Source organism: Triturus cristatus, chromosome 3_1 (assembly GCF_964204655.1).
Source record: "Triturus cristatus chromosome 3_1, aTriCri1.1, whole genome shotgun sequence".
Lineage (NCBI taxonomy): Eukaryota > Metazoa > Chordata > Amphibia > Caudata > Salamandridae > Triturus > Triturus cristatus.
Window position 1 is genome coordinate 957,594,334 of NC_140583.1, and position 72,089 is coordinate 957,666,422.

A 72,089-nucleotide genomic window follows, 5' to 3' on the forward strand; every position below is an offset into this window, starting at 1 on the left:
CAGTCAATGTAAGATTAGAGCTGGATTACGGGGCCCGGGCACAGGTGCTCTCAGACTACACGTGACTACACGTGCACCATGCTTGGATGCTGGCCACACCCCCATCCCTAATCATTGTTTAAGCATATTCTTACTGACTATGCTTTGACTTTAGAGAGTCTCCGGACCTCCAACTAGCGTCTCCATATACAGCACTGTCTACCAGATTGGCTCCCAATTACTAAGAAAGTTGTACCAAAATGGGTTCCTGTATATGATGTATCTGTGCATACTGTGACATTTTACTCATGTTCTTCTTTTGTCTCCCCCCGGCCCCTCTGCCTCCTTTCCCCATACTCTTGGGAAGTTACCTCTCAGACTCATGGTTTAATGGAGTTCTGATAAATGATTCCAGCATCCTTAGGGAATCCAAGGGATTCTTCAATATTGGTTGACCCATGCATATCACAAAAGAAGAGTATCCCTGTCCCTTCCTCGACCTGTATTATGCACTACAGAAGCCAACAAGCAAGGATGTAGTGCAAACCTGGGGTCATTTTCAGCTCAGTGGAAGTGGCTTTAATTACATCTGGGCTACTCCTCCAACTGGAGAAAACTAGTGGCAATTTAGAAAGCTCTTCTCTGGTTTTCACATCGGGATATTAGAACATACAGTGCTGATTCTGACAGACACCGTAGCCAAGCCTTACTTACAAAAACAGTCAAGAGTGAGTTGAACTTCTTAGGCTTCTCTGGCTCTCTCAGCTGTCAAGAACTGGTCCTGAACAGAGGAACATCTTTATACCCTGACTACCTTCCATATTTACAAGAACACTTAATGTGTAAGCTTACTAATTAAGCAGGATTTTCCTCCCTCAAGCTATTTAAACCTGTCCTGTTTCAAGAAATTTGCAGGAGGTTTGCTACTCCTTTGGTGGATCTCATTGCCAGCTCTGATAACACTCTACATCAGTGGCATTCAAAGTACAGCCGGTGGGCCAATGGCGGGCCAGAAGACCTCTGCTTGTGACTTGCAGACATTCCTCTGGGAAAAAGCAGTAGAAAAAAAAGCTGCTAAATTTCCTTTTTTTTCAGTCATTTTTGCTAACCAAGTAATTTAATTTTCTGGTTCTGGGCATTTTTTCTATAGAGCCGATTCAGGTAGGAGGCCCCAGATTGTTTTAGCACAAAATGTCTTTATATTAGGTATCTCCCACCTACAATTGACTGGGCTTCAACATAAGCCAATGGGGAAGATATATTCCTCATTTAGTTTTCCTGAATCTCCCATTTTCCTGTTTTGAAAATGTATTGCTTTTTAACTGACCCAATAATCTCCCATCCTTCCCTCTCTCCCAGGGGATGTACCAGCATCGATGTGGCCCTCAACCACATCCTAGACTGTACTTTGCAGGCCCTGAGAAAATATTTATGAGCACCCATGGTCTACGTCCATGTTATCTCTAACAGTTTCCATGGTTGAATGTTTGGGTAATGGATGCATTAACCTCTCTCTGGCCTCCTTCTCCCTTCAATGACTTCAATCCAAGGCCTCAGATTCCCAGGTTGTTGGCTCTGCACCAGAAAGGGCTGACTTGATTTTAGTGGCCTGATACTATCCCAGAAAGTCACTGTAGAGGTTGATGGTTTAATATCCAGAGCTCCAGAATTATTCCTTTAGACTCTTATCCACTCCAGTGTCCTCTCCTGTGATGGCTGTCTTGTCAACATCTCCATTTATCTTGAAGTTGACAGTAAGGGTCTTCTTCAACCTCTTCTACTTTCACCTACTCCAGCAACATCTGTTCAAAAATCTCATCATCGTTCATCTAAATGATCATATGGCCACCATTAAAAGTATGTTTCATCTGGGAGCCCACGGACCTACCAGTAAAGGGTAAATTGTGGGCCACGCTCAGACAGGTGATCGCAAAGCGCAATATAGCGCGCAGGTGGGGAGCGTGCACACCCCCATCGCTTAGTGAGTGGAAAAAAGATATGGACTGGTGTATGCTGCAGGAGAAAACAGTTTATGTGGCCCGGGGGTGTCCTCAGAAATGGGTGGCAGTTTGGTCAAAATGGAATGAGTACCGTGGACACTTATGTGAACCCCCCGTGATCCCCTCCCTTGAAGAACCACTAACGCAGTAAGGACCCGTGTACTGTCAGCAAAATGTCTGCTAAGCCATCTTAAGTACAAAGTGTGTATACAAATCTGTGATTGCTGCAATGTACGAAAATGTGATTATGTATGTGTAATGACCAACAAGTTGCACATAAAAAGAATTGATAAAAAAATAAAAAAATAAAAGTATGTTTCATCTTGGTGTTTAGGTAAATCCAATAATTGTGAGCTGAAGTGTGTTCTTCACTTTCTACAAGATAAGATTCACTTAGGTCTGTCAGTTTCTGTTCTTATAGTTCCATGGGCAGCAATAAAAGCAGTCAGAGGACCCCGAAACCGGTCCTAGGATGCTTGTTTCCGGTCCAGGGAGGACCTGGCTTGACAGTTCGGGCTGGACTGTTCCCATGAGGCACAGGGTCAAGACTGATTTGCATATGGCCAGGTCTAAACTGGGGTGGCATGGTGAGCAAAAGAATGATGGATTTAAACCAGACTGGGGGTGAATGTTTTGATTTGTTCTGCATTCCGTCAATCAATTGTGTGTATTTTGCTATCTTACATCAGAGACACTACTATTTTCTCTGAATTGTTGACAATATAATGTGGGAGAATAATGTGATTCTAGTAACTATGGACGTTAAATCATTCTTTATGTGCATTAATCATGATGACGGTTTGTTGAGCATGAAACATTTCTTGAACAGTATACCAGTCAAATTGTTTTATCACAGTACTATTCTGTTGGAAAGGGCAAACTTTGTTCTAAAGAGTAACTTTTTTTCCATGAAGGTGAATTATACTATCAGGTACATGGTACTGTGATGGGATCATGATGTGCACCCTCATACGCCTTTCTATTTATCTGGAAACTTGAGAATGAATATAGGGAAGATTTCATTTAGAATGTTTTAACTTTGGCTATGGTTTATTGATAACATTTTTGTCATTTGGAAAAGGGATGAGGCATTGTTACAGAATGTTCATTTCATCTTAAATCAGAATGTCCTCAATATTGAATTCACTTTGGAGGTTATTAATCATATGATCAATTTTTTTGATTATTTTCAATATATTGAAGAACATAGGGTTATGGATAAGATTCATAGAAACCCCACTTCTGTTAAATGCACCCTATTCTAGTTCTGCACGCCTCCCCTCACTAAAAGAATAATATCCCCTTTGGGGAATTGTTGAGAGCATCGAGGATTTGCGGTGAAGATATAGAATTTCAAAAGGAAGTGCTCAACATTGAGCAACATTTTACCCAGCGTGGGTACTCTTGCCAGATTGTGAGGAAGCTGTAAAGAAGGTTAACACTCTAGAAATGAGTTCCTGTATAAAAATGGTATTGATGAAATAAGTAAACAATGAGTAAAGTAAACAATGACGCCAACACCACAAAGTTTATTACCAAATATAATCGCAAACGTTTACAGGTGTATAGCATCTTAAACAGCCATTGGTATCTTCTTATGCTGGCTAAAGAGCTGGTCAAATATGTAAAAGATCATCCTGAGATCCCTTTCAAACATGGAATATCACTGAAGGTCATTTAATGAGCCAGTGACACCATTGTATTTTTGAAAAAAGAGATAAGACATTAGACAATCGTGAATTTGGTTGGTTTCTGTAAATGTAATGATTGCACCTGCTGTGAGTTCACAATTAGGAAACAAAAGTTTTATTTGACTGGAAGAGAAACAAGTTACCCAATAACAGAATTAGTGGATTTCAACGATACATTGTGAATCTATTTTATCACATATGTATGACTTAAAATCTATGTTTTATTTCTGTCTAATTTTTAGTTCTGGATTGAAGGAGAGTGGTTGATCTTTTTGAAAATGTATCTGCCTATGCCCACCTTAACAGTGTGATTGGAAGACGTTGTAAGCATTTTTGACATGGTGCATCATTTTTTATAAGGGATTACCATAATGAGGAGTTGATTCATTCCACTGTCAACTGTTTATCTGCTCTTCCCACCTATATATTGCTAATATCCTAATGTCTTTCTGATCAGTGAAAATAAAGTGATATTCTCTTTGAATTTGGATGTAAAATAACAATAGGAATGGATTTAATTTTGCTGCTTGCACTTTTCTAAATGTAATACTTTGGATAATCACCTGGTTTAACAAATTCAGCGGCATTTCCTCATAAATATCTCAATATGTTTTCCCTTTTTTTGTGCACTTTTTATTCACTGCACATTGTGGTTGCTCATCTTTGGATGGCTGCTTATCTTTAGCTTTCACTGTGTTGCTTTTCAGTGGGTGTTGACTCTTTCATATGGGCAAATAACCAAAGCACCAGCCTGCACATGGCTTAGACGACATAGGAACATTTTCATTCATGTGTCATTTCTCTCATTATTACAGTTCGCAAGCCACTATATTGGTCTCATATGACGGGCATATTCTGGCTATATTATAAATTTCTTTGCTTAATTACATAATTTTTCATTTTCTTACATTGTAGTTATGTAAATTACTTAGACAATATTTACCAGTGATTCTGATGATATTTTTGTTGTGATTTGTTGCTTGTCCATTTTTTCTTGTTTTCTTTTTTTCTTTTTTTTTATTATTTTCTTTTCCAATTTCAGTAATACAATACAGTCAAATCACAAAAATAATGATGATAGAAGAGGAACTAAGAATACTAAAGGAAATTAACAAAGGGAAAAAAACACGGTTTCCACTTTGCAATATGATACATACATAATAAAAGCACAATCCACATAAGCCCTCTATCCAAGCATAGTGTAATAGATGCACCTCCATACTGCCAAATTGCAACCAACAACCAGATCTTGCAAGGTTATAGAACCCAATGTTTGTACTCCTCTTGGGTCAACAAGGTCATAGGTTTAGTAATCCAGCTGCCTTGGGCAGTTATCTTAGTAGTATACAATCCCATCTCCCGATACTTTAGCTGTGTCTACTGTGTCAACGGATCATCCTCTGCTATAATAGATGTTGCAGTTTGATTCAGTGCTTTAGTCACAATGTAAGTGGCATAAAGGCCCCAAAAGGTCTTTGGTCGATTCCTAGGGGGAAGGAGCTCACTGTACGCTTCTGTTTGCGTGTTGCAATACAGCACATCTCTAGTCTATTGTTTCAGTGTGGGGAGGGGGCCTCTGGACCAGCACATTGCCAAGACTCGGTTTTCTTTTTTTCTTGTATCTGGTTATGATCACTGTCTGTTCATTTTTGTGACATTATTTTATGTTTTGAAAGACAATACATTGGCCTTGATAAAGAGACTTTTATGTAGCAGACACTTGTCGACCTGGTTTCTGTTTAAGTTCAAATGAAATTTTGAACCAATAAGGATTCTCTATTCCTCTTTTCTGAATGATACATCAAGATACGGAGCTACTACTCTTTCTGCATCACTGAACAATCAGTTTGACAGACCACATAAAACATTGCACCTTTACTTTCCTACAGACCTCAGGCCAAGTCTGTATGTGTATGTTTTTTTTAAATTTCTTTTATTATTTTGTTGAACTACAAAACACAGTTATATAGCAGTCATAGGCACAGGAACGTTGCGATCTACGTATAACTTATTGTCATACATAAGACCTTGGTATAGGCACATACAACAATAATACAGTCAGTGAAGTCACCAAAATCCGTCAGGTGCATTTCTGTCATCGAAAGGTGATCTACTATATAACATTCGGGGGTTCATTGGCGGCATGGACATGTCAGAACAACAATAAGGAGTTACACATAAGTAGTGTCCTCAATAGGGGTCATCGGGTAGCAGGGGAAAGTTAAAAGACATGGCTCTCATGTGGGGGAGAGCAGTTGAAGCTATAAACATAGGGCCATGAGTCTTTATACCACTCATGTATTGTCACTTCCACTTTCATGCCGACTGCAGAAATCAGTGATCATAGCATTCAAACTGTTCATAAATCCCATGACAAAGCCTTCTCAGCCCCACAGGAGTTACAGTCTATATCAGGGAACCATCAGCAGGGGTCCAGGCACCATTCAAGGCAGGCAGTTATTGTTCTTTTCTTCTATATTCCTAATACACACCTCCCAATATCCCCTGTTCGCTGTGTCCCCACATCTAGAGCGCAGCCCCACAAGCACATCCAATTCAGCATGTGACCATTTCAATAGTGTCCCCAAAAATTCCCTTAATATCTGGAGCTGTAGGGGGCTTTCATATCATAGCAATTTGGTGCTTAAATACGATGAAACTAGGTCACTGAGTCTATGCAAAAACGTTTCCCTGTCTCTTTGGGTTGGATTTCTAATATTCAGGATTCAGGTGTAGGAGAGAGTACATGACCAACGATTGCAGCAGTGAGTTCTGTTACCTACCCCTAAGCACCATACACTCCCAGATTATATGGTGAAAACTGTCATCTTGCACCCTGCATCTGGGCACTCTGACACAGCCTCAAGGAACACACACTTGATGAGATGCGGGGTAAGATGAGCTTGCTGTACAAAGTTAAACTGAGTGAACCAGAAGCGTGAGTTACGGGAAACCCCCTTAAAATGCTGGAGTGCCTGGCACCATTGTATGTCTAATACCAACAACAAAGCCCTTAGTACTTGTCACACCCAACAAAAATTATATAAAAGTATACATGCAGCACCACCCTCAAGCTAGAGTCATTTTTAGGGTGAGGTGAAGCTCCAATAGCAATTCAGAGTCAGACCCTATGTCCAGGTGTGATACTTTTTTCTGAGCTTGGTGCCGAGGGACCTACAAATCAAAAATTCATAAAAATATGTATAGGAAGTACCTCAAGTAAGCGACCACCGTGAGCCGGCTGGCTGTTGCTCACTAACTGGCTCGATGTTTCATCTGAGACCACTTTCCTATGTTAACAGGAGGAACCAGCACCATGTCAAAGGCCAGTGGTGTTCACTGTGTATAACTTTTCTACAAACAAAAAAACATCAACCTAGTGTAGGTCCTCATTAAGAAAGAATATACAATGATATCTTACTCACAAAAAACTCACTAAAAATGAGATATATATGGCATCCCAAAAAGAGGGGACTATGGACTTTTTCAGGTCCAGCATACATGCCCAGTCCATATCAAAACCAAAAGGGTATGCACTTCCTATATAGATAAGTGAGAGGAGAAAAGTGGAGAGAAGGACCCGGAAGGACGACAAGTTGTCCTACTAAGAAGGGAGGGAAAGGGGGATCTCTCCTTTCAGAATTGGGGCCCTCACACACCCAGCCAGCTCAGCCAGCTAGGTGTCATGCATCATCATATGGCATGCTCCTCGTCAAGTCGGCGCTGCAATACCTGACGGGCACCCTATGAGGGGCTCTTTGGTGGAGATCTTTTATTCCTTGCCATTTGGTGCTCTGGGTGTGAGGGACCTACTAAGTGTAAATGTGCTAAAGCGGGGGTCAGTGGACCGTGCAGTATTAAAACAGGAAGGGAAGTCCAGACAAAATAGTTTTAATGAAACTGGCTTCCAGCCTGGTTAAAAATAGAGGGGTGACTACCTGATGTAATGTGTCAGGGTGTTGTGCTCAGCTCCATGTGGTCAACATGTTTCTTGCCTGGATGTCAGAGTGATCTAGCGGCAATTCTTCAGGACCTAAGAGAGATTTGTAAATCTACATCAGAAGTGGTGGTCTGGTTCTCTTAACCTTGATCTGCCACACAGTACACCTAAAGGTGAAGTACCTGTAGATGTGATGGACAACCTAGTAGGATACAAACAACAAAGTTAAACAGTAATCAAAGTCTGTATTCCTTTCAAGACATCACTCTCCCTTGTGAGAAAACACCATGTAAATGCTGGTAATACGTTATGTGTCCCACGTGGAGATTTATAGTGAATAGAAACTAGCGTCATATTGGATATGATGCCTGAAAGACGAACAAAATTGTAAAGTGCTAAAAACACAGTCAGGATTAATATCCTGTCATAAACATGGTAGCTTTACATGTTGAGAAAATACAGGACTTAACTAAAAGCTAAAATAGCCGGGCCCCATCTACTTCTGACAGGTCAAGACACCTGGAATTGCCAGTGTCCTAGAGGAAGTAATGGTAATGAGGAGGATGTGATATTAAAGATAAGGTATAACATTGTAAACGAAAGTGATGAACAGAAAGCGCCGGTAAGACAAGCTCTCACAGGTAGTGAGTAGTACCAATAAAACAGCGTGTCTAGTCAGGGAAATGCAGTAATCAACCGAGGTACCAACCCCCGTGAGCCCAAGTACAGACACGCGTCTCGCCCCTGCATCCCAACCACACCATGTCCCAGCATTATATGGGGGCACTGTTGGAGGTGACATCAGGGGTAGAGATATTTTTGCCCGTGCCTACACTAGCCAACGGATCCAGCGGAGTAGGGTCTCCGGTGGTTCAGTGCATGTCTGCAACTGGGGTAAAAGGACCCCGTGAGCTCACCTTGTCGTGTAGGGTCGGCAGAGCGGCCCTTGTGGATTCCAGATCAGGAGAAAGGTAGGTACTTACTTGTCAGGACCGCAAGCATCTTGGAGTGCCAAAGTGAGCCACAATTGATAATCATTGGTGCAAGGTTACGCCAAGGGTGGGGGAGGTAATGGGAAAGGGGGGTGGTGAAAGCAATAACAAGGGGCACAGAAAGGCGTCACCAATTACAAAACTACTGCCGGGGGCAATGATGGAGGCAGAGTGGTGACATGGTGCACAGGGAAGGTGTCACCAGTTGCAATACTGGTGCCGGGGAAGATGAGGGAGTGAGAGACTAGTGGGAAGGTGAATGTCCTGCGTTTCGGTGACAGTGCCTCATAGGACGTGGTTCTAGGGGGTTATACAAGTTACCCTATAGTACAATCAGTGAGGAAACCATGAACTTTTAACAATACGGGAACAGAGATCTATGGGCTATGATCTATTCAATGTGCTCCATGGGATATATTTGTTGTGTCCCTGTTTGTCGGTGGCAAGGCGGTGTACCCACCTTTGTTCGATCCTAAACAATGCCCCTGGCGTTATCAGTGGGTGCGCTTCCAGAATCACCCAGTGCAATATGTCGGGGGAATGGTTAAGTGTCTCAAAATGCGTACACATTCTCGTGGTGACTCTGTGACAACGGATATTTCTCTTATGCTCAGTGATGCAAGTCTTGATCATCCTGGTGGTCATGCCGATGTACCGAAGGTTACAGGGGCAGGTGATCATATATATGCAGTTGGTGGTATTGCAATTAGTATGTCTCCCCAATTTCCAGGTGAATGTATCAGAAAAGATTATTTCCTTTAGTTGGTGCAGTTTGGGGACAAATAGCACACAAACCACATGGGTAATAATGACCCATTATGGGTGGAAGGTCCCACAATGGTCTCTGTTGGTTAAATTCTCTTGACCCTAGGTCCTGTGTGTATGAGCATGTCTTTCAGGTTTCTGTGGCGCTTAAATGCAAACCTGGGTGTAGGCAGTTGTAGTGTGCCAGTAGTGAGGATCTCCGAATGTTTCCTGATAATGTTTCTAATTCTGTCAGAGTCCAGTGTAAACGAGGTCACACAAGTCAGGACCTCAGTAGGATCTTTCTGCTTGGTTTCTAGTAGGGCTTCAAGGTTGTTATTCCTTGCCCTTTTCATGGAGAGCGCAATGTGGCGTGGTGGGTATTCACGTTTACTGAGGTTCTCTGCTAAATTGGCTGCCTCGGTTTTGTAGTCATCCAAATAGCTACAGTTCCTTCTTATGAGAAGAAACTGGCCAAACTGTAGGTTTTCCTTCAAGGCTCTGGGATGGTGGCTACTAAACAGCAGGAGACTGTTACTGTCAGTCGGCTTTTTGTACAAAGTAGTGTTCAGTAGACCTGAGATTCTGATGTTGAGGTCGAGAAATGGAACATTGGTCGCAGAGATAGTGTTTGTGAATTTTAAGTATGGATTTAGAGTATTAATCCATTGACAAGATTTGTCACATGTCAACCTATCTCCTTTCCAAAGGCTTAGGATGTCGTCAATAATTAGCTGAGACATGGTGTGGTTGGGATGCGGGGACGGGACGCGTGTCTGTACTTGGACTCACGGGGGTTGGGACCTCGGTTGATTACAGCGTTCCCCTGACTAGACGCGCTGTTTTGTTGGTCCTACTCACTACCTGCGAGAGCTTGTCTTACCGGCGCCTTCTGTTCATCACTTTCATTTACAATGTGATATCTTATCTTTAATAACACATCCTCCTCATTACCATTACTTCCTCTAGGACACTGGAAATTCCAGGTGTCTTGACCTGTCGGAAGTTGATGGGGCCAGGCTATTTTAGCTTTCAGGGGAGGCATATGTTTTCTCAACTTGTAAAGCCACCATTTTTATGACAGGATATTAATCCTGACTGGGTTTTTAGCACTTTATAATTTTGTTCGTCTTTCAGGCGTCATATACAATATGACGTTAGTTTCTATTCACTATAAATCACCATGTGGGACACATAACGTGTTACCAGCATTTACATGGTGTTTTCTCACAAGGGAGAGTGATGTCTTGTAAGGAATACAGACTTTGATTACTGTTTAACTTTGTTGTTTGTATCCTAATAGGTTGTCCATCACATCTACAGGTACTTCACCTTTAGGTGTACTGTGTGGCAGATCAAGGTTAAGAGAACCAGACTACCACTTCTAGTGTAGATTTACAAATCTCTCTTAGGTCCTGAAGAATTGCTGCCAGGTAACTCTGACATCCAGGCAAGGAACATGTTGACCACATGGAGCTGAGCGCAACACCATGACCCATTACATCAGGTAGTTGCCACTCTATTTTTAACCATGCTGGAAGCCAGTTTCATTAAAACTATTTTGTCTGGACTTCCCTTCCTGTTTTAATCCTGCACGGTCCACTGACCCCCACTTTAGCACATCTACACTTAGTAGGTCCCTCACACCCACGGCACTAAACGGAAAGGAATAAAAGATCTCTGCCAAAGAGCCCCTCATAGGGTGCCCGTCAGGTATTGCAGCGCTGACTTGACGAGGAGCATGCCCTATGATGAAGCCTGACACCCAGCTGGCTGGGTGTGTTAGGGCCCTAATTCCAAAAGGAGGGATCCCCTTTCCCTCCCTTCTTAGTAGGACAACTTGTCGTCCTTCCTAGTCCTTCTCACCCCTTTTCTCCTCTCACTTATCTATATAGGAACTGCATACCCTTTTGGTTTTGATTTTGTTTTTATATATGGCATATCACATACATCTTTACTCTATATCTATGCTCATGATTAAAAACAAGATTACATGATTAGACCATTTTCTTAACAGCTAACTCTGCCCATTGTTTGTCTGCCTGTCACGATCCATCTGGCTGTGGCCCCCTCAGTTGTCCTCTATGCAGTAGAGTTTAATACATTATAAAGAACAGTGATGGTCCACTTCATGCTTCCATATGACAGTATTGCATGTAACTGCGGCAACTGGGCTGGCTCTGCCCCATCGGCGCCCCTTATAGTATGTTGGATTGCATGGCATCCTATCAATTGTCCTGCCACCACCCTATAGAGTCCATAATGTCTTGAACAGACATGAAGCATCCCTTGCTATAGAAGTACCCCATATAATTTATCTCTGCTGCTTTACACATTGTCAGGCCAATGCAGCTGCTCACCCCGCACAGGGTTGGCAGTTGCCAGACTGGGATGAGTGAGGAATATGGCGGTAGGTGGCCCCTGCATGTCACATAGCGGTGCCAGCACCAGCGGGCCACTTTCATCGGGTACCCTGGCATCCCTGGCTCACCTAGGATGTGGGCCAGGGAGCAGAAACCCAGCTGTAAATGCAGGCGTCTTCAAGAATCGCTGTAATGGTTGCCCTCTCTGGGCATTCATCTGCACCCAACCACTACATTGACCATTGCAACTGTGCAGCTGCATAATACAGCTCATATTTGGAGGCACCTAGTCCACCCTCAGATTGTGGTTTCTGGAGCACTGAGAGCATCACTTGCCTCCTACCCACACCACATATGAGATCTGTCAAGACACTGTGCACATCCTGAAAAACTTATCTGGGAAGGGACAGAGGCAAGCCTATAAACAAATAGAACAAGCGGGGCATAATCAGCATTTTAGATATGGCCACGAGTCCCAGAGGGGACATCGGCAGAGATGTTTAGAAGGGAAGGTATTTGCAAATCAAGGTCAGTGCTTTATCAATATTGCCGTCTCTGAGGTCGTTGGTGGCATGATTGATCTGGATGCCCAGGTACTTGAATATCGTGTGACACCATTGCAGTTGGCATCACATACCTGTCGCTCATTCAGGTTCAGGGTTCGGAGCACGTGTGAACAGGCACAACTTAGCTCAGTTCACCCTGAGGCCAGACACTTCCCCAAATTCCTCCAACAGCGACATCAAGGCTGGGAGCGAAGTGGTCACCTCTCGCAGGCACACCAGCGCGTTGTACGCAGAAAAGGATTTAATATGGTGCACATCATATGCAGGTATTCCTCGTTTTTTGCACTTGCACTTGCAGCTGCAAGCCACAGGCCAAAGCATCCATGGCCAGGACAAAAATCATTGGAGACAGGGGGCACCCTTGCCTGGTACCTATCTGGATGTCAAAACTATTGGATATCATCAGCCCTCTGCGCACCCACGCTGTTGCATTGTAACAAACAGCACAAATCCAGCTGAGATATTTCGATTCTATACCCATACTCTTTAGGGCAGCCAGTAAATGTTCTCACTCTAAGGTATTGAATGCTTTCTCAATGTCTAATAACACCACAACCTTCTCCCTGGTGCTGTGGAGGGTAATCTCCACCATACGCAGCAGCCTGCGAATATTCAAGTAGGTATCGCGCTCGGGTAAGAACCCAGATTGATCTTTATGTTCTAGACCACCAACGATGGGCAGTAGCCTGACAGCCAGCACTTTCCCCAGTACCTTATAGTAGAGGTTTAAAAGAGATAGCGGGCAGTAGGAACGAACATCTAGGGGGTCACGACCAGGTTTGGGAAGGACCACGATCTATACCTCCCGGAGAGATTGCAGCGGTTGTCCTAGTCTCCTTGACTCATTAAAGTCCTCTAATAATTTTGGGGAGAGATATGTGCCATAAGTGGCATATTAATTGGGAGTCTGTCCTTTCCTGGGATTTTATTGTGAGCAATATGGGTAATGTCAATCGGAATCTCCTCCAATTGGAGGGCTGCGTCTAAGTCGGCCCCTAGTATTGTGAAAGTTGCTGCAGCAGCATATCTCGTAAATATACTAGTATACTGGTGTGAGATGGAGCATTCACTGCTTTATAGAGGGAGCAATAATATTCCAGGAAAGCTGCATGAATGGCAGTTTGTGATTCACCACTGTGTGGACATCCAGGCAGATAACCTCTATCAGACAGCTGTGTTGATCTTCTCTCACTAGACAGGCCAGTAGTCTGCCTGATCGGTCCCCCTCCGCGTGCAATAGGAACAAGAGGTGCTTCTAGTCATATTTCCACAATTGTGATTCCAATTCCCTAAGTTCCTTGTGCAGCAATCTGAGTTAGTCTATTTCCGTAGGGTGTTGAGCAACCTTGGTTTCGATCATGTGCATCTCCCATTCTAGTTTAAGCAACTCCTTGTTCAAAACCTGTTGCATCCCCCATGTTGCTAACATGCAATGTCCCTGCACGACCACCTCATGGGCATCCCATTCCAGAGCTCTAGTTAGGGTAATATCTTTTTTCCGATTGAAATACGTAGTAATATGCATCGACAGGGCATATCTAAAGGGGGGATCCAAGAGGACCTCGTTTTGGAGCTGCCAGATGAGTATCTTGTGGCGAGGCCTCTTCCACTTGAGTGACACCAACAATGGATGGTCAGATATGTGTGCACCAGATACTCTGCCCCGTACAATGCGTTCACCCAGTGACTCACTACAAAGGAAAAGATCCAGTCTAGTATGAATGGGGTGGACCGGGTAATAGAATGAAAACTCGCTATTAATGGGGTACACCAAGCACCACACATCATCATGCAAGCGGTTACAATCCATCTACTCCCAAAAGTGTTGTGATGCGTGGACACAGGAGGACCCATGGAGAAGGGACAGAACAGTCATTGTCCCCATCTAGGACTCAATTATAGTCACCACCCCATATCCCAGGTGTCAATGGATACCGGATGAACGCCAGGGTTTGCATGTCAAAGAAGGCAGACTAATTTAAGTTGGTGGTATAAATGCCCACCACCTTGGGGGGGCGATCCATCTAAGTGGCCTTCTTAGATCACAAATCTGCCATTGTCATCTATCCTGTGGGAGTCTGTCACAAACAGAACGCCTGTGGCTATCCAGATGAACATACCCCTTGTGTAGGCTGAGGACATGGATCCACATACCCGCCCCTCCACTTTGAATTCACTTTGGGTAATTCCCCTTGCAGGAAATGCGTCTGCTGGAGGATCCTAGTGTGTGTGATGACATTTAAGATAAGCATGCATCTTATACTGTTTGGCAAGATGGGCCATGCCACACCCATTGCATGTCAATAACTTATATTGTGGGACAGTGTTGTGTATTGAAGTGCCCATGTAGTACAGTGAATGCAAAAAACACCTGCCACTCTGTCATATCACCTCCACATGCCCACAGTATGGGGAGTGTCTCGCTGTTGCCCATTGTGCGTAAGGAACCCATGGCCATTAATAACCTCCCGCCATACTGTATGCAAATGACCCCGCTACAATACTGTAACGAAAAAGGAAGAAACAAAACATACCCAACCCCTCCCAGGTCAGGAAGACCTTGCGTCCCTGGCCAACATTATCCATACAACTCTCAACAAAAACAACAAGAAAACAAATGAGCCATAAAGCAAACTCAGTCTGTATCGGAAACCTTCAGGGGCAAAGCGCTCAAAGAGCTGACATTCTTCGATTGAGGGGCCCACCTTGGTTACTAATCGTCTGGCCCAGTCCTAGCAGGAGCAACAGAATGATTTGTGGAGCAAGCTGCAGCCGCTGATCTAGAGAAGGGAAAATCCTGAGATCATCACATGAGAACATCTGCAAGTCTGGGTGTCAGGTCTGGGCCCTTGGCTGTGTCCTCTGACGTAATCTACGATTCGACTGTTTCTGAGCCAGTGTTAGACGTCTGCTTGGAACATAATGTTTCAAACTGATTTTTGCCCAGATGCAGAACCTCCGCTACTGCTTGTGCCTGTTCCCTGGTAACCTGCTCCTGAGTGGAGCAATTGACAAGTCTCCTTCGCCTCATGCGTCGGGGCATCAATCACTCGCCTGGTGACTGGTCACCACTGGCCTTCTGCCCTAGCCCCTTGGCATGGAGCCAAGTCCACACATCTTCAAGGGAGGAGAAAAAGTGAGTGGAGTCGCATTAAGAACCTTAAGTTTTACTGGGTATCGCAACACATTTTTCCAGTTCTCTGAGCTTCTGCTTAACCGCTGCATAAGATTTGTGTTGTTATTGCACTTCTGTTATGAAGTCTGAGTAGGCCATTATGGTGTACCTCTCGAACATCCATGGGTCATTTTATTTATTCTGAATATTTGCAATTTAAGGTCTTTGTCCCTGTATTTTAGGAAACAGGCAATAACTGGCTGTGGCCATGCTTCTGGAGGTGGCGGTCTACCTGGTATGCGATGCAAAAGCTCCACAGAGAACACTTTTGGTACATTATCCCCCAGCACCGTAGCCATTAGCCATTCTTCCAGGAAATGTTCCATGTTTGCAGCTTCAGAACGTTTGAAAAGCCAAGAAAGTGTACATTGTTTCTATGCGAATTGCCCTCTTCAGCTTCTGCTCGTCGGTGAAGTGAAGTGACCTCCACCTGCAGGTCCTTCAGCTGGGTCTGGAGATCCTGTAGCATGCGCCACATGGACGCCTGAGAGGATTCAGCATTGTCCACTCGCTCCTGCAGTCTTCCACGATCCGCACAGAGCAGGCTGACATCAAGGGAGATATCATCAATTTTGGCTTTTAGCGTGGTTTTTGTGTCAAAAATGGCCTACAGCACCTTCTCAAATTGTGCAGAATGACTGTGGATAAATGATGTCCAGATGAGTTAATGCCCCCAGATTCTGAATGGGAGAAGTCATCGGGTTTGCGACACCCAAGAGGCCTGGGGAAAGCCTCTTGGCAGTTTTGGGCTTCACCATCATGTCCTGTTCAGTGCTCAAACTCGCCAAGAGAAGAACAAAAGCCACCCACAGGGCACTCGCCAGTGGTGAACCAGCAGGGGGCCCTCAGGTGTTTCCTAATGTGGAGCGGGCCCAGCAATATAAACCATTCATCAGGATGAGAGTTTCTAGGCGCTCAGTCAACAATGAATGGGAGTAGGGGCCTGGCTACTTTGAATGAGACTGCATTCACAGCGGTGGAGGTAAGGCCTCATCAGTAGGCCCGGAATTATTCCCGGGATGCTCCCCCTGCGGTCTGTCCTCCATGCGCACACCAATTAGGGGGGTAACTCGCAGCATTCCAACTCCGATAATCCTCCACTAGAAGGCCCCTGTGGTCAGCCCTCAGTAATCTCACCTCAGGGTTTCAGAAGAGTTCTGACCCAAAGTGGAGGCAGGACAGAGCCACTGCCACCACAAGGTTCTAACTAGAGCTTTAATGGGGCAAGGAAGACGGAGGCTACTTGCCTCTGATGTGTGGTGGCCACAGGGCCCCCGCCACATCAGGGCCTCTAAGACCATTGTGCGCCATCACAGCAGATGACGTCGCGAAGTTCGGCCCCCTGGCCTCTTCAGCCACTTAGGCCCCACCGAGGAACAAGCGCGTCTACACACTGTTCAGGGGAGGGCCAGCGCTCCCGGGGGCTACCTCCCTCGTGACTGCTCTTACTATAGAGGCCCCAAAAGAATGTCAGAGGGCAACTCCTGCCCTCACTGAGATCCTCAGTTGCCGTAGCAGTGCAGTCCGGGATTCAGCATGCTTCGCCGCTGACAAATGTCCTGCAGTTTCCTCTTCAGCCCCTGGTCTTGGTGGCGGATGTCTCTCGTGTGGCAGGACCTCCAGTTACAGCCCCCACTCAACATAAAGTGATTTTGGGTCAACACACACGGTTGAGGACAGGATGATTAGTGGGCCCAAGGCAAAGCTTACAAGAGCACGTCTAATGTGGCCGCCATCTTGGCCATGGTTCCCTGTCTGTGCATGTTTGAAGCTGCAATGTCCAGATTACTTATTACAGGTAATCTTTATTACTCTGATTATTCTTTTTCGTTCTAGTACTGATAACCCACCCTCTCTCCCATTATCACCATGTCACTTCCTTTCTGTTATAAGGACGTGATGCAATCTCACTCACCTCTAGATCCCAGGTGGCATCTGGGAGGAAAACGTGAAGGTGTTTGGAGAGACTGCGTGGATATAAGAGTTTAGCTTAGTTACATGGTGCCTGGAGAGGAAGTGTGACTAACTCATTAATGTAAGTAGTGAAATTAGGATGGATAATCAGAGTAATGAAGGTTACTGGTAAGGAATCAGGACATTTTTCAATAGTTACTGTTCTGTGTGTTGGCAGTGCTACAACGGGAAATATAAGATCTGTAACAGTCAGTAAAGAAATACTAAACACTCAGCACCTTCATTAATTTATACACAGCTGCTTGTACTTCCTGGAACGGGCAACAATAAAGTCCAAGAACTCATCACCACAAATATGTTCAGCTCATTAGAGCACAATAACTCCGGCCAATGAGATTTTCCACAGCTGTTAAGAAAAAAAAGATGCAGATATCCAAGCGCATTGGCAGACCATACAACTTGTAAACATGGAAATACTGATAACATTAACAGGTAGTTTGTTGCATTAGCTATTTAAAAGGTCACCTCCCTTAGGCATGTTGAGGTCTGAGGTTTGCCCAGTGGCGTAACACAGGTCCTCGCAGCCCCCGCGGTGCAGGGGCCCCCAAACTCTGGAGGGCCTGTTCAGCAGGATACTCTGGCTGAAGAGCTCCTGAATGAGTCTGGAGGGGGCCCCTCCAAGTACCTTGCAGGGGGGGGGGGGGCCTTAAGATTCATTATGCCAGTGTCATGATAGAGGCGACCCGCAGGTCCTGTGGTGCGGGGAACCCAAGCTCCAGGAGGCCTCCTCAGCACAATACTCTGGCTGGAGAGCTCCTGATTGAGTCCGGAGGGGGGCCCTCCAAGTGCCTTGCGGGGAGGGGGGGGGGCTCAAGTTTCGTTACACCAGTGTGTTTCCCTGGTCTAATCATGAGTCCCTCGTCTAGTCAAAGTTTTCCTTGCGATTTGGTACTTTTAGTGTTGTTTAACCCATCATAGAGGTCAGGACTATGAGCCCCAAAATGAAAAGAAAAATCCAGGACAGGAGTAGCTGCTCTCGAACACTTCATGGAAACTGGAGAGCTTTGGTATTTGCTTTTCTTCTTTTGCGTTGGGTTCTTTTTTGTTTATCAAGTTTGAATCGCCCTACCTCTCTCACTGACCCCTCCAGTGCTGTCCCCGTGTGATCCTTCACCTCTGCTCCTTCGTCGGATTCTCTTGCTCTTTGTTCAGTCTCTACGCCCTGCCTGTAGTTTTCTCAGCTCACTGCTAGCATTAGTGCCAGGTTTTCTAGATCCATGCGTAACTGGTAAAGCAAGTCACGTTTTTACTTAGAAATGTGGGACTAGCACTCTTATTTCAACTACTATTTAACCAGGACTACAAATTCCACAATTGTAAGAATTAAAACAAATGGTCTGGACTACCTACTCACGCATGGATCTGGGAAACTCGGCAGCTATGTGCTATGTTAGTTGGAGAAAGGGGAAAAGAGAGAGGAAAGGTGTGCCTGAATATTTGAGCGTCACACATAAATTGCAACGTATTGAGAGAATTCCTTTGTTTTGGTCCCTTGTCCAGTTGATGATGGATCATTCTGAGGACACCAGATTTGTCAAGTTTCCTAGCAACCAGCGTGAGTAACTCGTTCAGGTCATGCATTTAATTTGCATTCTAAAACTTGTAGTCCGGTTTATGCCAGTATAAAATCGGGATTTATGGCTCAGAATGGAAAGCAAAAATAACAAATGCACCGAATGCACTACTCATTCGTGGAGCTAGGGCTCTTGGGAGGTACGTAGTCCACACGCCGATGACCACGCGTGAACTCTATTACGTTGCCTCGCGGTTCTCTTTCATTTCTACCGTGATCAGGTTCTCCCACGTGGACCAATCGCAGCAGAATGGCGTTGCATATACTCAACGATTAAAAATGTAAAAAAAAACAGTATTAGAAAGTTGTTAGCCTCTACTATACATATCCGTCATTTGAGCCCGTTTTTACACCGAGATCGGATGAAATTATGGGAAGATATGGCGACCGTCGACTGGGGTATGGGTGTTTCCGATCCGAAGAGGCTGAGCTGTCTCTTATGGTTTCCCAGAGAAGAGCAAACTACAATGACCATTCACACTGAGGAAGGGATCCACGAGCTGTCAGTAGACACGGGGACACGCCCACTCCGAGCTGTTTCCGCGCAGCCTGTGGCTGATGTAGAGGGCGGGCCCAGGATTCCTTCCGTTCTCAGGGGACAGCCGCAGAGATTAGGAAATCTCCCTTCCACTTCTTGGGGGGAGGGGAGGTGGTGGCGCTGGCTTAGCCTGTAGGATCAAATCACCCGTGTGACTCCGGGACAGCTCCGTTTAGAGAAGGATTAATACACAGCATTGTGTAGAGTGAGGTGCGGCGGAGATACACTCCCCTCTGCTGTGAACACACTGCCTTAGGGAACTTGCACGGACCAAACATTGTCTAGACAGCAAACCCGAGACAGACAGCCGTGCAATGGCAATGTTCAGATGATGATAAAAGATGTTTTTTTTGCATGCTGGTCCAGAAAAGTAGTGTATGTCTGTATATGACAATTCATGCCTATGGTACCCTAGGAGGACAGGACGTCGGTGGGGGTGTGGGCGGCGCAAGACACCGTTTGGCAGGTATCAGGAGAGATGTCAGGCCAGTAAAATAGGCTGGAAGATGAGTAAAATGCATCTAAAGTGAATAGTATTTTAGTGAAGGTTTGGAAACGTGCACGAACAAGTTGCCGCTTTGTAAAGCTGCGAGCCAATTGCAGCAATGTTTTTGAAATCGGTCACGTCATGCATTAATTATAAAATTATATAAATCTAATTTCTGCAACTGACAGTGGCGTAATGCAAAGTGATGCCCCCGAGCACAATGTGTTGTGGGGGGCCAACGGGCCATAGTCTCTCATATCTCGGCTGACTGGGGCCTCCTTGAAGAGTTGGGACCCCTCTGATCGCTGACGCCCCCTGCGCCGCAGGGGCTTGGTTTACGCCCCTGCTAACAGATAAACGATGCAATGGTGCGGAAATTACTGACATCGGATTGGTGGAAGCTTGAGTTGGCCTTTCGGGGGTATGAACTTGTGACCTGCTGCTCACAACCTTTGACGGGGACAGATTTTACCCACTCAGCTGTGCAATCAACTCTTAAGTACATTTTCACTATACGAGACACTAGCTGGCATCCATTAGGCTGCAGGGTAAGCTCTGAGCGTGTCCAGTGTCGGGCTGGGGCGATAAATGGGTCTGAGCACCAAAATGAAAGTGGCCCCGATTAGTGTACCAGATGGCTTTAAAAACGACCCATGTTTACAAACCAGGCTAGTTTTGAACTTTTATAGTCACGCTGCTGTACGGGTATTTTGCTAGTTACTAAAGACAGCATTAACTGATCTCCGCGTGGAGGTTCTGACGCTCCTTTCCCATCGTTAATCAGTCATCCGTTTCCAGGTTCGCCCAAGCAGCATATTTATTCTGTTCAATGTGCTCCAGAAAAAAAGGTCACGTTGGCCCTAGTTTCCGAGTATTGCAACATTCCGGACAGTCCGAGGTGAAATATCCCCACACTTCACCACTTACAGCGTAACTTGTTAGCATTTTGTTGAGTTGGTGGGTGGAATAAAAAAGCCGTGCAGTAAGTTACACTCAGAAATCTTAGAAGAGGGGGAGGTTAGGGTTCGGTGCTTCAAAATGCACACTTCAGTAATTGCCAGATCACTCTCGTAAAGTGCCAACAGACCAGTGACAGATTCCGGGTAGGTCCGCTAGAGGGAGCAGCGTTTACAAGTTTTGTTCAGCGGCCAGTATCTCTCTTCATGCTCAGCAGAGGGCGGGACTCTGTCTTCAATGAGAAGGGATTGGATTGGAAGACGAGGAGAGAGAAAAGCCACCAGAGGAGGCGGAACAAAGCAGTGTGCTCACGCCGGGGCTGGTGGCAGTGTGGAGGAGCAGGAGAGAGGAGCCGGAGGGGATCGCGCAGCTCGGACCGCCGCGTTCACGCCACAGGTTTATGGGGAACGCCTGACTCATTTCATCCTTTAATTTCTGCGGGAGACCAGCTGAGGAAACCTTTCACCTCAATGAAGGAAAGAAGAACAAGCCAAAAACTCACCAGCAAAACGATCATGGACCCCAACCAGAACGTGAAGTGCAAGATCGTTGTGGTGGGGGACAGTCAGTGCGGCAAGACGGCGCTGCTGCACGTGTTCGCCAAGGACTCCTTCCCGGAGGTAGGTTTGCAGGGGCCGCCACACCGGGCGTGGATCCGAGCGTGGCCGTGGGCTAGTGGAGTGGGAGCCCTGGGGCTCGGAGCGTAACTCTGTCCACCCGCCTCGTGCGCACCTTTCTAGCACCCAGACCTACTGCGCCTCTAACCACTAGGTTGAAACGGGGACATGTTCTGTGCCAAGCACAGGGGTGGTAGCTTTCACTGTTAATTATTAACCAGAGTGGATCTTAAGAGTGACCAAAGAAATACACGCGTGTTGGGCATTTTTACAGTACAGTATGTGCACAACTGGACCACCCTCCTAGAGAGGACACAAAACCGGTAGCAATCCCCACTCCATTTACAATTCCAGGACTGTACAATTCTGACCTTGGGTGGGACGGGCCCCATCCCCCCCGCCCCAGTTCCTTGATGTGTGTTCGTTGCCCGGGTGTTTAACCACCTCCTTTTTCTGTTTTTCTCAGAATTACGTCCCCACAGTGTTTGAGAACTACACGGCCAGCTTTGAGATTGACACGCAGCGGATAGAGCTGAGCCTCTGGGACACTTCTGGTAAGAGAATTTGCTGTGTGAACACGATCTAAACTAATCACCAGATCGCTTGATTCACCCCCGACAGCTTCAGGGTTTGTGGGCAGCCGGTCGTGCTTTGTGTGCCGATGGTAATTATCCCCGGAGGGAGCGTCGTTTTTCAAACTCCGTGGCGGTGTGAGAAAATGCGCCAAGTCTGCGGCTGTTTAATGGTTTATAATGTGTTGGGGTGGCTGTGTTAATTTGTCTGTGTGATTTAGGATGTGGACACTGGTGGGTGGTGTGTACCGCGTGAGGGAAAGTCCCCGGAGTGGGTTTGTGTGTGTATGGGGGAGGGGATGGGGGGAACCTGTTTCCCTTGCCCCCTCCTTAGACCGCGCGGGAGTTTCGTGACCTGAACCTGTTGCAATGCATTACTATAATCCCCTCGATCACGTTACTGTGGAATTGTACTTAATCTACTTACCTCTAAATCTCTATTAGGGGGGGGGGGGGGGAGCGCGGCTGGCGCTGGATGGACAGTTGCCGTTCCACACCCTGCCATGCACAGAAATGCCAATGGATGCGGACTCGGGGGGAGTCTGCGCTGGGCCTCTGAATATTTTTGGAAAAGTAGGCAGTAAACTTTATGGTGAGGGTGATATCATTTACCACACAATTTGGTTCCCAAGATGTACTTTAACGGATATTTTGAGCGAGTAGCGCCTCGGTAACTGAGGACTTGGCCTCCCTAAGTACGTGTGCCTCTTGTTTCAGTTACCGTGGTTTGTGGGAACTAGTTCATTCGGCGAAGCATTTGTAGAGACGACCCTTGGATTTAATCGGTGTGCACGAGTTGGGTGGGCCGCAGAGTGTTGTTCTCACGGTTCAGAGGTTCACGCCTAACTAAGTCCCGTTTCTCTGACTGTATACTGCAAGTGCCAAAAGGCAGATAAAAAAAACCAGTTTGCGAGCTCCCGAGTGGACCTGAAAACCTTTAATGCGCTGAATGATGTTTCGCAATTTAGGGAATCCCCCTATATGGGTACAGTGGGAGCTAAATGTGAAAGGGGGATCTCGGAGGGGCGCAGATTGGGGCCCCGTGCGGACTGTCCTTGGGATGCAATGGCTGATGCGTGGAGGAGCATTCAGTCAACGCGCAGCTTTAGCGCCTTCATTCTGTGGGGAGCTCTCGCCGTTCCGTCAGTTGTGTCGTGCGTGTGGGTGGTGGTACTCCTCCGGGTTGTCAGTATTTTCGTGGGAGAAGAAACTTCCCCCGGGTTCAGTGGCCTGTGTGTGAGGGGGTGCCACTCTTCAGCTTCTGTCGCTTGTGTGGTGGGAGGCGTGGGCCGGCGGATGCGTGCGCTCCCCGCCTGCCTCTGACGCACCCAGCGAGGAATGCGAGCCCAGCCCAGCCTGGCTCGGAGACTCCTTACGTAAAAGGCGAGGCACCTTCCCGGGCGGAGGATCACCGGATCTATCTTACTTTCTAACGGCTTCCAGGCCGCACGAGCCCTCCTCCTCCCCCCGCCCGAGCCCCTGCGAGAGCCCTTCCGTGACCGGTTCTGTCTAAGGCTTTGAATGTAGTTCAAAGGTGGCAACAGTCACGGCTCTGGGGGAGAGGGGAGTTGTTCAAGCCAGAGAAACTGAGATGTACACATTTGGTGGTGGTCTCTAGTTACAATTTAACACTGTGGCTATTTACATGCATACAAGCCAATATTATCGAAAAATCTCTATCTTTTTGAATTCTTATGGTTACGTTTTTCTCAGGATAAGTTAATGAGAAATCACATTGCTCACGCTATCTCTTTTCAACTGTTCCCAACATTGATATGCATGAGACTGGAAGGCCAAAACATGCGGCGCTTCGGAAGTCTTCGTGCTCAGTCTATTTTTTTTTTTAGAAGAGACCATGAGAGAATCCCTAAAGTTGGGAAATTCGGAATCTACCATGTAGAGTTTTCAGTTTTTGGTTGTTTTGATACATACAGCCTCTTTCCCCCCACAGATTGTTACCTAGTAACGTCTTAAATGTTTGCAGTGGAAACAACCACCCCAGTATGCTTGTTGATACCTGTGTATTGTCTGTCTTGTGACCCATTACATATTTTATGCTCCTGCAAAAACGAAATGGTATGTTCCATCCTCCGTTTTCTGCCTCTGTGTAATACCTGGCGATGGGTTTTGCATATGTGGGGACATATTATCAAGCATGGCGTTACAATTGTCGCCCCTTTAGCGGCAGAAAACTGCCGCTGAAGCGGCGATAATGGGCTTGGTAATATGCCCTTTAGAATTCCAATAGAAATCCATGTTGACACCAGAACATGGGCTTCGGAATTCTCCAGGGCATATTATCAAGCTAATTATCGCCGCTTTAGCGGCAGTTTTCTGCCGCTAAAGGGGCGACAATTGTAACGCCGTTTCTTTATAATATGCCCCGTGGTTCCTAACTATGCAGGGTTCTGTTGCCCACTCATCCTTTAAGTATGCCATGTTTAATACAGGCCTACCCATATGGCAAGTAATTGTGATTCAACTTTTTCTGGAGCTCTGAGCTGAAAAGGCCTCCAGCATTCTCCTCTTGTGGTCTTGAAGATGTATACGTTACTTGTGTGTAGCCCAAGTTAAGAAAAACCTTTCAATGTTGATCAGAAGTTTGCCCATTTTTTTTGTCTTAGAAGCTGTTGAATAAGGGATTTTTTTGTTGTGCTGACCTGTTCCTTTTGACCACCATCACCTCTCTGTAATATGTTTCCATGTATTGTATTTAAGCTGAATGTTGGGCATCAAGTTACCTGTTTGGAATGTGGCCCCTTTAAGCTTGGACAGGGAACAGAGCAGTACTAGGAGACTTATGTATGATCATGAACAATATGACTGGGTTAGGGGGACATGGGCAACGAGCAGGACACACAAGACCCACTCAGGGACCACTCAAAACCATATTCATGGGTTTTATGAAAGAGTGCGAGAAACGCACATCGTGGAGACCACGTCCGTGTTAAAGCTACGTCTAGCAAGAAGCCTACATAAGGAGTTAGGTTAAAATGCCTATTTGACTATACATATAGGCTTCACCTACCAATTTTATTTGTACACTTTTTGTAGAGAAATCTTGAGTACTAATGTGAACATACTGTGTGATAGCCAGAGAAGCTGGCCTAACAAAAGGTTATGGCATTTACCATTTGCTGCCTATTGAACCCTGCTTAATGGCTTGTGCTCTGGTGTATAACCAGCAGAGTTTGATGTCGTTACTATGTGGATTTCTTTTATAGTTGCTACATCAATTAAAACATTTAAAAAGTACACATCTCGCTGAGCTCATGTTTTTGTTGTTTTGGATATTGTACTGGCAGTGTGGCTCTCTGGATGATCTTGTACTGCGTGCTTGGTGTGGAACATTTTGTCTTTGGCGTGGCACTGTACTGGAATCATGTTTTATATATTTTTAATGTGGCCAGTGCGTGATGGTATTTCACTGTCTCCTTTTTATATGGTACTGTTTGGGGGGGTGTACTCTTATCTTTTGTGTTGACACTGTGCTTGAGGGTTTAAGTATGTCCTTTGTGTGGCACTGCTGTGGAGAATGGTGTTTTACGATCTCATTACATGGCCCTGTGTTGGAGGATAGTTTACGATGCCCTTTGTCTGCCTTGATGGTATTGTCTGTCTTTTTAGTACGCCCCTGTGCGCGGTGATAGTTGTCCTCCCTTGGTGCGGCACTGTTGAGGGGCTCTACCATGCTTTCCCTCTGGCACCAGACCCCCTGAGTGTTGTGCTATCACGTTTTAAGTATCCTAGTGCTCTGTTGACCATGTACCACCCTGCTTATTCAGCTGCCTTGTAAATGCAATGTTTTCCTAATGTTTAAGAGTCGTCTGGGGCTGTGCAAAGAGTGGCAGTGAAACATTAACTTAAAACCGGCGGTGGCCAGATAAATGTGTGGTCTCTGCCCTTGCCCAAAGCGTTTATTTCCCCCGGAGGAATCTTGTGTGGGCTGTAGGCCCAAGGCCGCCTGTGAGCCTGTTTGTCCTCTGTGGCGCTGCACGACGCGTCGCTTTAATAGTTGTACGTAATGACGTATCTTCCGAAGGAGTTGCACTCTTGATTAGAGCGGCCAGTCTTAGCGCTAGGCCCCTTTCCAGCCGCTTTGTCCACCCAGGTACTCTCAGAATATAGATAATGTCCTGCAAAAAATATTGTGTATAGAAATATCTCACGTATATAGAATATCTCAGGCAACCACAATTTTGTGAAGGCCGGAGTAGACGCATGCAAGTATAGATTTGTTAACTCATCTGCGCATGTTTAAAATACACAGATGGTTAGTTATGTATGTACATCTGGACTTGCCTATATATATATATATATATATATATATATATTTATCTATGTACTTGCATGAGGCCATTGTAGTATATGCAGGCAAGTAAAGATTACATATTCAAGATGTACATTAATACGTCCAAGATATGCAGATGTAGACTTAAGAATTGTAAGGCTGTATAGAGCGTATGTATTTCTTTACATATTCTTACTATATTTTCGATATGCGAAGAGGTCTTAAAACAATTTTGGTTGCTGGGTCTCAGTTAATCCGACATAGATTGATACCCGCTTAGATTTGTTACACTTTATTGATACTTGGCTTTTCAGTCTTTTTTGTGAATGAAGAATTATTGGTATTTAAAGTAATTGACAATTAGTAGCATAATTCAGACAAGATAAAACTAACACCTGATGTGTTCTGTGGGCCCTGCTGCCACTATATCTGCTTCCCCAATGGAGGCTAGGCCTCTCTGCCTTTGGTGTCTCAAAGAGCAGGCATGAGTGAGCCAGCCCAATGTTCAGAAAAGTGTTATTTTTTTGTATTTATTTATAAGTAGAGATGCTTAATTTATTGTGGTGGTGGAGGTGCGCCTCTCAACTTTTATGACTTGAGGCTTTTTAATTTGATTGCCAGCCGCAACTAATTGAAAGTGTAGCTCTTTTTTTTTTTTTTTTCTCGTCCTATTGAAATCCGTGTCCTAAAATGGTTATTTCACCTTGGGCTCCCAGTCTCACGTGCTGCCTGGAAGTTTCCAGAGAGGCAGGGTTCTGCTCGAGCAAGGCCTGGGAGTGATTAAAAGGAGCTGCCAAGAATGTTTCCAGCCCTGGTAATTGTCTGCATTCCTGGCTCGCATTACTAACCTGCCGCTGCTAAAAACATGTTTTGCTTGGGGCCCAAGGAGGGGAAGTGCGGCCCGAGCACAGCCTGTTCTAGAACCGCGACCTTTCTCGCCAGGATGTAAGGCGGTGGTTAAATCTCACCATAGAAGTGCACGCTGCAGGCAGTGTCATAAGAGGCCTATATAGTGTAGATTTGAACACCTGTGTGGTTCAGCACAGCAAAATGCATGAACAGACCTTGCTTGATGTTTCGACATGCCATTCTTTTCTACAGCAAGTTAAATAATTGTCGAAAACGGGCATGCCGATTTTGGCCTCTTTTTAGTGCATTGCATTTGGAGTCTGGCCCCCAGTGCTGCAGTGAGCTAACATGGAGGAATAAACGACATCTGTGTAGTTTATACGAAGATGTGCGTGTCCTGAAGCAGCGCGTGGATGGAGATTCCGGAGACAAAAATAGCCCAGAGAAAACAGTTGCAGGAACAACCCCTGTGACTGAACACAAGTTATTTAAAGTCACTCTAGTAGAAGAATGGACTGTTTGTGTTCCCGAGCAAGACGCTGCCAGTGCTTTAAATAACTGTTTTGAAATGTGTGCATCCTGCCAAGGGGTGGGGTGTGCGGGGAAGGGGTTGCGACTTACGGGTGCAAGTAATAGTCGCTTGCGTAAGACATGTTTCATTACCTTCTCTGACCTCTCAATCTGAACATGAGGCGTGGATCTGCATTGTTTTATTTCTGGGTTTAAAAACCATCCATATGTATTGGTATGGTATGTTTGACTTATTTTGACTTCTTTAATGTACTGTAGATCTTATGAGTGGTAAAGGAACACTCTCACGTGATTGTACTGTGTTGGTGATAGTGCAATGATTGTGAGAATAGATTTGGGGTCTGGAGTGGTTGGGTAGGCTGTGTCCTCATGCTAGAGGTCAGTTTGGGTGCTGTCATAGTTTGAAAAGATGGGTCTGCAGGTTGTGTTAGATATATATCGAGCTATGGTATGTACCTCCCTATGGTGTGGAAGGGAGATGCTGGGCAGATACCATCACTTGTCAGTTTGTGCTGTGCAGTGGTGATTGTGGTTCAGCTCGTGATTGCCTGGATTTTATCTGCCTCTATTCAGGTTGCAGCACATGGCAGTAATAATACAAGCCAGAATTGGATTGTGTATTTTTGTGATGGTGTATTAAACACACTTTTCAAAGGTAGTCTAACATTGGAATGTTGTCTTTTTAAAGGCAGTCCTGGCAGAGGACCGGCGATGGCTGCTATGGTGCTTCTGCACCATTGATTATTTCAGTTTCTCCTGCTTCGGTTTAAGTGTCTTCGTGGATTTTGTTTTGTAATGGCATTCTGTAGCTTCTGCCTCCAGTTCTAGTAGTCATTGAAAGCCTTACACCTAGTTATGAGCCTTTGTGGCTCCGCCTACATTTTGGGATGATGGGCCTCAAAGAAACTGACGTTTCTTTTTGTGTCCCTCCAGGGTGAATTGAAGACATTCTGCCAATAATAGTTGGACTATCAGAATAGTGTTGGTGCCCTTTCATCTTGGCTTGTTTGTACTAGAAGTTAAAAACTTTCTTCTGTTTTAGGCCTCCTCTTGTCCAGTTTTTGACACTGGTTTGTGTTCATACAAGTAAATTTGATCCCAAATTAGGAACTTGTATAAGTAGACTTGCAAATGTTAGTTCCCACGTTTTTTTTTTTTTTTTTTTTGCACTAAGTTAGGAAGTCCCACATACACTCAAACATTGTAATGTTTATAAGGTCCTTTGCAGATAATGGTGTCTCAGAAGGTGAATAATGCCATAGTCACATCTTCTGCTTTAGTCCTGGTAGGATTTTCTGCTTTCTATAATGTGGTCTGTTCCTAAATATTCAAGTATTTAGGCACTGCTATTTTATTTAATGAACTTTATTTGGCTCCTTCCACTTCTAGATATCTTTAACGTTATTTTAATATCTGCCTTTTGTATTGAAATGGCAGCTTCAAGCACATTTTGGGAATTTGAATCTCCGCTTGACCTTTCCTTTGTCAAAATGTTTAATCATTGGCTCAAACTATGAAGGGTCGCGTGCCAGCAGACCATTTCTGTGGCCATGAGTATCTTGTTGGCTGTCTCAAATGCTTACTCATCCCTTAGTCTTCAAGTGAGAAGATCCTGGTTCTGCATATTATAAAGCAATGGCTTTTGTTCCAAAGTGAAGGCATCGTGATTAATGCACCAATGAAAATCTTCTCAGCAGAGCCAAAATGTTGTTGCAGAGGAAGGGATTGAAATCTAATTAAATTCAGAAAGGCCAAGGAAGGTTTAAAACAAATTGGCTTTATCCGTGTTTGAGCACTGTACATCATGTTCAGAGTGCTCAATAGGTCACCAGGGTCTGTCTTGTAAACGTCCAGGTATAGCAATACCTGCATGAAGACTACAAAATATTTAAACAAGCATTTGCAATGCAATAGGTCTCGCAGTTAAACGAGTTTAAGCTATTGGCATTGTACATACCAATGCCTTTTATTTGTTTTTAAAAATAAAAGGCTTTGTTATTTGTAATGTCAATAGCTCAAACTCGCATCAATACTATTGCACTGCAAATGCTTGTTAATTACTACTGGTCCTGGGTACTGGAGGAACCCGCCCCACGTAAAGCACCGTGTAAAGCTATACAAGCAAATCATCCAGACATGGCTAATTTAAAATGCAAAGGAAGGAGCCATGGACTAATCCCCAACTCGATGACAGTGTTTTAGTAGTGTCCAGTTGTAATCCTGTCTCCCATTTGCTGCTTGATCATATTGTGTGATCCTGGGCAAATCAGTTTAACAATTTACTACATAATCCCCATTATCTAGTAACAAAATTGATAACAGTGGCCCCAGGACTAGCGAGCTCCAACCTTGTCTAGCTTTTGTTACTAACCATATTGTGTGAGCCTCAGAAATTTCAATTTACTTTATCAACCTATATGTTCTAGCCATCTGGTGCCTTACACTTTGGCAGACTAGACAAAACTGGCAGGCTCTGTATATGCACAAAACTGGATTTATGCTTTTAGCAAGTGGAGGTGAGGAAGGAGAAAATGGCAAAACATGTTGAGAAAATTGTATCAAAACCACGCATTTCAAAATGCATTTGAACAAGCGCGTGTGCGTTTGTGTGTGTGTGTGTGTGTGTGTGTCTATAATTTTTTTTAAGAACCACAGAGTTTCTGCCCATCCCAGATTATCAATCCGCAGTAAGCATGATGTCACCTTAACAAGTGATTCAACCGGTCTGGGTCTGCTCTTAAGGGAGACGGTGACTCTTTGGTTATTTGTGCGGCGGGGGCACGCTATCTGTTAATTGTGAAGAGAAGGTTCACAGGAAAAGCAGGGGGAGGAGTCCGCGCCGGGACTGGCCTGAAATCCGGGCCGCTCCCAGGTGCCGAGGGCTGTCCTGGGCAGTCTGTGCGTAGACTCCCTCCGAGCTCGTGTGCACGCACACTCCTCTCGCGGCCCTGATACGGCTCCTGAGTGTGCGCCCAGCCTGGGAGAGACCACACATGGGGATTACACGGGGAGGACTCAAGAACTCTCTGCTGTGGAACAGGAGGAGAGGGCGCGCCCAGCCCAGCTTCACACCACCAGGCAAGTGAACCATGTATGCCAGTGTCTGAGCACCTTAAGTTATAACGCATGTTACATGCCCTCATAAATGGGATAAACTAAATCTGTGTTTTAATTCCTCTGAGGTGCCCTTTATTAATGTTATCAATATTCTAGGATCTCAACCACAATTTACCTTTTGCACCCATATCTCAAATATCTAACTACTGTTGTGTAGCTGTTTTTTTATTTTATTTGCATGACCCCCTACCTTGTTAACACCATGGGTTTATATAAAGCATTTTATCTGATAGTCTCTTTAATACATAATGCCCACATACATTTTCTTTGGGTAGTGAGATGAGCTTTCAAAGCCTGCTGATCTCCACCGTAATATTTATTTTTGCGCGGCTCAGAATCAGTAGTTCCATGGCGGGGGGGGCTGAGCGAATTGGGGAGAGTGAAGACTACTTCGCTGTGTAGCGCACAAGCCTTGCCCTGTATGACGGGACCCCAGGAGCGAGCAAAGTCTAGGGGTAAAATTCTACTCTCCTCGTGTGAGTGTACGAACGTCGTTGCTGTGTGGCACGTGACAGTCAGTGTATGCCAGTGCCTCCTTCACTCCCGGTACTATAAAATATTCAGCCCACGGAGCCCTCACGAGTGCAGTGGGGGCATTGTCGCAATGAGTGTTTGAAACTGAAAGCGCGGTGGGAGCTCATGAGACGCCGTGAGTGTGCACATTGGCTGTCTGGGCGCAAGCTCAGGATCGCCAGAGAAGACACACCGTGAGCGTGCACATCGCCTGTCTGCCGTACGCATGCACATGTCCTGTCCCCCTTCCAATGCCAAGTCGACAACAATAGATCTCGCTAGCGACAGCGCTGTCGCTAGGCGAGACCTAAAAAATGAATATAGGCAACCTGAGTGTAAAACATTCAGAGCTCTTCAGCAAACCTATGAAGACAGTCAACCTACACTTACATTTTCAGATCAGCAGGTCTGCCATTTCAAGTTGTGTAGCGCTAGCTGTACAGATGCTTCTTTCCTCAGTTTTCATTTTTTGAAAGCTAACTTTTTACCAACTGAAAATGGAGGGTAAATAGTGACCAGTTCTTAAACGTTTTCTCCTTCTTGTGGGTTTTTATTACCAATGCAATTAGTGTTTGGTCCAGTGAATACTACATATTTTTATTGGCTGTCTTGTTTACCGTATTAGTTTTACTTGTAATTCAATTTCGTTCTTGAATTTTTATATGGCCCATCATGCTTCTGGCAAAGCCAATATCAGTTCTGATTTGAGTGTGGTTTCTGGGTGCCATTTTGGAGTGTGTAGTTAAAAATGTTGAATGTAGTTTTTCATATGGGAGGCTGTGGATGAGGTGCGTACCATTCAAATATGATTCAAACATAATGCAGCATATTTTTGCACACAAGCATGAGGTGTTGCAGAGTGGGAAAATTGATGCATTGTTGCATATATCTTATTTTAAGCGAAAAAAATATTAATTTGTCGTCCATGTCTTGGGATTGTGTCCATAGGAAGAGCAAAAGTTAGTTTCATCTAGAATTCCAGGAGGTTGATCGTTCACATTCTTGCTGAAATCTGGTTCCTGAGCTTGGCCATCTGAGCGGAAAAGGAGCTTCTGCTGGCCTGCAACTTTTTGAAAGGAGGGATAGTCGCGAGGGTAACCTGCAACGTCATAGTATTGTTTGGTGCAGAGTTTATTTTGAAGGGAGAGTAGTCAAAGTCCATGAATATTGCTTAGTGTGCCAAGAACATTACTTTAAAGAAAATGTCTACTTCATACAGGCACCCAATGGAGAGAAATGAGGGATGGCGAGGTGCTTTTCCAAATGAGTAGATTAAGGAGCTGTGTAGCGGCTGCATAGGTGATTCTCTAATTTCTTTAGTATTAAGAAAAGGGTTCCAAGAATTATTCCTTTCCCATATTCTATATGGGACAGCGCTATGGCTTTGATTGCTTGAAATCTTTAAAGGAAGCTAAGGTAACTGTAGAAAGATTGTTTGGAAACTGGATTCACTTGAGGCATAAGAGGGGTTGGAATCCAGAAGAACCCCATAATGTTTCACCTCCGCTTAGTCCATTGATGGTACCCTTAGTTCTTATGGCCACATGACTCATAAGTGGTAGTTGGTCCATTCATAGCACATTAGCGTGCTGGATTCTGGTGTGTATTTTTTTTTATATTGCATTCAATGATCAGTTCCTTGCTCTAGTGGTACTGGAGTCAAGAAGAGATGTGTCCTCTGTAGTTGCTTCCCATGTTCCACCAAAATGTTTCTCCAAGGGAGGTGGAGGTCGTAACATAAGATGCAGCAAACGGTGTTTAAAAAAAAAAAAAAAAAAAAAAAAAAAAAAAAGCTAAACCAATTGGTTGGCCTTTAATGTGCTGACTCCAGCAAACAATGCTTCATGTTTGCACGCATTAGCACACTAAAAGCAGATTTATTGAGTTGGTCAGTGCCAAAGCAAGCTCTCACTGTATGTCCTCTTGAGTTGTGCATATGACCTTGGTGAGTTGTTCACAAAGGTGCAGTACCTCAAACCATTACCATATGACCTTCAGAAGTCCTTGTTGTACCAGGTTTTGTAAAAGAGACCATTGCTAGAGGATCCAGTGGTGCTGTCTTCTGGCTGCTTCCTCAGTCTCCGGGATCCAGAGAATTTTGACCGAGATCCCTAAAGGTCTCCTTTTGTTGAAAGTGGAACAGAACAATGGGAAAAAGCTTGATAATAATTTTGTTTTTAAACATGGAAAATCATAGGATGCAGCTTCAATACATGAATGTCCATTTTCACTTATGGTGCTTTTTTATAGGTTGAATAAAGGTATCGATACTAGATTGTGATGGTCGTCATTGGTGCAGCTGTATGTGCACCTCCTGTTTTCCACAGTAAAGCTATCCTTTTCTTTGTAGGCATTTCAAGTCACTGGTGCTTAAATCCTTTCATTCAGTACTTTAGATAGTTTACCTAGCGGGTTCTTGTTACGATGCATGGCACTAGCAGAGAGCATCTGTGTCTTCTGGTCATTTTAGACAAGCAATAAACAATACTAGTGGGTCTCGGACCCTCTAGTAATGTTCAGAGAAGAGGAATCTCCTTGTCTAAATTGTCTTTTTTGTTATTATGTTAATCTTGGACTAGACACTGCTGCAGGTGGGAGGATTTGTGATTAGCGAAAAAGACTACTTTATTAGCCCGTTAGCTTTGGAAAATGTAAAGGACACCTCAGACGACTGATCCAGAGCTTCTTTCTTTATATTTCTTTTTTTTGGTGATGACCTAGGCTGCCATGGGTAGCTGCAACTGTCTTTAACCAGACCATAAACATACAGCAAAGCAGATAAGTGGAGAAATCTGCTCCAATGTGGTGGGACGCATGTGTTTATGCACAGGGCACAAGTCCTAAAAAAGAAGTGGGGGGGGAGGGGGGTGCTGACGTCACGATAGGACGTGACATCACGAAAGGTGGCTTGCACCATCAGACACATTGCCTCCCCTCGCTCACCCCTTGGATGCAATTGCATCAGAGAAGCCAGCGCGTGAGCAGCGTTCCGAATAAGCTCCGATCTCGCCCCAGAGAGGCCAAAGAGTGAATGTGTGGCTCCATTTATCGAGCTCCTGGTAAAATAAGTGGCGGTATGCCGTCCACCTGCTTGGTACCCCGACTCGAGCCCTGCTTATGCAGAATATGTGCATGATAAAAGCGGGAATTCAACAGTATTGTGGAAAAATGTATTTTTGAAGGAGTCCGCTTTGTTAAATATTGTATCCATCAGCATAGCGAGAAATCTGGAGGCAATTTAGTCTTATCACTACCTTTTAATATTTCCCCACACCAGTAGCGAAGAATTCATTGTTCCCTTAAGGATGCTTTATACAAAACAAAAAAAACAAATTCCATTTATTTTGCTTGTACAAAAAAAAAACGTTTAATGCATAGCTTATCACGTTAACGCGCCCACAGCCCTTGCTGGTTTCCACAGGGTTCTTGTCATGGTCTGGTGCAATTAATGAGCAGAGAGTGGAAAAGCTTTAAAATTCCACTGGGAAAACGTGCCTGTCAGATGAAAGCGCCCAAAGTAAAGACAAAAGGCACCCAGCGTTTCAGGGTCCGACACGATTGTTAACACTAATTGTAGGAAATGCCATTAATTTGCCTTTCGAATCTATAAACCCTTGTTTGAGGGCAGTGAAGGGCCTCGTAGGTAGGATCTCCCGTCAGACAATGTGCAGTCGGAGTGACCGAGGATGGCTGTTCGTGTACACTTTCTTCCTGTATTTACTGAATGCTAGTGCCATTTCTTTCATGAAGTATTTTGAAGCTGCTCTTTAGTTTGTATATATTATTTTGGTATATATTATTTGATCTATAATTCTGTGTTTGTTCGTCCAACGAGGCATTTCATGTTTGTAGATCGAGCCTGGGCAGTGCAAGAGCTGCTCTGTGAGGCATGCTGTGGTCATGTATGGACTTGAAGCTCCACCCATCTTTTCAATTGGCTCCCATTACTGTCCTCCCAATCGTTTATTTTGATTCATGAATAGGCTTAGTAGTCCCACCGTAGTACTGCCATGTCTGCATTTGTAACCTCCCATGAAGACTGGGGAATTTACTTGTGTTTTTACTCTGTTATATCTACAGTCTGTGAGCACTATTTTCTTTAATGAGTTTCTCTAACTGCAGACACGAAGTGCTTTCCTGCAACGACGCCCGCTTTGCTTGCACCACTCTTTTTTTTTTTTTGCTTTTGTGTACTATATTTTCAGTGGAAATGTGCTCTTAGTTTTACAAGCTCCATATCTTCTTGTTGTAAATTGGAACACACTCTACACACGTGCCTGTGTTTTCAGTGGCTCTGTGCATGCCTTGTTTCTTTTTCTTTTAGTACTCAATGGATATGCATTGTTTTTCTTCTGTCTCCCTCTCTATCCTGTGTGCTGCTTTTCCCTTCTCACCCCTGTGCTCTCCCACCCGGCAGCCTGTTAATCGCTTTCTTTAGCTCTTCCCCCTATTATGCTCTGCTTTTTAAAACTAAAACTTCCCCCCCAGTTATAGCAGGCCATCCCTCCTTGGTGCCACCTCTAGTCAGTGCATAGTTGCTCCCTGCACTCCACGACTACTCCAGTGTTGCCACTTCCATTTTTAAAACGTTTTTATAGCAGTGCCCCGCAGCCGCAGTTTGCTTATGGGTCACTCCATATTGTAAATGCACTTTGGTGCACACTTTTCTATCTTTAATTTAACACTCACAATGGCCGTTCAGCCAACTTGCAACGGTAAAACGCACGGAATGGCTGCCACATCTTTTGTCATGTGTGGTGATGCATTTGCAGGTATACGTCATCACGCTCGACCGCCTTACCATCATAATACATGATGTAGATATCATAGCCCCTGAGTGTTTATTTGAAGAAATTTTACAGCCCCCAACACGTGTTTTTTTTTACTACGCTGAACAGCAGCAATGGTTGTTGCTTTTGAACAGTCTTTTTAAGATGCTTTCAAATATGTATAAAAAACAAATGCAAAGAAAAACGTTTATTATAAGTAGTTTATCTCTATAAGCACAAACTTGTAATGCAATGGGTTTTGCATTTGCTAGACCGTGAGCTATTGGCATTGTAATGAGTTTTTTTATTTTATTTGTGTTTTTAAATCGATTAAAAAAAAAAAAAAGCATTGTCATTTTCAAGGCCAATAGCTTAAACTCTTGCATATTCGAGGATACTGGATAAGCCTCTCTGAAAGCAGTATTGTGTGGCAGTCAAATGAAAAGCAAGTGATAAAGGAGTTTGTTTTCTCTTGCCAGTTTGCGTCTTCTGTAATTAAAGTGGGGTTTCTTTTTGAGTAATACCAGTGTACTTTGTTCTTGTGATGTCCACACGACAGTCGGAGGTTGACTTGTCCAATGTGTGAAGTTTTGTCAAGTCCCCTTTCTAGGTTCTAGATGGAGCAGGCCTGCTGACTTGCATCCAGGGCAGCATAATCTAGTGTTATGGCAACAAGAATGTGTGTGGTGGAGTGACTTGTCTATAGAATAAATTCAATTTATACATAATTGCATCACAACTTAAATTTGTATTAAACATTGCTGTCACAACTTCTAAATTGCTAAGCAAAAGGAATTTCGGAAAGACCACATTCTCCTCTTCAGGGACGAGGTAATAGTGTGATGTATCTACAAATATTATATATCATAAGGCTTTTCAATAATTGTAACACATCCTTTTCAAAATCCTAGCTTACTAAAGTCACAAATACCCCTTGTAAATTGTGTGAACGTTAGAACACACGATTGTGTTAGATCTTGATGCACATCCATTCCAGCTCCATTGTTCTTTACTTTTCCAGTGCTTTCTAGCAATGATACTCACCCTTGGTTCACCTCATTTTCAGGAAGTATGTGCTCGCCTGTACCAGAATGAGCATTGGGTGGGTGAAGGAAAAAGCTACACTGCAGCTAAAAGATGGGTGGATTTAGATCTTGTAAGCATTCTTTGAAGGGGCATAAATGGGTTGCGTTACTTAAAATGCGTGTTTTAAACAGTAGCATACCTACTGAAGGGTTGAAGCAACAATTCCGTATGGAGAACAAACCGCACTTTATCTGTTAGTAAAACTCCCATGCATGCTAAGGTTTCATAACCATAACTTTCTTACTACATTGGTCAAATCTTGAGACAAATGTCTACAGGAACTGCCTTGAGGGAATTCAGTGCCTCCTTCCCGCATATTCATTGGCCCAATAGGGTTTTGCTCCAAATGCACGAGTAAGTGAATTGCGCTACTAATAAACATTTTCTTTTTGAAATCTGACTACGTTTATATAGTGCATGTTTCCGTTATATGCAGAGAGGAGGTCTTCTTTTATAGCCATCTTGCAGTGTCTATTTTAAAGATAATAAAGACATAGACCGGTAGAAGACACTTGGGGCATCCAACTGTTCACACCATTTCTGTGCATGCTGAATGCTTTGCTGCAAATCAAAGACTTCTCATCTGTTCTTCTACACTCTAGTTCACCTGTTGCAATCGACAAAATCGGCCTCCTTTCTGGAACTTCCAACAGGGAAAATGATGCTGCTTTAAATTCTGAAACCGATTGACTTCAAAATATTCTACCAGCTCGCTAGCCGTAGTCCTCTTTTCTGAAAATCTATAGGCTTTTGGCGTCCATGCTTGCATGGGGCTTCTTTACAGCCATCTCCAATGTTCCATGGTAGTGGGATGGTGTTTGGTAATTCAGTACTGCCCCTGTTCCCAGCAAACACTTGAGTGCCTAGTGGTGCTGCCAGTATCCTCTTAAAATCTGGTGGCATCCTGCTGGGTTACCAATTTGGTAGAATGGTTTTGCTTGTTGGATATTGCGGTGGGGATGGGAGTGTTGGAGGACAGTGGGAGGAAGAAGCAGTGGCTAAGCAATGCATGCACCAAATGATATGACCGACACCTCGTTGTTGCTCCCATGCAAATCCTGAATCGGGGTTCTAATTAAGGCAGTAATCGTGCTGTGGGTTTTGCCCACATGATTGACGACATGTAAAACAACCAAATCCTGCATGCATGCACACTGTAAAAAGCTTAAGTTTAGGTCCCCAAGACAGGTAAAATTGGAATGGAGAAGTAATTGGTTGCACACTTGATAAATACTGCTAGTTGTGGCATCTGTATTTACCAGATGTGCACTTGCATTGCCTGTTTTCAAAATGATCCAGTAGTTGAGTCACAAAACGGCAAATCCTTTTTCTAAGAACAAAAACTTGATGGGCTCGGATAGGTGAACTGGTTTCTGGCATAATTGCCTCAGAGGATATTGGGGAGCCTTTTAAAGTAAACAAAGCATGACCATAAGAACGCTCAGCCTATGAAATTATTTTTATCCTAATTGACTGTTTAGGCATTTTCTATGTGTTTTTGTTTTTTTGTCATATAGTAGTCTGGTTCCCAATCTTAGCTTTCTAAATGTTTTGGATGTTTGACCCTGTGTTTGCGATATTACAATTCCAGGTTCTGGAAAAGAGGGCTTCTCTGGTCTGTTTGTTCTGATTTGTTAATCAGTCCAGCACAGGATTATGGGCTCAAATATAAGCTTCGTGATCGGGATTTAAATCTTAGTTGACATATCACCAAAAAATGGTAACCACCACAGAGCGTCTGGTTTGGAAAGGAGAACCTGCTTCAGGTTGCATGCACAGATAAGTTCTTATGGCTGATTCTTCCGAAACTTTCTTTAACCACTGTCGGCGCTGTTTTTACCCTGGTCATTTACACCTGCTAAAGACAAATCCCCACACTGTAGCGAATTTACTTTAAGTATCTGAGACTGTTCAGATTCAAACATGGTTCTTAAACCATCTAGGTGATATCAAAAAGCACTTTAGTCTAGAGTCTAAAAGTCTGTTGTGACCTATGTTCAGCCAATAAATTGTCTGGGGAATTTTTTTTTTTTTTTTTTTTGATAAATTTTGTTTCAATATGGTGTTCAATCGGGGCTTGAGGAGGTGCAATTCTGAATGACCATTGTGGCCTTGGAAGCAATCTGAAGTGAGTACTGTACTTGTGCTTCTTGTGAATTGCTGTTCTTAGCCGAGGCCCTGCCTAACCTGTATTGTGTGGCTTTTTTTTCTTTTTTCTTCTTTCCTGTTTTTTTCCCCCCTAATACAATGTGTGCTATGGAAACGTAGTAATTTGCTGTTTGGTCTCCAAACTTCAGTAAATCCTTCCTGGCAAAACACAACTGGAGTTTTTTGTTTCTTTGCTTTTACTCTTCTAGGATAAAAAAGTTATAACTTAACAGGAAAATTTCATGTTGGCTAGTCTTCTGGCCGCCACTGGGAATATTACTATCTGGAGGTTAGAAGTTGTTTTAATGACCACACCATCTTGGTCGGTTTGCATTTTATTATATTAACTCTGTAACCTTTGTTTTAACGCTGGGCTTCTTCCAGTGGAATGTGCTTCTGTAATGCAGCATTTCCGGATTTGGTGGGTCGTGAATGTCCTAGTATATGTAATAAAGCACATTTGCAATTACAGTAGATCTTATTTTTAGTGTAATTATTTTTTAAATTTCAGACACTATTAGAGTAAAAATTAAAGCGTGCACAATAATTACAAATAGCCTTACAATACATACCTAGAAACAAGGCCGGGCCATCAGCCTGCACCAATTACAGCTCTTCGTGGAAGCAGGAAATGGGAGTTCCTTGGAGGAGCTGCAATTGGTGCATGCTGACGGGGCCGCTTTGTATTTAATGCATAATGCTTGCCAGCTCGTAGACGCACAGTAACACTAGGTGGGTAGAGAATGTTTGTCGTTCTAAAAATTGGGTTGTGGTTCTAAAGTTTAGAAGGCCCTGCTGAAATGAGTATCCTTGACAGTGTATGAAATCTGCAACTCTCTAGACGACTATTCCTGAATAATTGAGGCGACCTAGTTTCTGTATGCTAAGGGTGGTGTTTTACAGACTTGGCATGATGCAGAAATGTGTTACGGTGAGGGGGTTGGAAACTGTTGTAGAGCATTGGATAATCACCATTGAAAACTCTGGTCCTTGTTTACAGTTTTACAATTTTTGCTAGATAATCGCTACTTTTTATGTTGTGTCTGAGGTTTTTTATTTGAGGAAGGGGATTCTTTAGCTTTGATGTAAAATGTGCTACAGAAATACATAGATGTTGGAGAGAAACAGTGTGGGAGAAACAGAAAGATGTGTTTATGCCCTCTCCAAATACCTTCCACCCACACTCGTCGCAAGGACTGATTTACTGTCACCCAAACCGGTTGCTGTATTGTAAATGATGAAACTGACCTGACCAGTCTGCCTGCGTGGTGCGGACAGCTGGTTTCTGTACACATGTGAGCATCGTCCTAATTACTGTACGTGTATGTACATTTATGGTAGTGAAGATCTTCAGGCAGCGGTGACTGCAATAGATAGGTATGCGTCATCGGATGGAATCATTGTTTCGGGGTGAGGCTGCATATAAATGTTTGGGACTGTTTCATTTGCTGACTATACATTATCTTATGAGCAAAAGGAAATTAACTTGAAAGTCATTGTATTTTTATTCGGCAACCTTGGTTTGTCGGTTAGATCTACACATGGAGAATCTTGCTCCCCAATGGTTTCATTTCCCTTTTCCCCAAAATTAAATGCCCACTATGCACTGTTAGTAGCAACCACTGAAGTAAAAAATACAATTTGCACACGGTGCTAATAAATCCTATATGGTTGGATGTAGGTTCTCATGGTGATCGTTCAGTGACCTTGGCACACTGGCAAATTTGTTTGATCATTGTATTGGGTTGAGATGAAAATTTGAATATGGATGATTGGCTGTGGTGTGGGCCGCTCAGCTATTTTGGTTGAACACTGTCTGTCCTGGGACATTTGTCTGTGAGTCTTTACTTGTAGCGTGCCATGTACGGTAAGGACAAGATTCCTTAGGGCAATTCTGCATATTTAAAACAAAAATACATTTGTTTTTCTCCCTGTGGTGGAAGGCGGACGCATAGCTGGTCTTCTAGCCCACTGGCACCTCAGTGGTTTGGTAATACATGGACCGCTGCAAGTTATGACACTGAGTACCGAGGCCCCTGTGTCATTCTATTGTGCATGATTGTTTATTTTTCCGCACACTAAACTGGCTGATCCCAGTGCATAAAATGGGGCTGTGTATTGTACATGAACAACCATGAGGAAGCCAACAGTGATCTGATAGACCACGTGGAAGCGTAGTGTGCCTCTCTCAGACTTGGGGGAGGAACAGGAATTTAGTCATTTGTAATCTTTGATGGACAGATGACTAGGCGGCCAGTATGGAGGTTACAAGCAACTGAACCGAACCCGGTCAGATCGGTGCTGCATTGCCATTAGCCAGTTTTGGTGAACTCGCTGTCCTGGCATTGGTGGAAACGTAAACTACTTTTACAGGTTTAGGAGGCTGCTTTTGGGTTGTTGATGCTAGCAATATAAATTTTCTCATAATTGTGTTGTTCGTGAATGCCAGGGCCCATGTAAAGCTATTCATTCATTGCTATAAGAATCAGGGACCCAAATCCTGTTTAGAACGGGTGCCTTTGTGGTGTAAATTTGTGATGTAGCCAGTGCCCAGATTAACACTTAGGTGGTACTTGTGCCGAGGACTGTTAGGATTTGAGTCACGATGTCCCTGAAGACTGGTGTCTGCTGTAGGTCAACAACTTGGGTATTATCTAGTTATTTAGAAATCCATGCAGTGGAGCCCAGGGGTATGCTGGGAAACCATTGTATTCATCTCTCTGGTAAAAGGTTTCTACTGTTGCTTTGCAGTGTTCATTGGGTACTTTCTTTTGCGTTCTCCCGTCATTGAGGCTTGCAGCTTGTTTGTGTTTTTCCTAACCTGTATAGGTGATAGTAGGCTTTTGGAAAGTCAATCAAAAGCGTGAAAGGTTATGCAGTCATTGTAAAAAGGCAATAGACAGTCTGATACACATTTGCATGCACAGTGTGTTTACAGCTAATCGTGAAGATTGAGGGGAAACGGACTTGAGTACATTACATATTTAAATGATGTCAAGTTGCAGAAAGAATACCTAGCCGTTTCTTAAATAAAAATAAGGTGTTCGATAAGACTGTAAAACTCCCAGCCTCCTTTGCACTTATTTGAATTTGTTAATTAGCATTCCTTTTTTTATTTCACTTTAAGCCCTATAGATAGTATTGATAAGAAAAACGTTTGATTAATTGTATCACGGGAAAGCAGTGCATCAAGTTTAAAAAACTTTTAATTGCAGGTGGTGTGATGCCCGTTTAACGACAATGAAACGTTTTAGGGTTGAAGTGGTCTTTTACGTTTAGGAGTGCCAATAATCGTGCTAAATACCTGTCTGTATGGGTTTTGAATGTATATGGACAATGACAAGCTGTCGTCTTATTCAGAATATATACTTTAGAATATCTGAATCCTGTTTTTGTCGGGTTTAAAAAAAAATCTGGAATAAAACTGTCTCATGATGACTATAAAGGGGTAGTCCCTGATTTCTGTGTTGCCCGTGACCTAGAGCTGCATTAACATCTAAACGGCTTTAAGTAAAACGTTGGACTTACTGCGTTGTTTTGGCAGTTGCGTTTATAAAATGCTTCATTGTGCACTTGTACCATGGTCCTACAAGTGGCTTATTTCAGTGCATGATGTGAACTTACTGTATCCTTAAAATTCGGAAACAATAATTCAGAGACGGTGAAGATTGTTGTTCAGCATTATTCCACATTTCTGTTCTACTGATGGTGTTCTGTAGTATTTTGTTAGTGTTCAGGTAATCATTGTGATCAATTGTACCATTGTAGGCTGAAGTTTTACAATCCAAAAATGTATTCCTTCTTCAGGATATCTAGTTGATGCTTATACATTTTGTTTGTAATTATCAACATCACAATGGTTGGGTTTGGTCACTTTTCTTCCCTGTTACAACAGGAATGATCATTTGTCCCCCAGCTAACTTGTTCAACAGTCAACATTGTGTGCTTTCTGTACCTTGGTTGTATGTAAGGCTTAAAGTTATCCGTGTTTACTGATTTTACAGATAGGAAAAAAAATCTATTTCCTGTCTGTATTTATTTTAAAAGCAAAAAATACAATTGTGCTTGTTGCACATTACTCGTGTTGTCTATCATGAATTCCAGACCAGCTTCTAAGCTGATAGACACCGTGGGGATGTTAAAACGGGTTCAGATTCCCTTAAATATTGTCATATGTTAATATGTATGTGTATATAATTCCAATATTTACTTGTCAGTGTAGTGTTTGGTTATATTTGGCTGCATAATTTTCTAAAACGCAACAGGCATCCAAGTATGAGTGCATATTTGTCAGATAAATGTGGAAATTTACAATTTTACAACTCCATTTAGTCTCAAAACATTAAGTACCAATAAAATGGCCCAAAAATAAATATGGATTAATACAGACAGGAATGGAAACATTTGAATACCCTAAAACTGGGAGCCACAGTTTAGTGTATGACTGTTTCTAGAGCAAACGGCCATGCCAGCAAAATGCTGGTTGTGTCAACTGTGGTTGTTCTATATTGAATCCAGTTCCTGAAAAAGGACTGGTTCTGAAATCGCAAGAAGAGAATAGTGGTTAAAGTGATGCATTTTCAGGACACTTAAAAAAGATTTGCATATTTACAAGTAGGAGCACAATTTAAGAATGGGTCAGTGATCAAGAAGTGATAAGATTTTGGTGTCCAATAATGCCATAGTTGAATGAGTTTGAAGGTAAGGCTGCGGGGGTACTACAAAGCTTCGGAGTGCATGCATTCCATGAAGCACGAAATTGAATGTAAATGGAGAGCCACGGTTCATTGGGGCTATATTAGTTATTTGTTAAATAATCCATCTTGCTGCAAGGAGCAGCTAGCTGTCTATAGAGAAGTCTTCCTTTTAGTTTTGGTAGCATCTTCAATAACAGGTGCTGTACTTTAAAGAATCTTTATGTATTTGGTGGGGGGGCGGTTGAGATCGTTGATATGATTGCTATATGGGGGAATGGAAATGGAGCTGCACAGGACCACTCACCTTACAATCAATGACGTTACTTGTATACAGTTTAGTTTGAAGTACAGGATGATGGAGTTTTTTCTGGAGCTTTAGATCAGTGTTTCTAAAGTGGGGGGGGGGGGGGTCTCCAATCTTTTCTGTACTGCGAACTAAGAATAGTGATCATAAGACAAGATTACATTATGCAAGATTACTGGCAGTGATAACCTCAGTGCTTCAGGCGGGGTTGCCAGTTACAATATTAGTGTTATCAATTTGGAATATCGCTAGATGGGTAATATATAAGTGATACCTGCAATACCTCCTGTCTCCCAACCCAGCATGATTTATCTGTCAAATATTAGACTTACAACCTTTCTCCAAATATCCGCTTATGAGGTCTGAAAATACACACTTTACACTCTGTAATGCACACTTGAAAAGTTTAGCGTGCTATTCAAGCAAGCGCTTCTAAATTAGTTGTCTAGGGTGCACGTGTGAGGACAACTTGCAAGTACAGGATGGCCACCAGTAGCTCACAAGTTAGAGAAGCCGATTCTAAAGTTAGCCACTTGCGTTTTTGGTTTAACGTAAACTGCAACTTGCTGAAGAAATAGAGCATGGTTAATGTAAAAATTCCAAATATTATGCAAGTGAACTTGAAAGTTAACATTCCCAAAAAATAAAAATAATGCTACTGTATGTGGAAATTGATAATCAAAATCAATCTGCTAATTAGTTTGAAATTTTAATGGCTAGAAACGTAAAGTCGCACACTGAGGCCATTAAATTGGGGGGGGGGGAATAGAAGGGATACTTGGTTTATCTTTTGATTAGAGCAGTGTGTGGCAGTTAATTTTTCCTTAGTAGCAAAGAAAAGCAAGTGTAGTCCCCAGGTGCAAGTTTGTCACTGGTGGGATAACCCTCTTGCCTTTACTACTTATTGGTAAAACCACACATACGTTAGTTGTTGTCCTTTTGAGGTCTAAAAGAAATTGAACATCCCAAGAGACTATCGACCGTGCTGGCAAAGTTCATTAATTTGCTATTATAATTAACCGAGAAAGAATAAGAACTTGTTTGTGGTAAAAAAGAGATCGGTGTTCTGCCGATACTAAATAGATTAATCAATAGTGAATAACTTTCATTCAGGTCAAAGATGGTGATAAATGAGCTTAAAATAGACCACAGATCTTGTGCTGGGAAGCGACATCTAGCCATGTTCACATAGCTACTGTGGAATCCTCGCTGGTAAGGTGTTAGCTCTGCCCTGCAAGGAAAACCCTGCTTAAGTAAACAAATATTTTAAATGGGATGTTTTATGACTTTGCTTGGTCTAAGAGTGAGTTTCTGTTGTAGATGGCCTGAGTTGTTGGAATCTACATTGACTTGTATGTATGTGCTGCGTTCACTTGTTACACATCTCGAATATTATTATAATTGTAAATAAAATAACAAATCTCCTAAATGGATGCCAGTCATTGGACCAATGACTGTTGTCTTTGTGTGTGTTTATTGTATTTTTTTTAACTGTCTTCATTACTTTCTCTTGTATCTAATTCCCGTGTGATAGAAAATTGAAGGCATGCGCATCCACCAGCTGCTTCAATTCGTCTATAGAAACCACTTCGAAATGTTTTCAGATCTGTAGGGACAGGTGGAGTTACTGGCCTGACAGGGGAGTCTTACAACTTACAAAAGCCCCCAGCTGAAATTTGTTGTTCATATATAACCAACCACCAGTTGATAAAATCCAACATTGAACAGATTTTCATCAGTGAAAATCCATTCAGTGCAGAAAAATAGCTTTAAAAAAGAATTTTGATGGGTGAATCCGGATTGGCTAATGCTCTTGTCTACTTGTTTATTGTTTGACAGCCACTTGGAATACATGTGAATCGGCACAGAAGGCTAAATATATGGCAGCACACCTGCTTATGTCAAAATACTCCTTTTTTCTTTTTTTATTTATTTATTTTTTAATTTTTTTTAATTTTTTTAGCCAAACATTTGTTTATTTCAGCTGTCTCTCCTAAAACTTCCTCCACTTAAATATCGGTCAGTGGTGAAAATGAATTGCCCCCCCCACCCAAGAAATCTTTCATAATTCCATATGTTTGCAATGTGTGAAGCATGAATGTAATGGTGAAGTAGGAGGGGCTTGCCAGCTCTGTGCATCCTATCCCAAGTAGTTTCATGTGGTTACTGCCACAGCATCTACTGCCCCAGATCAATTGTGAAGCTCACTTAGGTTTAAAAGGTATCTACTCACCAACCTTCTTATTTGTTATTTACCATGCATGTGAATGCTAGAGACCTGGTGAGGAAATTGATCTTTTGCAGGTGAAGGGGGTAGGTTATATGAGGTGTGCTGCTGTCTTCAGAATTTGCCTTTGATACTAATCGCCCTAAAACTACAAGGGGTGGGAGGCGTGTGCAGCCAGAGTGCCTGTTAACCCCCCCCCCCACCCCCTTTATGTAGCTAAAAGTGCTGAAAATACGGTCTTTGAGGGAGCCTGGACCGAAGTTTGCAATTTTAATTTTTTATTTGGATTTTTTTTCACAAAAACAGTTCCCCATTTTATTATACTTGGCGTTAGTCATTCCGGTATATTTAGTTTGTGTGCGAGACTCTACCCATATGCTTAAAATCCCACCAGTAAGTGTATTGCAAAAGCGTGGAGTTACATTTAAAAACTCCCTTTAAACTTATCCGTTCATAATGCTGGTTGCTTTAAACTACTGCTGAATTTTCATTTAAGCAAATTATAGGGTTTCTTGGGACCTTGTTGGGTAAATGGAGATCAAGTCCGCGTTCATGTCCTTAATGGGGATGCTTTTGAAATTAATACCCTGCTTCTGAGACATGCCTGAATAGATCACCTATCGCTGCCTAGTTTGGTATTCTATACATTCCCATGTGTTGCCTCTCACTCAGAAGAACATTCTTGGAATTCCTTTTTTGGAGTCCTTCGTATAAAGGAGGGCTGATCTCTGTGAGGTTAAGAGCAGAATAAGACACTGGGCCAGGCAATAGGGAGAAAAAGTAATTCATCTGAATCAAAGGACTGGATCTGTGTGCAGTGCTCTCTGAACTTGGCTTGTGTCCAGTTGCTGAGTCCCTTGGCGCTTGTTCTCCTTCGCTTTTACTTGCCCATCTGCATTTTTTTCCGGATGATAGCACACTGTACTTAGGCAGGTTTTCTTTTGAAGGATCAGAGCTGTAAACAAGACTTGTGAACGATTAATACCACATATGTAGCTGTTTGCCCCGCCTTTGTTTGAACTTTTAACTACCGTCTCGCCTGCTCCTCCCCAACTGGCAATTCAGACCCCAAACTACCTCCCTGACCCCCAATCTACCTACCTCGCTCTTGCTTTGGCTATGTGCTGTTTTATAATTTTTGTATTATGTCTTGGCTCTGCCCAGTTGAGTATTCGGGTGTTCCTAATAGTATTCTCTATTGGGTGTATCCTTCCACTACTTGCATTGAACTGCAGTAGGGACTCCATTGCAACTATAGCCCTCAATATCATCGCCTGCTGGTTCCCACTCGAGTACCTTAATGTAATGTGCTAACACTGAATGTGTTGACACTTTAAACCCAGGCTGTTGGCTTTAACCATGCTTGTTCGCCTGTGCCATTAAGATGGCACAGCGAGTATGAGACACACTGCTGACCTCTGTGACTTGAATGACAGCTGCATATCTATGCTATGCCAACTCACTCCTTTATTCTTGCAAGGTGGGAACGGATCCTGCAATTGAACTGTCAGTTTGGCAAGGCATTGCTGCATTAGTAAAACCGCTGCTGTACCCTACAAATGGTGTACTGTGTGCTCCTATTCACAAGTACCAATATAAGACCACTCTTTGATAGGGTAGTGTCTACATCTGTTTACAGTGCTGGTGAAACGGAACATCACTTTAGCGCTATCTAAAAAGCAAGTTTTTTTGAGTGATACACCATAGTATATTCTCTTGGGTGAGGATGAGAAATATGTATGCTCACCCGATTCTATTCATACCACTCACAAAGAGCAAACACGGCTGACCAGACTACATGCGGCTAAGAGCTTGTCCAATGATTTGGACTAATGACCTTTTCTCGCAATCGCGTGGTCCGGTGCCTAACTCTGTTCTCAACCTCCCCACTCACTGGATCAGATTGACTTGCTCTGCTAAGAGATATGCATCTTTTAATATCAAGAGACCTAAGCCATAATAGCATTTAAACAAACTCCACAAGGCCCTCCTATTTTCAGTACATGTTAGGCTCTAATGAAGAGTTTGGAGCATTGAATTTTTGTGTGGAATTATCCTATAATCCATTAGTAAAGAGATGATAATTTTGAGAAATGTTTGATTGTAGGGGTTACCTGTACGAAACGTTAACTTTCATAAGTGATCTGTTTGTGCTTCTAGGTTTATAATTCCTTACATACAAATTACAATTTTGACACTGCCCTATTGTGTCCTGGTTAAAGTGTTCACTTCTGGTTGTTCTACTTCCAAATGAAAATTAATTTTCATAAACGTTTAGTTCTAGTGTTCTGGACAGCTTGTAGTATTCCGGTGCCTGTCCAGGCTCCATTTTAGGATGGAGAACCACTGTGATCTTAAAGTGCTTAAGAGGGGCTGGTGGTTGACTGCTCTGGCCCCGCTGTATAGAACTGCAGTCCTCTTGCGACTGCTCTTTTGGAAGTTGCCCTGCGAGCATGTTGAAGGGTAAATTAGGGAAAGTAAGCTATTTACATCACCTGTTTTCTTAACTATTTTAGGAGTGGGGGGGGGCTGCTCCCCCTCCCCCAGACAAAAATGGCTGGGGAGATCCCTCTCCTTCAGACTTCTTTGTACACAAGACCTATACACACATTCTCATAACACCCAATCTGGTTAATCTGTCCCACCTATTTTGGTGGCAAGTCAAGGAAGCTGATAACACGCCCCCCCACTTACCAGGGGTTGTACATTGGAGGGAGGAGACTACTTTTGCTTTTACTTGTTCCTACTGCCTTCTTGCTCCTACTCTACAGTTCAATATTTGCCAGAGCAAAACTGAAGCAATGAGCATGAGAACTGGTCTGCTTGAATTCTGTTGGGTTACTGCTCTATGGCTTATCGCCCTGAACCATGCAGTGGTTGCTGAAAGTATGAGTGGTGCATGGCAGCTGATTCAAAAGGCATTCATGAAAACAGAAAAGTTGTACTATTGGAGAACAGTGTCCAACTCCCTGGTAGTAAGAGTGAAAAGCGCAAGTCCTTTTATATTCGTACTAATTTAGTATTTTATTTCCAGGATAATGACCGTTTTGGGGCCAATTCACGGAGACATATGAGTACGTAAATGTGCAAAAAATGACTACTCTCGAATGGTTTTGTGAAACTGTCAAAATAAGAGGTGTAAGCAACATTGTTACTTAATATGTTGCACCAGAAACCATTTTTGCAAAATATTCTGTTTATCGAATTGGTATCACATGTGGTAATCATTCGAGACTAAAGTAAGTTTAAACTAGGTTGACCCCCCCTCCATCAGTAAATGGTTGTGGCTTCTAGAAATTTCCATGCGTGTAATGTACACCAAAATGCATTTTTAATTAAAAAGGCTGACAAGCCAAGCAATAAATACATTGACATATAATTAAGAAGTGTCCTCTCGAGCCACCCTAAATGATCCCTCTTACTCCCAACGCTACACTAAATTGTAGCACCTTTTGGATTGGGAGTTGAAGACTTATTCATGTGTGGCAATAACTTTTGAGCAAGCTGCTAGTGGACCAGTATCCTTCAGTGCATAAGACCGAGCAGTGATGCCTCTGGGTGGAAAGAGGGTGAGGCATCTGCATCCCTTTTTAGTGTGCATGCAGATATGTATATTTTTGGGCAAAGGTTCCATGTGTTCCTTGTTGAACGTGGCCAGTTTGATCTAGAACACATAGATCACATACATTTCACAGGATGCACGACACTGTGGAATTGGCACAATAATCCAATTTATCTTCAGGGGGATACAAGACATTGCCAACATTTCGACTACACATTTATGCATCTACTGATTAAACGTGTGCAGCGTAAATAAACACACTTTTTTGCCATCCTGGGAATTGGTTGGTTGGATGGTTATCGTTTCTTGTTGTGTGTTTCAGGTTTGAGTGAGTAGCAAAAATACGTATACGGATTTACGTCCAAAAGTAAATTTGTCCTTCTGCATACAATTCTTTTGAATGTTACAAAGTGAATAATGAGATCACCTCTTCCAGCAGACCCTGAGAGTGAGCCAAGCAATGAACGTAGGCACCAGCTGTATGTGCTGTAGATCTGGCAGCGTCTCGGTGTTTGAAACACCTTCTGTTGTGTGTGGGTTTCTTAAAGAAATGTTTTTATAAAGTGTATCAAATGATAACAAATTTTAACTATTTAGACATTGAAGCGGTCCAAGTCAGGCAGAAGATGTAGATTCTTGTTAGAATTTTGTAGAATTGTGAATTTGTCCTCGCTACCATCAGTACAGTGGTTAATATTTTGTTTTTAAAACAATATATATTTTTAAATGTTTTCACGTCTTAAAGAGCTATGTACGTAGTATTCAAATTAGCATACAAAGAGCAAGCATTCGGTGGCTTTGGCTTATGTCCTAGAAACGTTGAGCTGTTGAGTTAATTCATTCAAAAGCATATTTGCACTACTTATCATGAAAGAGCTATTTAAATTAAATGCACATCCCGCCTATTTATGATGAATCGGGGCATGTTTTCAAGTGGGAATTTGTTTTCAGGGCTGACGGCGATGCATGTTTTCTACCTGGTGAAGTGCACTGTGTTTTCAGATTTATGCAGTTTTCGACCAGTGTTTGTGGTGGGAACTGTTTGGGTACGCTCATTAATGACACCAGACTTAAGATGTAATTTTATTTTTAAAAGATTTTTTAATTTTTTATTTAATGTCTGAGATTTCCATAGAACAGCAATCACTAGGGGTGGGCAGAACTAGGAGTTTCAATCCGTGGAATTCTGCGGAGTTACATGAAAACTCTGTAAAATTTAGCAGAGTTCATCTAACTGATTTTTAGGGCCAGGAACTTGTTCCATGCTGAAAAATAAGCAGGTATGGCAGCGCACCAGAGGACGCTGCTTCATGAGATTGATTTTGCTGCTGCTTGAGCAGATTTTGTACTCTACCACCCTCGTTTGGTAAATCTCGCTGGGTACCCTCCTGGCGACTAAAAATCCCACTAGGAACGCATATTCGCAAACTTGCCATTGACGAGAGAGAAAAAAACTCCGTCACGCAAGAGATGACCATATTTGGCCGGAACTCCATGTTCTGCGATTAACCAAACTGATGCCAACTCTGCAGGCGCAGTGGAATTTATTGCCCACTCCACTCCTAGCTATCACAAAGGTGACAATGTCAGCATGCATTGAGCCAGCCTGTTTCGAGATGCAAATATATTCAAATCCATACTGGGCCTCTGCGGTCAGACCTAAAATTGCTTGTCTTCACCCCATCCCCTCCCAAACAAACATTAGTACCAGATCTAAATTCACTGTCCTCTTATACCTGGTGGTGGTCTAACACTGTAATTTCCAACCAACCTGGTAATATTTACCTTCCTACACACCTGCTGTTCCATCACCTGCTACTGAAGCTCCACGGTCTTCATCGCTGTAACATAACACTTTCCCCTCTCTGCTCATATGCAATCTTCATTTTATTCTGCCATCCCAGTGTGATGATGTAAATTCTACATCACTAAAAAAACCTAGCTATAAAATGTCACATGCAATATCTATGATCTAGAGCTACGTCTGATTTCTCTCTGGTGGCCTATTTCGCTAAAGTTATCTGTCCCTAAAGAGAATGATGTATGGTAGGGGGCCAAGTCTGGAGGGGGGAGGGGGGAGGGGTGGGTGGGTGTGGTGTGTGTGTGGTGTGTGTGTGGTGTGTGTGTGGTGTGTGTGTGTGTGGTGTGTGTGTGTTTTTGCGTGTCTGTTTTTGCTCCTAGGTTTCTTGTTCCTGTAACTAAACAATCTACTCCACACTGTAAGAAGGGAAACGGAGGATAATTAATGTTTCTTTATATATAGTGTTCATGATTGATTAAAAATATGTTGTAATGTGTGAATTTCATTTTCAGGCTCTCCGTATTATGACAACGTCCGCCCGCTTTCATATCCAGATTCCGATGCAGTCTTGATTTGTTTTGACATCAGCCGGCCTGAGACTCTTGACAGTGTTTTAAAGAAGGTATGTTTTTTTTCACCCGATATTCCTGTAACATTTGTCAGCTCACTGTTCACCTTTCCTTCAACATTAATCAGCTCTGTGTTTAATATTTCCTTCACCCACTCGTGCCACGCTTCAGCACTCTGTACAGTCAAAAAATGACCACAGAATAAAAAATCTGAATGGAGGTTTCATTTTTAGCTAAAACGTGGTAGTTCATTATTAATGTTTGAAAATTGCAATGGTAACATCGCATCACTTCTGAGGGTTAAGGGCACTCCGTGTAATGTGCCAGTCATTACCTTTCACAACCAAGTTAAACCATAAACTACACAAACCAGACAATATCTTCTGGCAGATGGTGCTGGTCTTCTGACTATCCCACCATCCACACTCCATGTTGTAAGTAGTTGTGTCGGTAAGGTTGTGTTGCAGTGCTTCATTCAAATATTACCTAAATGATGTAGTGTTGTAGCCAACGATTTTAACACTGCTGGAAAGCTGGTGGACATAAAAAGGTTTGATTTTTAGCCAGTGGGGTTGTGTTGGATGTTGCGATTCTTCTATGTGAGGGCGGCTCCTTGTAGTCTCTCATTAGAATGATGATGGACCCAAATCATGGGTTGGCTTTAAAGGGGGGGGGGGGATGTTATGCAGAGGTGGTGCAGGGGGCTTTTGAATCCGTAACCAACTTCTCTATGCTGGCTGACCAGTGTCCGCATTGGAAGGACATTTTTTTCTGTATGGGTGTTAAGACTGAAGAATTTGCATTGGTGATTTGGTATTTTAACCACTGAATGTTATGTAGCGGCTAAAAAAAATGTCTGCTTCTTCCTGGTCAAATGAGTAGTAAGGTATGTCACTTTGACAGGAATTTTCTACCTAGGTCTGTGTCACTTGATTGGGACATCTAGCCAGATAGTGTGGCTGGGTTTGAGCTCTGATGCTTATTGCAGGCTTGGAGTGTCCTCATGGGTACATGTGAACTGGTGGTAACATTGCAAGCTGCATGTTAGTTGACAGGATGCCTTAATAGCAGTGTCAGATCGTGGGGCAGAAGTGGAAAATAAACCGGTGCGCAATTGGCTTGCGTCCTACGTAGAATGAGGATACACTGTAGTTTAATTTTACGCACAAACCTTATTGCCACAAGAAGATAGTAGAGAACTTTGTGTATCTCCTAAAATGTAGATTTTCTGGTGCATGTGAATACTTTAAATTGGTGCGTTGTCATTGTGTCTGTGCTTGAATAACCAGAATTTGTTTTGTTAGATGGACTAACTTCAATATCTTGTTAATACGTCATTGTGCTTTTTGTACATATATGTTGAAAATTGATTTTTTTATATATTTGTGGCACTAAACTCTTACTTGGAATTTAATTCTGTTTTGCAGTGGAAAGGTGAAATCCAGGAGTTTTGCCCGAACACCAAAATGTTGCTAGTTGGTTGCAAGTCTGATCTTCGCACAGATCTCACCACATTAGTGGAATTATCCAATCACAGACAGACACCAGTGTCTTACGATCAGGTGAAGTATAACTTTCAAACTCTTCATTTTGTAGAGGCTGATATTAATGCAAGAACGTATTATGTCATGGTATAGTTGCACTTGCTGTAGTAAAACATTTTACTTCTCCCCTCCCCCTTAAAAACAAAACAAAAAAAAAACCCTCCTCTTAATCATTTGTCTAAAGCTATATTTAGGGGGTTTATGGTGATGGAAGAAGTGTGTGGGTGGAGGTGTGGCAGGGGGTAAGTGGCAGTACCTGTAACTGGTGGCAACTGACCCCCAAGAGGAAAACATTGTTTTATTCATTTTAAAAGTTCGATCCGTGGAGACTGGAAATAAGTCTTGCGGGGCTAAGATATTTGTGCTGAAAGGGACTGGGGCCCTGCAAAGGTGTTGGAAACGGTTACTTGTACCAACTTCTGGTGTATGACGATCGGCACATATGACATTTCTTCCTTTCACTATGTTCCTTGTCACTTCACCATTTGGTTCAGGCGTTCACTTACGCTGCTGTTGTAGCTCGAACCAGTTTACAAATCTCCTAACATATCAACTTTTGCATGTCGTAAAATAAAATATTGAAAGTTATGTAAACCTAGTCACTTTCCTATTTCCTTAATGTAGGAAGAATATACAACTTTTTTGTTGTATGTGGCTTCCTGGGTACCCCTTTATCGTGAACAACTAAATGAAAATCAGTTATTTACTGCAGCGATTTATCTGTGTTTAACAAAAGTGGGTGCCTGCTCTTGTGATGTCACCAGTAGAATTGCTTGGTTCCTCTTTGTTAGCATTCCAAATCGTCCTTTAATGTTTTTAATGTGTTCTGAATCCCCCAGTGGACGTCCAATTTCTTAGCTCTAAAAGTCAAAATACAGCACGCTACTTTCTGTATTATGCATCTTTTAGGTGTTCAGATAGGAAATATTTTTTTTCCTTTGAGCAGATCCACGCCCAGTATGGAAAAAATCCAGATATTTTTTCAGATGACAGTGTATTTCTCATGGCAGTTTCTTTTGCTATCACATCTGCATAGCATAAAGGCATGAAATCACTGTAATAGAAATGATTTGGCATTTAAAGAAGACCAGCCGTATCAAGCGGAACACTCAAAATTCAAACTAGCATCCCCGCCATCCCACTCTTCACAAAGGAGTTGAAGCATGTAATCTGCCATCAAGGGAAACCAACTGACTCCTAATCTGCTTTATCAGTTCCAATGTATACATAAATGTTATACTATTAACATAATATCTTTTTACAGTCAAAGGCTATACGTTTGACCACTTATGATGCATTTTCTTCAGATGTCCATTATTTTATACCCTCAAGCTAAGATCTTTTGTTCAACCCCCCCTTAAACTTCATTGTCACTTTGCCACTCGGTGACCTTGAGACTAAAGGGGAGGAGGTGGCACACAAAACCACGCTTGATCTCAAAACTATTGTTGATATAGGCTAAATTTGTCAATATATTTGATAAACCCCTTTAGGTAATGGGGGATTTGTAAGTTGGGGGTGGAGGAAGGGGATGCAGATCAACTGAAGACCTTCGTCTGTTCTAACTAAGTGGGCATTTGAATACAAGGGAATCGGGAGCAGGGCGGGGGTGTTGATCCTTCACCTTAAATAAGTAGACCATTAGGAAGACCTTAATGAAATATGGGAGTATTGAAGTGTATGCCATAGCACAGAAGGACCCTCAGTTCTGTCCCACATTTGAGATGAATGATGGCAGCAAGACTCCCTTCCTCCAATATTGTCCCCAGGTGGATTAAAGCATTGGACGACAGATTCAAAGAATTGGTCCTGCATATATTTGCTGTTGTCAGCCTGCAACACCATGTTCATGGTTCCCTTCTTTGGCACACATTTTCAAGAACAAAACCTTACTTTGTAACCAAGTGGACGGTGTTCAACCCTTACTTTTTCAAAATTCATTTCCACTTGTTTGGCTCCCTTCACATCAGTACTCTGGTGCCCCACCCCCATCCCCACCACCCTGACATTCCCTTATGAGACTCTCATCTCGCAAGTACAGTGAAGTCCTGACTGCCTCCCTCGACTTGCCGTCCCTTAATCAGAGTCCTAATTGTGCTCTGCCTTCTTATGGCTACTTGACTCCTTGGCATCTGGGCTCCCAAATATTTTACTAATTGAAAAATTACCCCACACGCACGTTCTAAACATCTGACCTTGCCTGAGTACTTTCCTCTGACTCCACCCATGTTCATTTTTTCTCATACTCTTATCTGAATAATCCCTGCTTCATTTGCATAATGCTATGATGATTGTAACCTTTCATTACTTAGTTTAAGCAGGTACACTATGTTGCATTAAAACGCAAGATTGTCATCATACTCTACATATTAGTGTGGCCCTCAAGGCACCCGGGACAGTCATTTCTTGATAGTCACCATGACCTATCATGAGGTTACTCCAACTAGAATTGGAAATTGAACTACATTTTAAAGAAATGACTACATGCCATGAGCAACTGTGCCACATTATTCTAATTTAATTGTAAAAGCCATAGTAAAGTTGGACTCAATGAATGGGAGGCCCACTTGTGCTGTAGTGCCAGATTGGCTATCCGTGGGAGAAATATGATAAAAAATGTTATGTATTTTAGAAGTCAATCTATGATGAGCATCTGTTTACAATTTTTATATTTCCCTCTTTTCTTTAGGGCGCGAACATGGCAAAACAGATTGGTGCAGCAACCTACATCGAGTGTTCAGCCTTACAATCAGAAAACAGTGTCAGAGACATTTTTCATGTTGCCACTTTGGCATGTGTAAACAAAAGTAACAAAAACGTAAAGCGGAAGAAGTCTACGCGGGTAACCAAAAGAATTTCACACATGCCCAGCAGACCAGATCTGTCCACAGACTTGCGAAAGGACAAAGCAAAAAGCTGCACTGTAATGTGAGCACGAACATTTTTTTTTTAGTGAATATGGACCTTGTCTTCTGATGAACAGGTGAAGACTGAACGAAGTGTGCAGACATGGTGGTTCTTCGTCTGCACCTTAAGAGGCTACACTTCACCTTGTTTGGTACTAAGGATTCCGCATGTAGACCAAGTGGCGAGAAGAGGTCAGATGTCCAAAATGTTGCATAGATTTGTATGCCAAAAAACAGAACTTGAATGTGTTGGAAAGGAAGGAAATATTTTGCACCTGAAGAAACGTCATTGTCTTGGATTTTTGTCTTTCTGGCTTGTTTCCCATTGAGTCCTTGTTTTGAAGCTTGTTAGTTACTAACGTCGGTTTTTCCCCCCCACAAATTGTAGCTTTTTTTGGGGGCAACAATTTTTCATGTGGTCTGGTGTAACTTCCTGTGGTTAGTCATCAAAACCGAAATGATAGGAAGACCTGGGTTGTTCTAGAAAACCCACTGCAGAATCGGGAAATACTGCCAAAATTGCAGAAGCAAAATGTTGAGTATGTGGAAAAGAAAGTCTTTAAAGTTTTTCTGTGCTTTGAGGAAATGGCTGGTATGTGGGAAGTTCAGTGGAAGGGACAGAATAGGTACACTTGTATTCTCCAGATGTTACTTTTCATCATCATTGTGATTGTGTTTAAAACGTGCTAGCTTTATTTAGGTTAATTCAGATAGGATACTTGAAACGTGTCATGTTGGCTCAAAATGAAGTTGAGGTGCTCTTCGTTTTATGTACCACCTTCAAAAAAACTGGTTTGCAGTGTTTCACCCTCAAATTAGGCACAGAATAGGCTATTTTAAAATGTGATTCCACGGAAGCCAACACTCCATAGACCTGAGAATTAATGTTGGGTCTCACATGCTTCCTCAACATTGTTGTGTTTGACCACTGCATCATATCACACTTCATTTGAGTTGGCCAAGTTCAGGAAAGCTGTATTTATAAAAAAACACAAAAAGACTTGGTCTAATAGGATTCGTTCATTCTGTGTACACCCACCAACTTGTAGGCTTTTTACTTAAATAGATCTCTCAATGTCTTCTAAAGAAGGGCCTCCAGCTCTAAAGGATTTCTTGTTGGTGCTTGTTGAAAACAAGCATTCTAGCCAATTAAGACGCTTCATTTTTGAAGTATTAAAGCTGTGTTTCATTTGTAATATGCAGGGTAGAGAATTATGATAGAACAATCTGCTCTTTGTACTGCAAGCACATGTGTCTTTGCAAGGAAAAATGAAACTCCAATCATTTCTCTACCAAATGCAGAATTTTACCACTCTACGATGCTTTGATTAATGCAGCAGTGTGCTTTGGGCAGTATTACGAAATAGCTGGCAGATGCTTTCTGTACTTAAATATTGTAAAAATAATTTATAACTGTTTAAATCTGAACATTAATTTTTTTGAATGTTGAAGTCTTTGTATGTCTGTTTTTGTTAATGTTTCTGCCGTATTTATTAAAATATCATTGTTTTTTCTTGAAATAAAAAGGTTTTTAAGCCATAACCATTTTATTTTTATTTATCGTGTTGCGCAATACAGAGCATTTAACTATGTATAAAATGTAGCAACACTTACACCAGAAACTGAGCATTAATGGCTCAAACTAATTCGCATTCTTGTGAGACTACCAACCTATTCATGGGTAATAACTGCTCATGAAGTACAGCCAGGGAAATCTGGCATAAGAACGAGAAAGCTATTGATTTGGGACTGTGGCCTTGGTGTATGTATTGGGCATTATACCACATCTGTTCCTCATCCGGCCATCTCAGAAAGACCTCATAAAGAAATATCTCCTGAAAATTATGAAGACCACATGAATCGGACCTCTTGTATCTCCTAAGTGATAAAGACCTTGAAATGACCAGAGTAATAGTGAGGTTGCTAATACACTTTGAAGGCTAGTTCTGAGGTTAATCTTGAATGGGCGTTTTGCTTTCTCCTCTCATTCCACTCCTTTTTAATTCCTTAGCGTTGCGTGAATTAAACAATTGATGCACTAAATTTAATTAAACTTATGTATGTGAAATAAATTAGTACTATTGGAAGTAAATGCCTTTTGAACGCGTAGCTAAACCCTCAGTTGATAGACTGTGATGCCTAGGTGGAAAAATAGGAAATTAATCTAAATACGTGCATAGGGTGCTAATGTAACTATGTGACCGTTCTGGTTTCAAATATTAAGCAAGGACCCCTTAACACTTATTCCTGATATGTTATTGTAAAATGTGTCAATCACCTTCATTAGTGTAGTGGCTTCCAGGAATCCATAGTTGGAACTTGGTGTTCGAATTATTAGCCCCATAGCTTTAATTTGCCATATGTTTTATGTTTAGTGTACAGCATTACTGTAGTGCATTTTGCTTTACAGTTAGATGGGAGCATGGGGTAAAATGATAGCGTAGTTTGAAATAAAATTATTGCATCAAACGCTTGTTTTGGTGATTCCTTGCTAGATGGCAGGTCTCTGTGGTGGCACCAGATATTTCTGCTGTTTGTAAACATATAAGCTTGTTCAAAGACTACAGCTTTGTACTGCTAAATTCTAATAATAATTTTATTGGGAAATGGTCTACGAGAGTGGAGTCTGTGCCTTTGATGGCAGAGTTGTGCGTTAGTGAGTGTGGTGCATTGAAACTACTATGAAACAGTAATATCTAGAATGATGGTGGAATGTGTGGCTGAGATAGCAACGATTAGCAGACTATGGCTTGGAGGGGTGTGTGTTTTGGTGCCACCTGCTGTCTGTACATTTGGCAAAAGGTTCTAAGTAAGTTCTCCCCTTTTTTGATTAACCATGATCAAGATGGACTGAGGCCTTTCTTCACAGGCCAACATTGGAATGTTAGAAGCCCGGAGCACTCCATTGTGTTCAATGGAGCTCCCATCATTCCACTATTTGAATATTCATTGTTGGTATAGGGATATTATAAACTAAAGTATTTTTGGTTTTAAGTTGTCCACGACCTGAATCTGGCATACTAATATCCATGTATTTGAAGAGGCATATCTGTGTAGCTTCAGAAGCAACGTGATGACTTGCCATGTCGTAGAAAATCATTAAGAGAAAAGGAACCTAACAATTACAGATGCAGAGATTTCCATGGCCTTCATTTATTTGTGGGAAAACCATGAAGAAATATTGAATAAGTAAATGAGATGCTCCTCTTTTTCCTAAGAGCACATGATGGAGATTGCAGCAGAGTACGAGACTACAATGGGACAGCCTACAAAGTGGGGACCAACTCTCCGCTTGATTAGAGTCTGTGAATGGACCTGGGTTCTTCCATCTCATTATGGAGCAAGTCACGGAGGGATCCAGAGGACCAAGATTGGGAGACCATTAGGGATTGACCAAAGGCAATATGATACCTGTTAACAGGAGTGATAAGGGAGTCAAACAACGGAAACCACAACACTTGAGGTTAATTGCCTTATTGAGATAGCCCACATAACAGATGGTAGAACCTAATGAATTTCAAAATGGTGTTGCTGCATACTATAGATCAAAGCAGTAATCACCCTAGAGTGATGAGTTCCAAAACCACTCGTCTGTGTGGCTAGCGCAGTTGAATCTAGATTCCAGCATGCTTAGTATACCCAGGCAAAATTTCTGATGCACTGGCATAATCTTGTGCAATTTTGCATTATGTTCGGTATGTGAAATTCCTAAAATTATGCTATTATGCCCAATCATTAATTTAGTGCTATTTGTGGCAAAAATGTAGCACAAGCGCATTACAGATGACTATAATGTGAGTGACTTAGGTTTGTGTTACTTTTTTTTGTACCATTTGTTTTATTTATTTTTTGTGTAAAATGAATTGGTGTCTAAAATGGACATGAGGAGACACTTTGCGCTAAAATATAGAACCAAATGCTGGCTATGCATTTTATGCAATTTCACTAAATATTTTGAAATCTTACACAAACACTAATATCCCACACTCCTAGTTCCTATGAACAAGATCAGCAAACATCAACAAAGTGAACGTGTTCTTCCAGGTCCACAAGGCCACCTGTGTTCAGAGCAGCTTTACACCCTCCCCCCACATTTATCCCTCACTAAGTGCCTCCCCCCCCATTAAGTACCCCAGTCTGAAGAAGTTGCCATCCCTCACCTTTGTCACCCCAAATTATAATGCAGTTTTATAGGATGAGATGAAAAGCAAATTGTAAATTGGGTGAATTGATACAAATTATGGGTTAGGCACTAGTTGAAGGTTTCCTGTCCATTAAGCTATATGCATATGATTTGTTGGGATCTGATCGTAAAATAACGAGGGGCATCGTTGCTGATGAATGACTAGACCTATCTTAGCATAAAAAGTATGTTTAGTGTTGCTGTTTAGATTGTGATTATAAGCTTTCTTGATTAACTTGAAGGGGCACATTTATTCTCAATGATTGATCAGGAGTGGCAAGAGGCGTTTCAGTTCTTCTCGAGTGTGTGCTCAGGGTTTTTCTCATTAGGTCTTTGACTGACTGTTAAAGCAGATAGTTTCCATGAAGTTCATCCTCCTTTTTAGGTCGAGCTTAGGCAGCGCGCATGCGCTGTCTGCAAGACCTGTTATCTCCTCAATTGGCTTTTGGCATGCCCGTGAATTGCCATTTGTTTGTTCTTGAGCTGCCATAGGCTGGCTGGGTACTGGCTGACACTTCATTTCATCTGAGAATTTCACAGATCTTATACTTGTTAACAAGACTTTTTTCTGTCACCCGTTCCTGAACCCCTGCATCTCCACTCTGCCTGTTCCTTACATTTGCAAACTACTTTTGCTGCCACAGTGTGAAAAGGAATTTCCTGAAAAGTAACATTAGGATTTTTCTTTTGCAGTTTTTTTTTATAGCTCAAACTCTACCAGCAGGTACTGAGGCACTTTACATGAGCACCAGTTACATTGCACAAGGACACATTCATTTTTCTAGTGACAGGGATATTAAGTGACTTTCTCAGGATGCTGAGCCAAGACTCCAACTTGTTCCCCAAATCAGCCAGCAGCTCTGGCAGTTACACCACATCCTTTCCCGTTTCAAGGCACATCAAGAGTCAATGTTTGTTGCAAGACCGCAAATAATTTTTCGCCCATCTTCCATCCCTGATGGATGCCATAATATAAATAGTTTAAATTATGTACGTCTGGAAATGCATCCTGCATTCAGACAACTCGCCCATCATTCTCCATGGTCTCCTTGCACTCACAGCAATCAAACTGCACCAACACCACTCACTCTTGCGCTGTGATCCTCTGAGGCGGAAGCCGGAGGACTGTATTTAACATTGTTTTTAAAATTTGCACTGTCCGCCACCCACACTGGTTTTAAAGATATCACCGAGCTCACCTGTTTACAAAGCGCCGATCTGAACGCGCTCTGACCAGCCTTCGGGACCACACCTGAGACAGCGACCCAGCGCTGAACAGGAAACGCCTAAAGGCGCTTGCCACGCCCACTGCGAGGCCACGCCCCCTCCACCGAGTACAAAACCGCTGATTGAGAGCGGATTTTGGCACTCTTGCGCTGTGATCCTCTGAGGCGGAAGCCGGAGGACTGTATTTAACATTGTTTTTAAAATTTGCACTGTCCGCCACCCACACTGGTTTTAAAGATATCACCGAGCTCACCTGTTTACAAAGCGCCGATCTGAACGCGCTCTGACCAGCCTTCGGGACCACACCTGAGACAGCGACCCAGCGCTGAACAGGAAACGCCTAAAGGCGCTTGCCACGCCCACTGCGAGGCCACGCCCCCTCCACCGAGTACAAATGTGTCAGCCATACCAGCGCAGCGGACGAGCGCAGCGGGAGCGCCGTTTGCGCGCCGAAGGCGCGCCTAAGGCAAGCCCGTCTGCGCCCGTCCGCGCACGACCGGGCCCAGGGCCAGAACCCATGCCGAATTCCACAGCCACTAAGGTAAGCTACTCCCGTAGAGCGCTACTCAGCCTCAGACCCTCCAAAAACAGCACCTGTCACTTACTACACGACAATAATGGTCCTTTTACCAGTTGCGATACGTGTAAACCAGAAAAGTTAATCCTTCCCAAACCCTCAGCCCCACCCCCTTTCCTTAAAATTTCGACACTAAATTGCAGATCGCTTCCTAAGCATGCCCTGCTCATTAACCACCTTATTGTCGATCTTAGCCTGGACATACTCTTCCTTACGGAAACGTGGATCACCGAGCACTCTAACGCAGATATAGTACTGGCTCTACCCCCAGGCTTCCTTATCACGTCGCAACCACGCCCCTCAGGCAGAGGAGGTGGACTAGCTATCATCCACAGGGATCACTTCTCCTGTCGATCCAACGAGATTCAGACCCAGGAGTCAGAGAGCTGCCTTTTCACGATCCAGTTATCCTCGACTCGCTCCCTGTCAGGCCTCCTGGTTTATCGGCCACCCGGCCATCCCGGCCCTTTCTCGGCCACCCTTTTAGAAATAGTCTCTTCCTCGGCCCACATGACATCTAACTTCCTTATAACAGGAGACCTGAACATGCACTTCGAGGACCCCTCAGACACTGGCGCTTTGGAGCTTATCCGCGACCTAGCGGCTTATGATCTTCTCCTTGCCAACACCGGGGCAACTCACACGAAAGGACACCTACTTGATCCAGTGTTTTCTAATATCCCTTCTCTCCAATTCATTAATTCCCAACCGCTGCCATGGACGGACCATTTTCTGGTCACAACCCACTTACAAGGGGCCTTTAAGAAACCCCAAAAACCCACCACCCTCACCAGAGACAGATCGTGGGCCAAACTTTCGGTGGAGGACTGGTCCACAGCCCTGGAATCTTCGACCCCTAGTTTCTCGGAGGACCCCTCCACCGCTGATACTCAATTTAGAGAATGGATCTCCTCCTCTCTCGACAGTATCATTCCCATAAAAAATCGGGAATACAAAAACAAGACAAAGGGTCATGCCCCATGGTACAACTCTGAACTCAGAGCTCTCCGCAAAGAGTGCAAAAAGGCAGAGAGACTGTGGAGAAAGGACTGGCTCCACAACAATAAGGACTTATACAACCGCTCGGTAAGACGATATAAATCTGCCATAAAGCTAGCCAAGGCCGCTTTCTACGACAACAGAATAAAAAATGCCACCAACTCCTCCAAAGAATCTTACCTGATAGTCAAGGAACTTCTAAACATCCCTGTGGCACCCGCTGCCTGCTCCCCGCCCCCAGACAGAAGCAAGGACCTAGCCTCCTTTTTTGTCTCCAAAATATCTCGGATACTGGACTCCCTCCCGTCCATCAGCCCCCTAAACCACTCGGGCACGGAGATTTGCACCAATAGCCCGCAGCTGCAGTCTTTCAGAGCAGTCTCTCTTACGGAAGTCACCTCCACGTTGGCCAAGTTGAAAAGCGGATCCCCCCTTGACCCAGCCCCGGTTAGATTCCTAAAAGCCGTGTTACCTAATATAGCCCCCTCTATTAGGGATCTCATTAACACCTCCTTTTCCCAGGGCACAGTGCCCCCCAGTTGGAAGAACGCCGTTGTCAAGGCGTTACTGAAAAAGCCCCAACTTAATCCGGACGACATGGCCAACTATAGACCCATATCGCTCCTTCCATGCATCAGCAAACTGGCCGAGAAACTAGTGAATGCGCAGTTATCCCAATTTCTTGAAACCAACAAACTTCTCCGCCAATCTCAAACAGGATTCCGGCCCGGCCGTGGCACGGACACTGCCCTCCTCTCTGTCATCGAGGAGGCAAGGTGTATCCTGGACTCGGGAGGATCAGTGGCAGTGATCCTTCTGGATCTCAGTGCCGCTTTTGACACGGTGGATCACCGTGTCCTTCTACATCGCCTGAGCAGGGCTGGAATCACGGGAACCGCACACAAATGGATAAACTCCTTCCTATCCGGTCGTTCATTTCAGGTGTGGGACGGCAATTCACGATCAGACCCCCTCCCCCTCTCGTGTGGTGTCCCTCAGGGGTCCTCGCTTAGTCCCACCCTATTTAATGTATACATGGCCCCCCTTGAAGACATCGTGACCCCTTATGGGATAAAAATAGTGAACTACGCCGACGACACACAACTTGTCGTCTCTTTGTCACACCTAGATAAACACCCAGACAGCCTGCTGAACTGTCTCCAGGACATTCACTCCTGGATGTGCGACTCTTCCTTGAAACTGAACGGTGCAAAAACGGAAATCATGCTCCTGGGCAACAAATGGACCTCCATCCCACCATCAGTATGGCCGAATGCCTTTGGTGACATCCCCAAACCTAAAAAAGAGATCAAGACACTGGGGGTGTGGCTTGAACCTGACCTCACCATGATGACCCAGGCAACTAAAACTGCTGGAACTTGTTTTGGCCTCTTGCGGTCAATTCGTAAGATTCTCCCCCTCCTTCCTCCTCTCTCCAGGAAATTACTGGTTCAAGGGCTCATCCTAGCCCGGTTGGACTACAGCAACGCCATTTACCTCGGCGCACCCGAATTTTCCCTGGCCAAACTCCAACGGACCCAAAACGCGGCGGCACGGCTCATCATGAACCTCCCTCCCAGAGCCTCTGCCAAACCGGCTCTCAAAGCTCTTCACTGGCTACCTGTCCGCCAGCGTGTTGAGTTTAAAGCCCTGTGCATCACCCATAAACTTATCAACGGGGTTGGCCCAGCAGCCCTGAAAGACATGATCACCCCCTACAGGGCTTCCAGACCCCTCCGCTCTGACGGCGAACATCTGGCCACAGTCCCCAGGTTCAAGAAGGCACGCACTGGTGGCCGACGTTTCTCTGTCAAAGCCTCCGTAGGGTGGAACTCTCTTCCTCGCAACCTGCGTCTGGAACCCTGTCATGCGCTTTTCCGAAAAAAATTAAAAACCTTCCTGTTCCCCAAATAGTTCACTCGGTCTTCCTCTCTTGGTTCACACAAAGTTATAGCGCGGGGATGCCTTCGGGTCACCAGGCGCTCTATAAATCACTAAATAAATAATAATAAATGTGCACTTACACCGTTTACCCTCCTGTTACGCTTCACTAAAATGAGCATACCACTCACCCTGCAGTCTCCACTCACCCCGCAGTCTCCTCTCACCCTGCAGTCTCCTCTCACCCTGCAGTCTCCTCTCACCCTGCAGTCTCCTCTCACCCTGCAGTCTCCTCTCACCCTGCAGCCTCCTCTCACCCTGCAGTCTCCTCTCACCCTGCAGTCTCCCCTCACCCTGCAGTCTCCCCTCACCCTGCAGTCTCCCCTCACCCTGCAGTCTCCCCTCACCCTGCAGTCTCCCCTCACCCTGCAGTCTCCCCTCACCCTGCAGTCTCCCCTCACCCTGCAGTCTCCCCTCACCCTGCAGTCTCCCCTCACCCTGCAGTCTCCCCTCACCCTGCAGTCTCCCCTCACCCTGCAGTCTCCTCTCCCACACTGCACTCATAGCATTCACATTGTACTTGTACAACTCACCACGCACTCATGCCTTTCAGCCCCTCTTACCCTGCACCCACAGGAGCACACTGCTCAGCCTGCACTCACATGCCACTCCACTCTCCTGTCACTCTCACCTTGGACTTGCAGCGATCACACTGTATTTACACCGCTCACCATGCATTTACACCGCTCACCATGCATTCACACCGTTCACACTGCACACATTTACCCTGCACTCACACAGGCACACCTCTCTCACTGTCGCTCTTACTGCTCACTGTACAGTCTCAACAGTCGCCCTGCACTCTGTGTCAAACAAACACATCTGTCACCATGCATTCGTCCTTCCTCTTCTGCACTTTCACCCTCACCCAAACTCAAATGGGCACATCACTCACCCTGCACTCACTCCTCTCACCCTACTTTCTCACAGGTACATCGCTCATACAAGGCACTTGGGTCACTCACACAGCTTCCTTCACTCACATGGGCCCACCACTCATCCTGTACTCACACCACTCCAACAGGCACATCACTCACCCAGGACTCACTACTCACCCTGCAATCCTTCTCTAACTCTCCACTCACATAGGTGCATTGCTCAGCCTGCACTTACACAGGCACTCCATTTACCCATCACTCATGCAGCTTACGCTACCTGCACACAGGCACAATAGTCCGCCAGAACTCACAGGGGCACCACTAACCCTGCACTAACTTTTCTCAGCATGCATTAATCTGTCACTCCCACAGTTCATATTCTCCACTCACCCTGCACTGACTGGCACACTGGTCACCCAGCATGCACACAGGCACACCACTCACCCTACATTTACACAGGCTCACACCACCTACCCTGCGCTCATTTCTCTCACTCTGTACGCACTCCTCTCACCCAGCACTCATAATGGGCCCTTCTCTCATCTTGCACTCATGCAGCTCGCCGCACCTTTCACCATACACTTGCACCACTCATGCTGCATTCACTCACACTTCGCAATCACCCAGCACTTAGATGATCACACCTCTTATGCTGCCTACATAACAAGCATTAGCAAAACCCCTTTTTGTATACAATGTCTTGCAAGCCAGAGTGCATGCACAAGCAGTGCATGCACTGTCACAGGGGAGACCTAAAAATAACCAACTGTCATGAATATACACATCTCTACAAGGGCACCTGCAGAATTCCTGTTCTTTCCGTAGAAATGGATACATTATCAGTTCCATCTATAACTACGTAGCTGGTGCAAGAGGGCAGAGTGGACTGAAGATGTAGGATGGCGAATGGAGGGCGATCAGGGGTGAGGCTTTGTGGGATTGAAGGACTGGGTTATTCTTAAGACCCAGCGGTGCCAGGGGACAACACCTGAAACCTTCGTGGGTTACCTGTTCTGGCGTACCAAACACAGAGACACGGGACACTTCCAGCGACGTCAGAGATCAGCGTTTATTTACTGCAGGGATACAGAGGTCACAAGAAGTACACAACGTGTAGGTTCTCGGAGACTGCTTCAAAGTCGTAGAAGTGGGTCGCTCCTTTTATACAGGTTTCGGCCATAGCACAGTATGATGAACAAAGGTTACAACTCAGTTCCCACAATAAACTGAAAAAGGGTCGCATTCATGTTTCAAGAGGCCGGAACATAATTACAACAGTCTTGCCGGTTCCCAACTGTAAAAACATATCCCCTCCGTGATAAACACATTCCATCCTAACCATAAACGCATTAAGAGGAAGGACGGAAAACAGATGTAAGGAAAGGACAAGGATGCACAACAGGTTAGAAAAGAGTGTTGGGGGCAATAAAGGAAACTCGATAGAGGGTCAAAGACCTCGTGTCTAATGTATGCGTGGCTAGAACAATAGACCGGCGCGGCAGGATGAGCCTCGAGCGGGGCCATCTGCCTTAGTCGCGCTATTCCCCTCATCATAAAAGTCACCTCAAAGGAACACGTGTCCTTCGTGTAAGCTTGAGAGTTCCAGGGTCACGAAGCGGACAAGAAGCCCGTTCGCTGGCTACCTGAGGGCAAGAAACAAAATGGACGCTGTATCTAAAATGGAACCCGAGGGCTCGGATGAACGAACCCAAAAGTAAGGCGAACCATACGTGGCTGCATAGCGAAACTTCGTACACCCACTATACTCGTCATTTGCGGTTCATAGATACCAGACTCATCCATATTAGTCACCATTCAAAAAGTGCCGTCCCGTCTCACACGGAACCTCAGACGCTCCTTTTGCCCTCATGTAGGCAAGCACTAGTCAAGATCGGAATCTATATCAATATTCATCAGATCGTTCAGATGCTGCTGGAACATCATTCTATTCATCAATGTCTCCTTGGTAACAGATGGCCGCCTTATACACGTCGCAGCGCATAGGCCACATAAGGCAGGACCACACTGCACACAAAGACAACACGTGAACAGAAACGCTACAACAGCCCCTATGATCATTAGAATCTTCCAACCCCAGGTTGACATCAAGCCCCAAAACCATCCTAGGAGCGTCCAATTACCTTCGTCCACGTGTATGGACTCGGAAATCTTGTGCAACTTCGAGATGGCTTGATAAACAGTTGGAGCATTGTCAGGAATAAAAATGCAACAACTCGAATGGATAATTTTACACACGCCCCCTCTATCTGCAAGAACAACGTCTAGAACCATACGGTTCTGCAGCGTCATGAGTCTATCCGCCTGTAGTTCAGCTGTTAGATTACCAAGGGCATTTGCAGTAATATTAGCAGTCGACTCTACCACACGGGTCAACTGTCTTAGGTTCCTACTATTAACCATAGGTCCCCAAAACAGCAAGAAACCCTTAAAGAAGTCTCCTGCTTCTTGACCAGCAGTATCCTCTTTGCTAATAACGCCTCTCATGACTCTAGTTTTGTGGTAGTCCGAAGCAACTGTGAAGGTTGGAGGCAAAAGATTCGCAATATAACAGGTACCCGAAAAATCGCGGGGTAACCATGTATATGCGCGTTCATAACACACAAAATAGGTGCCCTTAGCAGTCAGAAAAACAGGGGAGGAGAGCATCGGTAGGACGTACGTTTCAGTGCAAGCACTGTTCCCAAGTTGTGCTCTCGGATTTCGACCCAAACCCTGCAAACAGAAATTTCCAAGGTGCGGTACAATCCATATTGGGGACGAGCTCTTAAGTTGTCTATCACCCACTGACGTACTATACTCAGTCTCGCTCAGATCCTTATAGGCCTGCACTTCTTCATCTGGAATGAGTGATGCATCAATAACATCTCTATCCAGATCTGCTATGGCTATCGCCAAAGGCTTGTGGTACGGCCCAGGACCCGAGTTGACAGACCGTGGACTCAGTCTGGGGTAGGAATCTAGTGCACTGCGAAACATAGTTTGGAATGCTCGAGCTGAACCCTGGGAGCTGTATGGAAGGACCAAATACGGAATACCCCTATCCATAGTGTGTGGCATTAACCCACACACCCAACAATTGGTAGTATTCACCACCAACTGATGCTGATGTAGGAGTTGAATAAAGGAATTATTCATGAATTCCGCACGTCTAACCTGCTCATGTTGAGGCAAAGGATGAAAGGAATGTGGGGAAACAGTGGTGAGGGAACTTAGGTTAAAAGCAGAGGTAGGTGAAGCAGAAGGCAAGAACAACGATACTCCGAAATATACTCCACCCACCAATAACATAGATACAGTTAGAAACAATAGAAACACCTGAAACAGAAAACATTTTGTTTGTACAACCCTCCATAACTCTGATCTCTGCGCTGACACCCTTTCTTCGTCCACTAGCTTAGAGAATGCCATCCTCTACAAACCGTCCGTGACGTACTTGACGCACTTCGTTCTGAGTAGCGATTATCAATCCCCAGGAGTTCCCAGAGATCGACAAAAGTAACCAACCTAACGTCAGAAACCTGCTAAACAGAAAGAAGTACCCGCACGGCCCTACGGTGACCCGTATGGCGAGGTTTCCTTGAAACGTTCAAATTTATTACAAGTCTCTTAGCAGTGGAAAGCACAAAAACTCAGAAAGAAAGGATGTAATTGTTCATAATATTCGTGACGTTAAAAACCACTATACTGTTAATTTCTATTAGTCCTTGAACAAAGAAAGTATCGACTTCTTCCAGGTCGAGTTTGCTCTACGAACAATTGTTCAGATGGCGCAACAGTGTTCAATGAAACAGATGACGAGTCGGACCTTGGGTTCTCTGCTACTAATGACTCCACCTGTGGATCTGACAATGACGAATCCTCCTCCACAGGGTGAGCGTCGCTAAATGGCACAAAGCGCAAAGGAGTCTCAGTTTCTGCGGCCGAAATCCCAGTTCTCACCCAACAGTCGGTTGGTAAGGGGATCGGTACCTTCTTTGTGTGGCTGGCATGAACCCAATTTTTCCGGCCCGCCAGTCGAACCGCTGTCCTCGTTGTCAACAAGACTTGGTGGGGTCCGACGAATCTTGGCTCCAAATTACGCTTTCGACCAAAGTTTCGGGTAACCACCCAATCTCCTGGCCGAAGCTGGTGTCCAGGACCCTCTGTCTGCGCTGGTAGAGCTTCAAAGACCTGTTGGTGAATTAACCGTAGTTTAGTGGTCAAATCATGCAAGTAATCGATCAACATTGGATATTCAAGACTATCAAAAGCCCTAGGTCTCGGGACTCCCCAAATATTCGCAGGGCGACCGAACACAATCTCATATGGGCTGAGCCCTACTCGAGAGTGTACAGTCGCTCTGGTCGATAGGAGAGCCAGAGGCAAGGCATCAGGCCATGACAGACCAGTCGTAGCTTGAATCTTGGCAAGTTTCAGCTTCAGGGTACCATTGTACCCTTCAACCAAACCCGCTGCCTGAGGATGATTAGCACTGTGGAATTTCTGACGAATTCCAAGGCCCTTACACACACTCTGCATTACACTTCCCACAAGCTCACTCCCATTATCCGACCATACAATCCGGGGCATTCCGTACCGAGGAAAGTATTCCTTCAGCAGGATTTTTGCTGTGGACAGGGCAGTATTATCCTTAAGAGGATAGGCCTCAATCCATCTGGAGAACGCGCAAACCACAACCAAAACATACTTCAGATTATTGCATCTCTCCATATGGATGAAGTCCAGCTGGATAACCTCAAAGGGACAAACAGGAGGAGCGAAATGACCAGGTGGAGTGGGGGTGCCTTTTCCGGGATTATGCATCAAACACACCATACAATTCTTAACCATTCTTTCGGCACACTTAGCGATACCATCATTCCTCCATACAGGAGACAAGAACTTACATATTCCTTTCGCACTAATATGTGACAACCCATGAGCCATCGTCACAACAGCTAATACATATGCGTCTGGCAACATCCACCTCTGGCATTCCGTCAGGTCAACCCAACATCCATGCATATCCAATTTCCCTGTACTTTCTTTCCACTTGGTCTTTTCAGCTTCCGTAGCTTCGTTCTGAATTGCTTTCACACTTTCAACAGTATTTTCACACATACCAGTCTCCGCCGGCCAACTCACTAAACTCGTGACATACATTCGAGTCGCAAGATTCTTAGCCGTTTCTTTAGCAATCTC

At 43.8% G+C, this 72,089-nt stretch overlaps 1 protein-coding gene across 1 annotated transcript; it reads left to right on the plus strand.

Annotated features, from left to right (window-relative positions):
* The first annotated feature begins 21,208 nt into the window (after positions 1-21,208).
* Positions 21,209-58,624, plus strand: RND3 (Rho family GTPase 3). The gene is made up of 5 exons (XM_085645602.1): positions 21,209-21,599; positions 22,063-22,150; positions 52,576-52,685; positions 54,060-54,194; positions 56,866-58,624. The coding sequence occupies exons 1-5, from the start codon at positions 21,450-21,452 to the stop codon at positions 57,106-57,108; spliced, it is 726 nt and encodes a 241-aa protein (XP_085501728.1). The 5' UTR covers positions 21,209-21,449; the 3' UTR covers positions 57,109-58,624.
* Positions 58,625-72,089: the final 13,465 nt, after the last annotated feature.

Bases quoted from the DNA above. Each gene is read 5' to 3' on its own strand.
- RND3 (XM_085645602.1), top strand. From the start codon at position 21,450: ATGAAGGAAAGAAGAACAAGCCAAAAACTCACCAGCAAAACGATCATG. The intron at 21,600-22,062 runs GTAGGTTTGCAG...TGTTTTTCTCAG, and splicing joins CCAAGGACTCCTTCCCGGAG to AATTACGTCCCCACAGTGTT. The intron at 22,151-52,575 runs GTAAGAGAATTT...TTTCATTTTCAG, and splicing joins GAGCCTCTGGGACACTTCTG to GCTCTCCGTATTATGACAAC.